Consider the following 71122-nt stretch of genomic DNA (forward strand, 5'->3'; position numbering starts at 1 on the left):
ACAGTTTGCCTTGCGTCAGATAACGGCCGACGAAACGAAATACTACTATGTGGTATCTGCCCTCGGAAGTTCTACGGCATCGAGAGTAGTGAGCCTTCTTAAACGTCCTCCTCTGACGAGAAAGTATGAAACTCTGAAAGAATACTTACTGAAAACATTCGAACTGTCTGACACAGAGAGGGCTAGCAGGCTTTTCTCTCTTCAAGGGCTCGGTGACAGCAAGCCCTCAGAGCTAATGGACCGAATGCTCGATCTGCTCGGTGACAACAAGCCAGATTTCCTTTTCCTCCACCTTTTCCTGCGCCAACTGCCTGCTCATGTGAGAGCTGCTTTGGCCAACACTGCCAGCACTGATTGTAGAGAACTGGCTGCTGAGGCTGACAAGTGTTTCCTGGCTAGTCACCAGCCCTGCGCAGCTGCCCTTCTTCCTGCTGTTGCTGTATCAGAAATATCCGATGATCACATGCTCATCGCAGCAGCAGCCCCGCGTCGGCAGCAGTCTTCAGCTGTGTGCTACTACCATGCCAAATAATTTTTTATTGTACAGGGAAACACGTTTCTAGCTGCACATAATATAATAAACCTTTGAATCTTTGAATCTTTGAACCCTGAGAGTAGCTGCTGGAAGCCCCATTTATTCTGACCTCAGTCTGGTTACTGGTGGAGTGAAACAGAGGAGCATTGTCAGGACTTTAATTACCCGGCCATCTGCGCTCCCCTCGCAGCAGGATGACTTTATTAGGTTTATTCTCAGGGACAGAATCTCTGAAGAAGGATTTCCCGACACGCCGACTCAAGCTGAAAGCAAACCTTTCACATTCTCTTATTCATACAGTCATGTGATATATTTCTGTCAGCCACGTGGCCCAACTGTCGCCCCCGACCCCCTCCTAACATCCTCTAAGAGGTCAAAGGTCACCTAATAAAGACAGTGTGATCGGAGGGCGTCTACACCCTAACCCCCTCCCGGAGGTCAAAGGTCACGGTGGCTGCTGGGACTCTTTGTTTGCTGCTTGCGGCTGACGTCTGCTCCCTTTAAAAGCTCCGAGGGTTGGGGTCAAACCGAGGGCAACGGGGTCTATATTCTGCAGAAAAGTCCAGAAAAAGAAGCTGTTTTTCCACCTGAACACCCAGCAGAAGCAGCCGTCTCCTGCGCTGATCTTTGAATGAATTCATTTCCAATCTATCAATACACTGGAAAAAATCTGAATCTCATTATCAAATCAAATCAAATCAAATTTATTTGTAGCACATTTCATGTACAAACAGTTCAAAGTGCTTTACATAAAATAAAAGCATTGCAGCAGGGAGTGCAAGAAGCATTAAAATACATAAAAGAATATAAAGAGAAACAAATAAAATCATTTAAATGAATTTAAAACCAACAACAGTCCAGATAAGTTCAAAGATATCGTGCAGATTTCATGCATAGACACATGAGAACAGAAATGTTTTTAACCTGGATTTAAAAATGTCTCCATTTGGTGAAAGTTTAATCTCCACTGGCAGTTTGTTCCACTTGTTAGCAGCAGAACAGCTAAATGCTGCTTCTCCATGTTTAGTCTGGACTCTGGACTGGACCAGCTGACCTGAGTCCTTGGATCTCAGAGCTCTGCTGGCTTTATATTCTCTGAACAGATCACAGATTGTAAACCATCAGCAGGCTTTTAAAATCTATTCTGTGACTGACTGGAAGCCAGAGTAAAGATTTTAAAGCTGCTGTGATGTGTTCACATTACACTTAATATCAGACACAACTGCCTAACAAGCACCATTTCAGCCAGATATAGGGACTAGTTTGAAGACAATACATCTGGAATATCTTGTTAAATGAAAAAGTCTTGAAAACAAATTGTTTTGAGTCATATTTCACATGAAACAAGCTTTTTTTTTTATTTGAAGAGGTTTTTAAGCTAATTTCAAGATCACTTTTATCTCAAAAGTCCTAAATATCGCATTTTATTTCAAGAAATCTTGACAAGCCGATTTTCACTAGTTCCATTGGCAGATTTATTTGCTTATTTCAAGCAAAAACTAATTTTATTTGTTGTTTTTTTAACTTATTTTTTAGTTTCATGGAGGGTGTGTCAGTGCGAGTCTGCCTCAGGCCGACACAAACTGCATGAACAGGAGGGGAACTATGAGGAAACAGGTGTGACTGCCACATTTCCTCCTTCCTGAAGCTGTTGAACCCATCAGATCTGAAGCTGGATTCTGATTCTGATCAAACTCACGGTCAAAGGAGCAGATTTTCATATTTTTTTCATATTCTAAGAGAGCGTCCGGCTGGGGGAATATGAGGTGAAATAAAGTGGAAATAAAAACAAAAGGATTCAGGCATGAAATGATCATTCAAACTGAGGGAAAATACTGTTTGAGTAATGAGTTTAGAAGTTTTCAGCCTCACACACCAAAGAAAAACACCCTTAAAAGGTTAAAACGTAATTTCTTTATTGTGATGATGCAGAAAAATAAAAATAAAAAAGCAACACGAGACGCACAAAACAGTCATTTCGTTTCAACAGAACGCACAGCTGAAGACAATATTTCAGAAATGATGCTCAGTGGTGATATCAGCCGCAACATCATCGTAGTCCGCTCTCTCATCTTCCTCATTTTGTGGAGACGTTGCCATGGAAACAGGCGGTTTCCTTCCTGCAGAGTTTAGAATACATTTTTCTTACTTTTTAAAAATATTTTTAAGAATAGAAATCATTGTAACAATGTAACACGTACTGTGTTTCACACTAATTATTATAAATTATTATAAAAATTTATATTTTGTGATTTTCCCCAAAGAAAATGTACATTTACAGCAATAAGCTGCGGCCGTGCTGTAATAGATTAACTCCTGATTATCCCCAGATCTGCTCATTTCTGCTAACTAGGACACTGCTTCAGATGAACGGGTTGTTCATAAAAAAATAAACATGTTAGTGGAACATGAGAGACTTCCATGGAGTCTCGAGTTGTTAAATCTGGCCCTTAGATCGTGCACATGGCAGACGTCACCATGAGGGGAGCTTTACCTGTTGGCCTGTGATACAGAGACACCACGAGGCCGGTGGAGATCAGGTACGGAGCGCAGACCACGACGTGGCGCAGCACGTCCAGCGCAGTCGCCGTTTGTTCGGAACGTAAAGCTGAACCCTCGAGAGCTGGAAGAAGAACAAACACAGCTCGTCGGAGGTTTGTAAAATCCATCATGTCAAACAGTCACATCATGAAACTGTCACGCCCACGTGACTTTTCCACATGTTTTTAGTTTTATCATGTTTTAAAATCAGAATCAGAAAAAACTTTATTTATCCCCGAAGGGCAATAAGAAGGGCGAAGAGCGGTACAATAAAAGAAGAACAAGAAAATGGAATCACAAAGAAAATAAAAACACAAAAGGGGGTGACAAAAAAATAAATAAAATGTTTAGCAAATAAATAAAATAAGATAAGGTGTCAACTGCTGTCTACGGTATTTGCCTAATTTTGATTCATCTCAACCTGCTTCAGAACGGCAAGTCATGCGCATGTCCAAAAAGGTCCGTAAAAGCACCATAAACGTCCATTTTCAATATAATCAACTCACCGGAGTGGTTACTGGTGTGCACTGGTAATCCATATCACATTTTGTGGCGAAAAGTTGCTTCTGTCGTGTTTTATTTGACATTTTGTACTGGATGTTCGTTGATATTACTCCGCCACCGCTAAGAAAATAGTGCGAGCGTGAACGAGCTGCCAAATAAAACACGACAGAAGCAACTTTTCGCCACGAAATGTGATATGGATTACCAGTGCACACCAGTAACCACTCCGCTGAGTTGATGATTTTGAAAACGGACGTTTATGGTGCTTTTACGGACCTTTTAGGACATGCACATGGCTTGCCGTTCTGAAGCAGGTTGAGAAGAATCAAAATTAGGCAAATACCGGAGACAGCAGTAAACATCAAAAAAGCGGTGAGGGGGGTTCTAAAACATGCAGACGACTCAGAAAAGAGGCTTAATGTTGAAAATACCGCAGTTCCCCTTTAAAGTGACATTGTAGTTAAAGTGTCAAGGTGATATTGTAATATTGCACATCAGGACATGAGATATTACACTAGAGTATTGTACAAGAAGACCTAAGTTGTAGTAGTTGTAGGTCTTGGTTTTTGAGTTCATGGGTAGTTAGGTTTTGCCATTGTTTTTCCCCTCAGCTGCACTCACTCTCCAATCACGCTCTCTTTTTAGTTTCCAGTCTCCCCTGTCATTTTGTGAGATCCTTACTCATCTACCATGATTCCTGAGTTTCCCCTCATGCCACGCCACGAACCCCACGTATCAAGTTAAGTATTTATCCATGCCCTGTCAAGTCTTTTGTTTTGTTTTTCCTATAGTGTTGTTTTTGTGTTAACCATGTATTGTTTTTTGCTAAATAAACCCAGTTTGCTTTTCAAAAGTCCGCATTCGTGTCCTACCTCACCTACCCAATCTGACTGAGACAAATGCCATCTTAAAGGGATAGTTCGCCTCTTTTGACATGAAGCTGTATGACATCCCATATTATCAATATAATTTCTGAACATTGACTTACCCCCTGCTGCGTCCTGTGAGCAGAGTTCCAGGCGAGTTTTGGCGCTAACGAAGGTAGTCCGGCTAGTTGGCTGGGGCTAAACAAATAAAGCGTCTTGCTTCTTAAAACAATATGCGTTCAAAAGAGTAATACATTTGCATCACAAAATCATTTTGCATGAAAAAGTCAGACCTCACGTCGCTTGGCCCTATTTTTGCCTCCCTTGATATCAATGCGTCCAGCCACCTAGCGATAGCCGCACCTGTTACAGTGTTTTGCTGCTCAGAAGCAGGGGATTGCTCGGTCTGCACTTCGGTCTGCACAGTTTACATTGGACCCATTGATATCAAGGGAGGCAAAAATAGCGCCAAGCGATGCGAGGTCTGACTTTTTCATGCGAAACGATTTTGTGATGCAAATGTATTACTCTGTTGAACGCATATTGTTTTGAGAAGCAAAACGCTTTATGTTTTAAACCCCAGCCAACTAGCCGGACTACCTTCATCAACACCAAAACGAGGCTGGAACTCTGCTCACAGGACACAGCAGGGGGTAAGAAGATGTTCAGAAATGATGTTGCTGATATGGGATGTTATACAGCTTCATGTCAGAAGAGGCGAACTATCCCTTTAAACCGAGTAAACGAGGAGCACTGTGGTGCCCTGTGGACAACAAACAGAGGAAGGCTGTTTATGCAGCTCTGTTTTAAAAAGCACAGTCTTTCTGTTTTAAACACCCATAAAAAAAAAAAGGCTCTTAACCTTTGGGGACTTGTCCGGGATGTGAAGATTTTACCTTTCTCACCGCTAATGCAAGTAAAGCTCAGGACCCCAACATGTCTTTGATGGTCAGTCAGGTATTTCATCTGGAAGGCTGTTAAAATGTAAAATGGAGGGTTTGTGGTCGGTGGCGTAGTGGGCTGAGCAAACGCCCCATGTACAGAAGCTACAGTCCTCGCTGTTTAAATCCCGCATCGGACGGCCCTGTGCTGCATGTCGTTCCCCCTCTCTCTGCCTGTCTGCCTGTCTCTCTAAACTGTCCTATCCATTAAAGTAATAAAAGCCCAAATAAATAAATAAATAAATGTAAAATGGAAGGAAAAAAAATAAACTGGTTTGTTGAAGACCTGTGGAGCTTCAAACATCATCGTGGTTCAGTGAGATGTGAGTGAAATGTGCAGATAACAAAGGAAAGTCATTCATGCGCTGTTTCAGGTTATTTCATTCAGACGTGATGTCATGACCATTAACTGATCCCACAGGTCTCAAAGCCTTCATGTAGGAATTAACCCTCCTGTTGTCTTGCGGGTCAAAAGTGAGCCACCACCATGTTTAGCTGTAGAAAAAACACCTTAAACTATCTTTTTCCAACTTGAAATCTAATGACTTTTCCTAAAGGGACCCCATCATTAGAAAAAGTCACACTTTATTTTTGTTTGTTTCCATGTGGGCTGTACACCACTAGGGTACAAAGATTGTCTTATGGGTCATTTTTGACCCGTGAAGTATAAAAACATTTAAACACCAGAAAAAAGTTTACCGTTTTAAACACAATGTTAAACACAATGTTAAGACCGCACAAAGGGTTAATTTCAGACGTCACACTGTGAGCTGAGGTGACCACATGAAGAAAACTGTTGGTGTAGGATGATTAAACTCTAAATGTGAAAGTATCTCAGCTGATCTCACCTCTGACAAACAGCCAGCTGGATGGAGACTCTCCATGACCGCTGATGCTGCACCTGTAGAGGCCTTCATCAGAGCTGGTAACAGGGCGGAGGGTCATGTGACCTGTAGGCTCAGTCCTGATGAGGGAGCCATCTTTATAGAAAGCAGCTGGGAGGTTGGAGGGAGGGGTCCTTGTTTGACAGCTCAGAGTGACGTCACCTCCCTCCATCACAGGGAGGACAGGACTCTGCAGGATCACTGGATGTTCTGCACACATGATGGAAAAACGGGTTTGTTTTTAAACTAGTAAGACCAAAAGAGACTCAGACACAACACCTGCCGGTGACTGAAAGGAGTTCACTTAAATAAAGATTAGGGCCGGGCAACGATTAAAATGTTTAAAATAATTAATCACATGATTTCCCTGATTAATCACGATTAATCACATTTGTACGCAGAATCCAAAAATGAATCCAAAAGTAGCGTATAGCTCTTAGCATTTAGCTTTATTTTAAATGTGCTGCCATATGAATGAAAGTGCCATAACATTTGTTGTGCAAACACACTTTTAACATCAGCATCTTTCTGTAGTTTTTATGTAGAAGCCTCGCTCCACTGTCTGTTTCCTTGAATGACTTGCTGCTATCAGTTGTGTGTTTTGCCTTTAAGTGATATTTTAGACTGGAACTACTGCGCTGAGAAGACAATTCAACTTGGCTGTAAATGCAGGAGTTTTTTTAAAATTTTATTTTGAAATACGTGCTTTTATGTTGAAACAAGTAAAACAGGAAGTAGCGCCGGTTAGCTCCGTGAGCTTCACACCTGTAGCGGTGATGTTTGCTGTAACTGAGTGAACGTGATGCATTCAACAGACTTTTACAATAATAAAACCTGCGTTAATGCGCCATAAAATATTTATTGGTGTTAAATAATTAACAAGTTAACGCGATAATAACGAATTAGCCCTAATAAAGATAAAGGAAAAAATCATTTCAACCTCCAAGGATGAAGCTTTGAATTAGATCTGAGGCGCTCACTGGGGACCTAAAGGGTCAATTCAGCGTCACTTATTGGTGAAGATGAATAAATGAGATGAAAATGTAGAATCTTTCTGAATCATTATGCTCATGCTGATGGACAGAAGAAGCATGCTCTCTGAGGAAGAAGAAAACAACGCTCAAAGAGGACAAGTTTTAGTGTTATTTAGCTTCTGTGCACATAAAAATGTTCACAGTTAAAGAGTCTGAAGGGATTTATTCTGCTCCACAGAGGCTCTGAACGGCTTCACTTCCCTTCCCTTATGACATCACACATTTTAATTATTAAAATTTTAAACGGTCTGGCCCCTGAGTATTTAGCTGAACTCATACATGTTCACAGACCAATCAGAGCTCTGAGGTCGGGAAACAAACTTTACCTGGATGTGCCTAAATGCAGGCTAAAAACTAAAGGCCAACGAGCTTTTGCAGTGGCTGCCCCTAAACTTTGGAATGAGTTACCACGGTTACCGCTGCATATTCGTTCATCAGAAACTCTGGAAATTTTTAAAACATCTCTCAAAACCCACCTTTTCTCCCAGGCTTTCAGAGCTGGGTGAAACAAATGTCGTCTTTGTGTCTCGATTGTTTTTATCTTTTGCTGAATCTCTCTGTTAAACGTATCTGTTGGATTTCATTGTTATTTATTTATGTAAAGCACATCTGTTCTGATTTACCTCCACAGTAAGGTCAGGATCATGAAACGGGTGTTACAGGGAGCGGGTTCCACCGGTCCTACCGTATATAGAGATGTTGACGGAGTTGCTCCGCTGCTTTGCAGGAGATTCACACCAGTAGATCCCAGTGTACTGGCGTTTGGCCGTTTTTATGGCACATTCGGAGGAGTTCTGGGTGCCCCACTCCCTCCCACAGCTGGACAGGACGCCGTCAGAGAAGGTGAACCGTCTAACCCTCCATTCATGGGAGCTGTTGCTGCAGCTCAGGGACAGATGCTCATACTCAAACAGCTGAGACGAGTCCGGAGACACCGTCAGAAGCGGTGCTTTGGAATTATCTGGGTTCGGAGAAAGAGTGAAACTTATGCAGGTTGGTTTTCTGATGGACTCTTAGTGGAAAAACATTGGCTGTGTTCGAAACCGCCTACTTCTCCTACTACTCCTACGAACTTTAACTTGTTTTAAGTTCCCGGATGCATACTAGATTCTCCGAAATGTTGGGTATGCATCATGAGGTTACTACTCATACTCAAACTACCTGTATGGACTGCATTGCTGCCTAAGTTTTGTTTCCTGCGCTCGTGGGCGGAGTAGGAGCCAGGTGGGTTTGAGGCACAGGTGATATATGTTAGTGGGTGATTTAGTTCAGCATTGAGAATCCGGGGGAGCTTCACGCAGAAATCTTTTCGATCGTGAGTCGTGACTCGTGAGAAAATGAAATGTTTATTTTGAGTTAAATGAAACCTTGAGTCCTTGGAATAAACAAGCATAAAGATGACGGCATGCAGTGATTGATGTTTTTCGTGGACACGCATCGAAACCCTACTGAGCCCCCCCCAGATAATTTTTAATTGTGGAAAGTGCTACTACAATAAATCGAAAAGATTTGAGTGAGAATCAACTGCTGCCGAGGAGTATTTTGGACGCTCGTGGAAGCCGTGATCGCAGCTTCCGCGTATGAATGAATGGATCAAAGGATGTTGTAAAGACACAAAGTAACAACTTCAACCCCCCCCCGATGAAATAAAAATATGACGGAAGGAAAGGAAACTGCCAGCATTGGACTCGTGGAGAAAAGCGAGGATGATAAATAGTTTCAAGACATTGGTGCAAGGAGAACGAAACTAAGGCCGCTCACCTTAAAATTAAATCAGATTGATGATCTTTTGGGAAAGGATGCGAATTATGAAGTAATACAAATAAAGATGAATGATTTCAATGTTGTGTTGGAGGCGTTCAAAGAGCTGAACAGTTCTGTGGTAAAACGTTTGCGCATGGATGAATTGAGCGCTGACCAGGAGGATTGGTATCAGCCAAAGCTTCAGAAATTTGAGTTCATTCAAACCATGGATATGTGGTGCGAAGAGGCTGTGGCAAAACATCGCAGCGACAAGGCTGCCACTGAACAGGACGAGGTGTCCCCGTTGGACAGTGTGTCCAACGTGTCAAAGCCGACCTCAGCAGTGTCGGCCAGTGCGCGCTCGGGTCGGGCGCGCTCCAGCGCGTCATCAGCAGCCTCAGCTCGCATCAAGGAGGAAACGGAACGTAACGTGACGTCTCCGATCGTCATTTCCTGTCAAAACGGCCGTTTCAAGCTAGCTACAACGAGGGTAGGTTCACTTCCTGTTTTCAAAACAAAAGCACCAATTGTATGGTAATGGCTTTCCCTATGATAAAAGGCAACGGGTATTTTATTTTGTGAAAATAACCGGAAGTGCGTTGCTCACTGCGGCTAGCTTTAGTAGCGCCAAATTCGTGGGAACAAAATTGTAAATAGCCGGTATTTTGTCAGGTTTTCAACACGTTGGGGATCTAAACGACTACTTTCTCACCTGAAAATGTTTCAAATGTTGCTAAAGTTTACAGAGTTTAGAGCTTAAAGGGATAATTCGGAGTAAAATGCACTTTAGATCAAATTTGCTGCTGCAGCTGCCGCTGAAGACCGTGGTGAAGTTGGTTTGATATTGGTTTGAAAAAAAAGACACCTTATTTCCTTATTGTGAATATCTGTCGAATATCCAATATCAAACCAACTTCACCACGGTCTGTAGCGGCAGCTGCAGCAGACACATTTCCGGAAAGGTACTGGCTTGATTAAATTCATTCTGGACTCTATATCCGACCACATGAAGACCTCGGGACACTTGCGGTTTCGAACAGAGCCCTTATGAGGACTTCGAACCCAAAGCAAGTGAAAAAAGCCCAGCTGATGGAGTGTTCTGAGCTCTGCTGCGTGTTCCAGCGTTGATCTTTACCTCTTATCAGCAGCCAGCTGGGGAGAGACTCTCCGTGACCTCTGACCTTACAGAGGTAGGCGCCTTCATCCGATTTAGAGACGTCCTTCAGGGTCATGTGACCTGTAGGCTCAGTCCCGATGATGGAGCCATCTTTATAGAAATCAGCTGGGCGGCTGGAGGGAGGGGTCCTTGTTTGACAGCTCAGAGTGACGTCATCTCCCTCCGTCACAGGGAGGACAGGACTCTGCAGGATCACTGGTCTGTCTGAACATGGGAGGAAAAAACACGTTTTCTGTATGTTTGACAAAAAATGGTGTAAATAACAATAAAGTAAACTTTGCAAAGGCATTTAAGTCTAAACTAACTGGATGTGATGAGGCTGATTCTGCTCAAAACATGCTGATACCCTGTTACAGCCCTGCGGCACTCCACTGACCTGTCACAGGTTAAAGGTCACAGCAGGGCCTGTTTAAAACTGTTTGAGTGGGGTTACATGGCCCTGAAAGGATCGGATTATTGGCCAAATCACCGTTCAGAGATTGGTAAGGTTTCTCCATGATTTTTTTCCCCCATGTCTTAAGAGTAACTTGGTCAAGTTAAGAGCTGTTACCATTAAATCTGGAGGAGAAGTTCGATCAAATGCGAGGTGTGGCAAATAAAAAAAAAGACGTTTCCAACCACCAGCAGGTGGCGCTATAGGTGGATGTGATAATATGATAATATTTGTGCGTTCAGGCAGGGTCCAGCATTCACCGTATGAAGTTTGGGACAGATTGGATAATGTATGTGGGAGTTATAAACGACTTCATTTTTTCTGTCAAGTGATGGCGAGTCTTCAAACTTTGAGGCATCGCCACGGCCACGCCCTTTAAGTTTTGAAAAAGTTACCCAATGATTCTTTCCCCCCATGTCTTAAAGGTTGGGTAGGGGATCTTTTTCTGGAACATTTTTTTACATATTGCTTGAAATACTCTTCACACCCCCCTTGCAACCAATTAATTAAAAGTTTTGACACAAATATGAAAAGTTTTAGTGGCCTCTAGAACGTACAATCTAGGAAAACAGTATCCAATCATTGTGAACGGACCGTTCACAATGATTGGATACTGATGCCGTCTATCAAACTGCAATCTGCTCCTCCCTCCCCCTCCTTCCCCCTGTGCGCGTACCCTGCTCCGTGAACGAATTACGTGCCCAGAAGCTAAACTAGAGCCAGCTTGGCTAGCACCTAGCATTATTAAACGTATCGAATGGGATCAGAGGCACAAAGCGTGTCATACCCCGGTATGATAGGTGGCGCTGTACCCATTCCAACAGTTGCTAATAGAGCCACTTCCTGTTGACCTCTTCACCACCAACAACAACAACAAACTCAGGCATTGGAGAAAGATGGAGAACGCAGAGCCAGATGAAGCTACGTCCCTCTACATTTGGTCTGTGATGAGCTGCTTTTTGCACAAACTCGATGCCCAACGGAGCATTCTCCATCGCGTTGTTTGTTTCTTTCTGACAGCGACAACAACAGGAATATCGTCTCCTTTGACTTCCGGGTCACGACCCCGGGAAAACATCTGGAGCATGCGCAGAACGCAAAGTCTGATTCACCACGTGCTTCAGCGTCTACAAGCAGGTTTAGAGCGACTTTCAACCCAGTTATCTCGGGGTCTGAATCCGATCCGATCCAATTCTTAGTCAGATTAAGGTGTCTACATGCACTTAATAACTCAGTCTGATTGTGATTTAGTCAATAATCCGATCCGATCCAATTCTTAGTCAGATTAAGGTGTCTACATGCACTTAATAACTCAGTCTGATTGTAATTTAGTCAATAATCCGATCCGATCCGATTCTTAGTCAGATTAAGGTGTCTACATGCACTTAATAACTCAGTCTGATTGTAATTTAGCCAATAATCCGATCCTTTCAGAGCCATGTGACCCCATTGAGTGACCTGTCAGAGGTCAAAGGTCACAGCAGAGGCTGGATGTGTGTCTTCAGAGGAGATCAAATACAAACCCGTGTCCTACTGAAAGCAGCATGAAACAGGAAGTGTTTCTTTACGAGGCGATGATGTCAGAGGAGTCTCACCAGTGACAGTGATGTTGATGGCGTTGCTACTGTCTCTGTGCTTGGACTCACACCAGTACACTCCGCTGTTGGCCTGCTTCATGGTCTTCATGCTGCAGGTGGAGGAGGTCTGGGTGCCCCACCCGGAGCCACACTGAGACAGCTTCAACCTGGGAACATCCCATCTGTGTTAGTCATCCACACTCACAGCCAGAGGTGGGTAGTAACCAGTTACATTTACTTGAGTAAGGTTTTGAAAACATTATACTTCTAGGAGTAGTTTTAAATCTCTATACTTTTTACTTTTCCTTGAGTAGATGTGTGCAGCAGAAGCTGTCCTCTTACTCCGCTACATTAGGCTACAATGAGCTGGTTACTTTTCTTCTTACCTCTTTGGTATTCTACGCCTCATTATTTTTATCCCCCCGCGTACGCCTCATTTTAATGTTTTATTCTGACAGAGAGAGAGACTTCCGCCAAAGGCTCTACCACCTGACTGTGTTCCACCAATCAGACGCAGCCGTGCAGTCTGGTCACGTGACCGTACTCAATCTCAGCGGCGGGACGGGTTAGCTTTAGCATTAGCAGTCGTAGCAAACAAACAAAGAAAAAGATGAAAAATGTCAGAACCAACGGTGGGAAATGAAGACGCAGACGAGGCCTCATACTGAAAGCATGTTTACCTTACAAAGAGTGAGAAACAGCAGCTACATTATGTGTCTTCTGTGTCAACCAAAACAAACGCACATTTCAGCAGAAACTCAACATCTAACTTGAGGAAACATGTAGCGCTAAGTTTCCTAAACTCGTTTTTTCCCCCATGGATAGGTGAATGTTTGTTTTTTAGGTTACATATGGGTTACATATGTTTTAAACATTTCCTAAGTCCCTTTTATTTTTTATTGAAGTTCTTTAATTTACCTGGATTATTTTAATTTAAACTATTTTGTAATTAATGAATGAATTCTAATTTATTTTATCAATTGGATGAACTCTAATTTGCCTAAAGATGATTATTTAGTATTTCTGTCTGTCTGATTGAATGCTTGTGTTAACAAATAAATCAGACGTTACTCAACAGTTACTCAGTACTTGAGTAGTTATTTCACCGAGCACTTTTTTACTCTTACTCAGTTAATTATTTGGATGACTAATTTTTACTTTTACTTGAGTCATATTATTCTGAAGTAAGAGTACTTTTACTTAAGGACAGTTTTTGGCTGCTCCACCCACCTCTGCTCACATGTTCATCTGGTTGTTGGCAGAAGAACTCTGATCAGAAGGTTAGATGTGTTTTCACACACATAAACTAACTACTGTGACACCCGTTCACATGTGAAACTCTCAGATTTGGCAGCTCACAGAACAGGAAGTGGATAAGCTCGTGAGGCAGTCAGACGCAGTCCTGGTGAACTCACGTCTTTGTGGTGTACCTCCACACCATCCAATCGCCGGGGCCGAGCGGCTCGCAGCTGATGGACACCTCCTCGTACTCGAAAAACTGAGACCAGCTGGGAGAGACCCTCAAGTAGGCTGCTGGAGACAAAAAGGCAGGTTAGCATCTTTTCTCTGGCTGTATTCTGCTGATGGTGCATGATTTAAATGGTAAAACACTGAGCTTCCATCAGCCAGCTGCTCATGTGTTCATCTCATAGGGAACACATGTTCCCCCTCCTCAGCTCAAAGGTACCTGAAGAGGAAACATGGGTTCGGGTAGGGGGTAGAAATAGAAGAGGTAAAGATAAGTAGGAATGGGATTCAAACCTTGGTTTGGGTAGGGGGTAGAAATAGAAGAGGTAAAGAAAAGTAGGAATGGGATTCAAACCCTGGTTCAAGGTAGGGGGTAGAAATAGAAGAGGTAAAGATAAGTAGGAATGGGATTCAAACCCTGGTTCAGTGTAGGGGTAGAAATAGAAGAGGTAAAGATAAGTAGGAATGGGATTCAAACCTTGGTTCAGGGTAGGGGTTAGAAATAGAAGAGGTAAAGATAAGTAGGAATGGGATTCAAACCCTGGTTCGGGTAGGGGGTAGAAATAGAAGAGGTAAAGATAAGTAGGAATGGGATTCAAACCCTGGTTCGGGTAGGGGTTAGAAATAGAAGAGGTAAAGATAAGTAGGAATGGGATTCAAACCCTGGTTCGGGTAGGGGTTAGAAATAGAAGAGGTAAAGATAAGTAGGAATGGGATTCAAACCCTGGTTCAGGGTAGGGGGTAGAAATAGAAGAGGTAAAGATAAGTAGGAATGGGATTCAAACCCTGGTTCAGTGTAGGGGTAGAAATAGAAGAGGTAAAGATAAGTAGGAATGGGATTCAAACCTTGGTTCAGGGTAGGGGTTAGAAATAGAAGAGGTAAAGATAAGTAGGAATGGGATTCAAACCTTGGTTCAGGGTAGGGGGTAGAAATAAAAGAGGTAAAGATAAGTAGGAATTGGATTCAAACCCTGGTTCAGGTAGGGGTAGAAATAGAAGAGGTAAAGATAAGTAGGAATGGGATTCAAACCTTGGTTCAGGGTAGGGGTTAGAAATAGAAGAGGTAAAGATAAGTAGGAATGGGATTCAAACCTTGGTTCAGGGTAGGGGGTAGAAATAAAAGAGGTAAAGATAAGTAGGAATTGGATTCAAACCCTGGTTCAGGATAGGGGGTAGATATAGAAGAGGTAAAGATAAGTAGGAATGGGATTCAAACCCTGGTTCGGGTAGGGGGTGAAAATAGAAGAGGTAAAGATAAGTAGGAATGGGATTCAAACCTTGGTTCAGGGTAGGGGGTAGACATAGAAGAGGTAAAGATAAGTACGAATGGGATTCAAACCTTGGTTCGGGTAGGCGGTAGAAATAGAAGAGGTAAAGATAAGTAGGAATGGGATTCAAGCCCTGGTTCAGGGTAGGGGGTGAAAATAGAAGAGGTAAAGATAAGTAGGAATGGGATTAAAACCCTGGTTCAGGATAGGGGGTAGATATAGAAGAGGTAAAGATAAGTAGGAATGGGATTCAAACCCTGGTTCGGGTAGGGGGTGAAAATAGAAGAGGTAAAGATAAGTAGGAATGGGATTCAAACCTTGATTCGGGTAGGGGGTAGAAATAGAAGAGGTAAAGATAGGTAGGAATGGGATTCAAACCTTGATTCGGGTAGGGGGTAGAAATAGAAGAGGTAAAGATAGGTAGGAATGGGATTCAAACCTTGATTCGGGTAGGGGGTAGAAATAGAAGAGGTAAAGATAGGTAGGAATGGGATTCAAACCTTGATTCGGGTAGGGGGTAGAAATAGAAGAGGTAAAGATAAGTAGGAATGGGACTCAAACCCTGGTTTGGGTAAGGGGTAGAAATAGAAGAGGTAAAGATAAGTAGGAATGGGATTCAAACCCTGGTTCAGGGTAGGGGGTAGAAATAGAAGAGGTAAAGATAAGTAGGAATGGGACTCAAACCCTGGTTCGGGTAGGGGGTAGAAATAGAAGAGGTAAAGATAAGTAGGGAGGGGATTCAAACCCTGGTTCAGGGTAGGGGTAGAAATAGAAGAGATAAAGATAAGTAGGAATGGGATTCAAACCTTGATTCGGGTAGGGAGTAGAAATAGAAGAGGTAAAGATAAGTAGGAATGGGATTCAAACCCTGGTTCAGGGTAGGGGGTAGAAATAGAAGAGGTAAAGATAAGTAGGAATGGGATTCAAACCCTGGTTTGGGTAGGGGGTAGAAATAGAAGAGGTAAAGATAAGTAGGGAGGGGATTCAAACCCTGGTTCGGGTAGGGGGTAGAAATAGAAGAGGTAAAGATAAGTAGGAATTGGATTCAATAGGTATAGGTAAAGGTAGAATAGGTAAAGATAAGTAGGAATGGGATTCAAACCCTGGTTCGGGTAGGGGGTAGAAATAGAAGAGGTAAAGATGAGTAGGAATGGGATTCAAACCCTGGTTAGGGTAGGGGTAGAAATAGAAGAGGTAAAGATAAGTAGGAATTGGATTCAATAGGTATAGGTAAAGGTAGAATAGGTAAAGATAAGTAGGAATGGGATTCAAACCCTGGTTCGGGTAGGGGGTAGAAATAGAAGAGGTAAAGATAAGTAGGAATGGGATTCAAACCCTGGTTCAGGGTAGGGGGTAGAAATAAAAAAGGTAAAGATAAGTAGGAATGGGATTCAAGCCGTGGTTCAGGGTAAGGGGTAGAAATAGAAGAGGTAAAGATAAGTAGGAATGGGATTCAAACCCTGGTTGGGGTAGGGGGTAGAAATAGAAGAGGTAGGATAAGTAGGAATGGGATTAAAACCCTGGTTCAAGGTAGGGGGTAGAAATAGAAAAGGTAAAGATAAGTAGGAATGGGATTCAAACCCTGGTTCAGGGTAGGGGGTAGAAATAGAAGAGGTAAAGATAAGTTGGAATGGGATTCAAACCTTGGTTCGGGTAGGGGGTAGAAATAGAAGAGGTAAAGATAAGTAGGAATGGGATTCAAACCTTGGTTCAGGGTAGGGGGTAGAAATAGAAGAGGTAAAGATAAGTAGGAATGGGATTCAAACCTTGGTTCAGGGTAGGGGGTAGAAATAGAAGAGGTAAAGATAAGTAGGAATGGGATTCAAACCTTGGTTCAGGGTAGGGGGTAGAAATAGAAGAGGTAAAGATAAGTAGGAATGGGATTCAAACCTTGGTTCGGGTAGGGGGTAGAAATAGAAGTGGTAGGATAAGTAGGAATGGGATTCAAACCCTGGTTCATGGTAGGGGGTAGAAATAGAAGAGGTAAAGATAAGTAGGAATGGGATTCAAACCCTGGTTCATGGTAGGGGGTAGAAATAGAAGAGGTAAAGATAAGTAGGAATGGGATTCAAACCCTGGTTCATGGTAGGGGGTAGAAATAGAAGAGGTAAAGATAAGTAGGAATGGGATTCAAACCCTGGTTCATGGTAGGGGGTAGAAATAGAAGAGGTAAAGATAAGTAGGAATGGGATTCAAACCCTGGTTCATGGTAGGGGGTAGAAATAGAAGAGGTAAAGATAAGTAGGAATGGGATTCAAACCCTGGTTGGGGTGGGGGGTAATGAAAATATAGAGGCTGCCAGAGTTGGAGGCAGGACAAGACACACTAGCAGATTCAGCAGACAAACTCACCTAGACAGTCCTACGATCACTAAAAATGCCAGCAAAAACAAAGCCATAGAGGCCAACTCACCTAAAATGTTCGCCTGGTTTCGAAAGGCTCACATGGGCCACACCCTCCACTTAAATATCTTCAACTTCTTCTTTGCTTCTTCCAAAAGTCTGTTTACCCTAAGTGCTCCCCCTGCTGGGCCCCCAGCTGCCATTGCTTCTTCTAATCCAAATCCACTGACTGGACTTTACTGCCTCATCTGACACTTCCTTCACTTTTTTCCTCACTCTGTTCACTTTCACCCAGCTGACAAACATTAAGAGCAGCTCACCTGCGTTCAGGACCGAACTGGAGCTTCATCAGGTTAATAATGTTGTTTTTTCAGTTCTTTAAGGTTTTTTAGGGTTTACATCTCAAGGTGAAGCCTCTGTGTTCTGAGCTGTGCCAAAGGACACAAGAAGTGGACTGAAAATCAGTGGCAGCAGGTCTGATGGAGGGATGAATCCTCCCCAGAGCCCGGAGCGCAACATTACTGAAGCAGTGTGGGATCATGTTGGCAGAGAACGGAAGGAAAAGCAGCCTTTTACGCTCAAAGTTTTAAGTGCAAAAGATGGAGAAAAGCAAATAACAAACTGATCAAAGAAAACAACAATCTGATCAAAACAAATAACAAACTGATCCTTTTTTCTGCCACGAATGACTGAAAAAGTTGCCTCTGCAGGCGAGAACAGGAAGTGGTGAGAGGTGGGCAGCACGCGTCAGAGTTCCTCAGAAAGAGCATCAAATAGAAGAATAAATCCAGAGTAATCAGGACACATGCTGTAAACGGGACACTTTAAAGAACTTACCAGGACCGGCGGACGCCCGGCAGGAGCTCAGCGACACTGAAACATCAAAGTTAAGCCACAGCGTGAGCACAGCGACATGCACCAGAGTCAGACTCTGAGTCGGAGTCTGATCCAACAGCCGGATCAGAGCTCTGCTCAGGTCTGACTTCACAAACATGGCTCACAGGATAGTTTCTGATTACAGCCGTTCGGCCTACTCACAGAGAACGAGCAGAGCTGCCTTCATGGTGTCTGCAGGCTGAAGACTGACCGTGTTGCAGCATGTGTGGCGGCAGCATCCTGCAGAGCAAACCACAAGTGGGTTGGACGGAGAAGTCAGTGCAGCACAGCGTGATCACAACAAGTCTGACCTGAACCTTCACTTACCTGCTGACATGTTACAGAAACACCTCGGCCTTCCTGCTTCCTGCTGCTCAGGTTTTATCTGAACCGAGTCCAGAGGAGAGAGCCTCACATCCTGTTTCTGTTCTTAAATCCAGCCACTGAATCCTGCGTCACCCTGCAGCAGAGCCGATGCACAGAGCCGCTGCACAGAGCCACTGCACAGAGCTGATGCACAGAGCCGCTGCACAGAGCTGATGCACAGAGCCGCTGCACAGAGCCGATGCACAGAGCCGATGCACAGAGCCGATGCACAGAGCCGATGCACAGAGCCGCTGCACAGAGCCGCTGCACAGAGCCGCTGCACAGAGCCGCTGCACAGAGCCGCTGCACAGAGCCGATGCACAGAGCCGCTGCACAGAGCCGATGCACAGAGCCGATGCACAGAGCCGATGCACAGAGCCGCTGCACAGAGCCGATGCACAGAGCCGATGCACAGAGCCGCTGCACAGAGCCGATGCACAGAGCCGATGCACAGAGCCGATGCACAGAGCCGCTGCACAGAGCCGATGCACAGAGCCGATGCACAGAGCCGCTGCACAGAGCCGATGCACAGAGCCGCTGCACAGAGCCGATGCACAGAGCCGATGCACAGAGCCGATGCACAGAGCCGATGCACAGAGCCGATGCACAGAGCCGCTGCACAGAGCCGATGCACAGAGCCGCTGCACAGAGCTGACAGTCAGCACTGATCTGATGCAGATTAAACATCTGGTTCTGCTTCTAACGGGACAACAGACTCCACAGTTTACCTTCTCACCTCCAGCCTCCCTGCAGCAGTGAGCTGTGAGACTCTGATCGCCTTCAGAAGGATAAACAGCGAGTTGAAACCACGACCTCTCTGCTGTGTTTCTGAGGTGGCGGCCCGCGACTCTGTGGTGTCACACTTTAAGGTCACCAGAGAGCGGGCTGTCTGCAAAGCCTCAACCAAGTTTTTGCTTGACACCAGGGATGTCCAAAGTCGGTCCTGCAGGGCCGCTGTCCTGCAGGTTCTAGATGTTTCCCTGCTTCAACACACCTGATTCAGATGAAATGGATCTCTTCAACCGATTGTAAAGTTCTGCACAAGCCTGCTAATGATGTCTTGATCAGAATCAGGTGTGTTGAAGCAGGGAAACATCTAAAACCTGCAGGACAGCGGCCCTCCAGGACCGACTTTGGACATCCCTGCTTTACACCTTTGATGTCCGCATCCGTGTCCTGCCAACCCATAGCCACGCCCCTTTTCAAGGCTGTAGAGATGAGGCAGCCATGTCACGAAGGACTGTTTTTAATCCTTTTATTCGTGCATTTGGTGGCTGAGGAAAGCTTTATTCCACCTGAGGCTGAGCAGGGTTCGACCTTGTGTTTGGTTGCTGCTGCTGCTGCAGCGTGCACGTGTCTGCTGCAGCGTGCACGTTGGAAGAGTTTGCTCTGCTCAACCAGGCAGCGTTTGTGTGTTCATAAATGGAGCCGCTGCCACCTCTAAAACCCGGCTTTGATCTCTGAGACCATGTCAGCTTTCACAGGTCTTTTTTTAAACTGGTTTCTGTCAGATTCTGTGGTTTTAAAAGTGAAGGAAGGTGTGAAACGCTTTAGTGAGAGGAAACTGAGCCTTCTTCAGGTGCTACTTGCTTGTTGACGCTCTGATAAATAAAATGTCAGATGAGAGCTGAAGCTAACGTAGTTTGGGTCTCGTCTGTTTCTGACCCAGCTGCTGTTTTGGGTCAGAATTTGAGGTGTTTTGGTCGCATGATTTAAGGCGTTAATAGTTGTGAAAGTGACTCAGAGTAGGTGTTACATGTGTGAGGCCGCGAGCTCGTTGGGACGATGTTTCCGGATTAATGAACCGAAGACTTTCTGTAACCTTTAAAGCCAGGGCTGAAAACTGAACAGGACAAAGTAAACAAACTGAGAACATCAAACCAATAAAAACTTAAATGAATAAACCGTAAAAACATCTGGAAGCTCAGAAGAACCACACATCTGGATCAGATTCAGTTCAATTCAGTTTTATTTATAAAGCGAATCGCAGCAGATCTCAAGCTTGAAGGATGCAGAATGATGAGACCCGGCGGCCCCTTTATCAGGAACACCTGTTCAGGTACCTGTTCACACAGAGAATCAGCCAATCACAGGGCAGCAGCTCGCTGCATTCAGGCCTGTGGTGGAGGTGGAGACCACCTGCTGGGTTCACACCGAGCATCAGAACGGGGGTTTAAGGGACTTTGAACGTTGGTTGTTGGTGCCAGACGGGTCAGAAACAGCTGTTCTGCTGGGATTTGCACCCACAACCATCTCTGGGGTTAACAGAGAACGGTCAGAAGAAGAGAAAATATCCAGTTAAAATGCTTCTTCTATGTGAGAGGAGAATGGGCAGCCTGGTTCCAGGTGGCAGGAAGGCAGGAAGGCAGCAGGAACTCCAATAACCCCGTGTAAGGGTGTGGGGGGGTCTGTTCTGGGCCCACTTTGGGCCCCTCGGTACCAGCTGGGCATCGTTTAAATTAATTAAGGCAGTTCTGAGGGCTAAAGGGGGCCCGACCATTTACTGTCAGGTACCTGATAAAGTGGCCGGTGGGTTCCTTATCCAATCCAATCATAATCCAATTATAATCCTAACAAATCAAATGCATTTAATTCCAAATTAGTCAAAAAACAAAGTTGTTTATTTAAGGAAACCAACAGATTTATCAGTAAACTGACCTGTTTTACTCTTGTTTGGACTTCTTTGAGAACACATCCCATTAAACTTCTCATATTTCTCTCACTTTTGAATGTCAGACTTTAAATCCCGTCTCTTTGTTTTCTTTTGTTTACATTTCTGACCCGTCACCTGTTTGAAATGCTGGAGCTCCTGCAGCCTCGGCATCAGGTGACGCTGGCTGTAAAGTGCTCCGGTTTCACTTCCCACAGCAAATAAAACCAACGCACATGCAACACTTCCTACGGGCAGCAAAGCAAAGAATAAGCACATAAACGCCTTCTGCAGCTTCATTTTTAGTGAACTTGGCTCGTTCGTTCGGAAGCTTCACAGTCTGCTCTCGAGTGTCGCGCTGTCTTTTTCTGGACCGCTGTTGCACGGCGCCGCGGCTTCATCCTCCGTCTCCTCAGCTGGGATTCAAAGAAAGAAAAGAGTTAGTAAAGCAGAGGTGAGGAGAAGCGCTCCTGGTGACGAACTCAGCCAAACAAAAGGTTCTACACTGGAAAAAATCAAAGTCTTACCAAGTATATTTGTCTCATTTCTAGTCCAAATATCTCATTACACTTAATATCAGACACAACTGCCTAACAAGCTCTATTTCAGCCAGATATAGGGACTTGTTTTAAGGACTTGTTTACATCTTGAATATCTTGTTAAATGAAAAGTCTTGAGTCACATATCACATGAAACAAGCTTTTGTTTTTACATTTGAAGAGGTTTTTAAGCTAATTTCAAGATCACTTTTATCTCAAAAGTCCTAAATATCTCATCTTATTTCAAAAAATCTTGACAAGCCGATTTTCACTAGTTCCATTGGCAGATTTTTTTGCTTATTTAAAACAAAAAACGTCTTTTATTTGTTGTTTTTTTTACTTATTTTTGGAGGGGCATTGTTTACCAGTGTAGGTTCTCAGTTCTCTGAAGGATCCCATTAACTGGACCACTGACCTTTGACCTGTCGGGCCAGGAGGCGCGGTCCCGCCAGTCCGATACCCAGAGCGCCGATGGGAGCGGTGGTCAGGATGGCTAACACGGCTAACGTTAGCACGTCCAGACCAAACCTGATCAAGGTCTCGTCCCCCGTCTCCCTCGCCATGTCCAGCGCCTTGGAGCCAATCGCCGCCTGGCACAGGAGGGAATGAACACGTGAAATGTAACCAATGGTGGTGGTTGACGAGCATTAGGTCATACTCGTCCTCGGAGTTATACGGAAGGCTGAATGTGAGGGATTTAAAGATATTCCTGCGGTCGACGTAGAGCTTCTAGTGATTCCAGAGCTGTGAAGCACACCCACACACCTGAACAGTGGCTTTGGGCAGCCAGGCCACAGCGATGAAGAGTTTCTCCTTCAGGTTGAATCCTCCAAAATGAACCAGCAGGAAGGTGAACAGGAGACGGATCACCAGACCAACACAGATGCAGGCCATACCCAGACCTGTCCGCACAACAAAGACAGCAGACAGGCCCATGTTTTTACCGGAGTGGCCAACAGTCCTGTTTATATAGTGGCTGTTTTTGAGCTTTTGTTCTTACCAACGGTGCTGGGACTGAGGGTCGCTATGGTGATTTCAGCTCCAATCAGACCAAAGAGGAGTGGCTGGAAGACATCCCATGCTTGGCCCACCATGGCTGCCACTGGGACCTGGACATGAGGAAAGACCTTAATGCATTAGACAGCAGGGGTTCCCAAACTTTTCCGTGCCAAGGCCCCCCAAACAGTATCAGCTTCTGGCCCCCTTTGCAAGCCACAGACAATGCTACAAAATATGTAAAGAAACATCAACTTTTGGAATTTTTTGGTATTTTCTTTCTTTTCTTCACGGACAGCAGCTCGCCGTGTGAATGCAGCCTGACTAAATGCTCTTCTTTACGTCTGAAGAAGTCGGCCGTTTTTTCAGACTCTGCCGGATGTTTTTGTATCATGTGACGCTGAAGTTTCGAAGGTTTTGAACACTCATTTGAGTCTCCAGACAGGACACTGTAAATCCAAACTTAATGTATGCTGCCTCTTCCTTTCTGATTTTAGTCGGCCAGTTCTTTCGGTCTCTTCCAAGTCAAAAATCTGTCCATTTTGGCTAAGCTAGCTACATGCTAGCTTGAGGAGCAGAGCAGCTTCAGAACAGGCGCAAACCGCCAGGTCTACCATGTTTTGACTGGCAGCCAATCAGAAAGACATGCATGGCAAATAACATTTCCATATGATATATTATTTTAAATTGTATTTTACAATACTGATTAAAAACATGTAATTCTGTTTTTTTTTTTTTATTATCTTCACTCCAGTTTTCTGTGGCCCCCCTAGCGCCCCCTGGCGGCCCCCACTTTGATATCCACTGCATTAGACAGCAGGGGGTTTGCTCTGCGATGCCGCGGCTCCGGATCTGCGTCACCTTGTCACTCTTCCATCCCAGCGCGGCCAAGAAGGAAAGCACCAGCGTACAGAGGCCACCAGCTCCGGCAAACCCGACAACGTGACTGAAGAAGACTGAAAATATGGACAGACCCAGCAGCATGAGGGTCCTCCTCCCCACCAGGTCCTCCTGCACACAGAGAGAGGATCTGTAGACACAGCTCCATGCATCGTTTATGAGAACGAGGACACGAGACGATGCCAAACCTGGTCTTTGCTTGGAAATAAGCACAAGAACAGGCCCAGGACCACCCCGGCGAGGACACCGCCCACCACCTCCAGCAGACCTTTCAGGATGTTCATCCACGTGGAACCTGCAGACAGGGCCGTATTAAGTCAATGTGGTGCCCCTGGGCACTAAACTTCAAGTGCCCCTAGGCTACATTTTCAAACGTATTCATTCAAAATCAGTAACAATTAAAGCAGCATCCATCAATATACAGTATGTAGGATTATTCAAATATCTCCATTTAAAACCAATCAATTCAATTCACTATCAATCCAAACAGCATCCATATTTTAAAATGTACAGATTCAAAATGTGTATCAATTCAAAGAGCATTTGTCTATATTGAAATATATTATTAGAGCATCCACCTATGCAGCACTAACAACACTCCCATTATCCAGGGGGACGTCATTGCCACAGCCGTCCCAGAGCACCATAAGTTGTCTCCCCGGAATGCCAAACCACTTCAAAACTTAATCAGGGTGCTTGCTGTTTTTCCAAATCAAAATTCCAGACTTTTTTAAAACTGAGACTTTTTTTCCCCAAGACCTTAACTTTATGTGCTTGTAACTTGTGTGCCTACTGCCTACTTCATTGGTTGAGATTGTACCAACTGTGTTTATTACAAATGTTCATTTTTATAGGTTAGTATTCAATAAACAAATGCATTATTCACAGTAAATTATGCTTTTACTGATGAAAACGTTTCAAAACATGAAAATAACAAGTACATGAATTTCACATCAAACAAGTGTATCAAAAACTATCTATAAAAAAAGAATGGATGGATGAATGTATGTAGAATTCAGTCTCTTCACTCACATCTCATCCCATTAGGCTAATACAGTACGTGACCAGTTAGTAAAATTCTAGTTTTATAGCCTACCTTCCTATTTCTCATTTCACAATTGAGCATTCTGTAAAATTCTACTATACATTTATTTTCCATACTTATTAAGACTTTCAAGACTTGCGCAAGCACCCTGTTAATCACGGCCACAATATGTCGCAACACCTCTCTCCAATACTACATCGTCTTTTTGTTGTCTGAGAACAACATCAACCGTACACGCATCCCGTGTGACCTCCTGAGAAGTGCGAGCAGACACTCGCGGTGGCTTGCGCTCTTCTCGTGGGCTGTGACTCTGTCCGGGTGTTTCCAGTCACTGTACCCCTCGGTGAAAGCATTTTGCTGCCCGGCCAGGCATTTACACGCAAAACAGTACACCATGCCGGTTGAAGGGGAATAGATTAGCCAATCTCTAGACACTGACTGTTTGTTCGGCAGCTGGCATTGGAAGAGATCGTTTGTAAGAAACCTGGTTTTCTTACCGTCGTGCCGTGCTGCTGCTGCATATTTAGCCGCCCGGTTGTGGTAGATGGTGGGACCGTTAGCAATAGCCAGCTGGTTGTCAGCAGTTGTCGATGTTTTTATAAAGAAACGATCTAACACTGGAACATTTTTAATTGCCGCTAAACGCCTGGAGTCTTTTAATTTTTTTATTTTTCTCTTCGCACAACCACTCAATTGATGTCTATCCATTTATTTAAATTTTTACCGCGTTTTTTAAAAAACACGATGCATTTCACCATAGGTGGACTGGCTCAGTGACAGGGTGAGGGAGGGGGGTGAGGGGGGGTTAATGTTCACATCAGGCCACTATTGCTCAGAATTATGATATATCGTTGCTGTTCTTATCACATTAGTTTTAATAATGAATTTTATATGAATATTTATGTCAAGTGTAATCATTTTAAGTGTACAAACATTCATGAAAAAACTTTTTAAAGTTTGTCGTGTGGTGCCCCCCCACTGGCTGTGAATGGTTGGTGCCCCTGGGCACTGTGCCGCAGGCCCATATAGTTAATCCGGCCTTGCTGCAGGAACAGCAGCAACACGGCATGTAGAACAGGGTAATCCGGCAGAACGAGGCAGAACAAGGCACAAAGGGGCAGAAGGAGGCAGAACGAGGCAGAAAGAGGCAAAACGAGGCAGAACGAGGCAGAACGAGGCAGAAAGGGGCAGAACGAGGCAGAAAGGGGCAGAATGAGACAGAACGAGGCAAAACGAGGCAAAACGAGGCAGAACGAGGCAAAACGAGGCAAAACGAGGCAGAACTAGGCAAAACGAGGCTGAACGAGGCAAAACGAGGCAGAACGAGGCAGAAAGGGGCAGAATGAGGCTGAACGAGGCAAAACGAGGCAGAACTAGGCAAAACGAGGCAGAACGGGGCAGAACGAGGCAGAACGAGACAAAACGAGGCAGAACGAGGCAGAACGAGGCAGAACGAGGCAGAACGAGGCAGAAAGGGGAAGAAGGAGGCAGAACGAGGCAGAACGAGGCAGAACGGGGCAGAAGGAGGCAAAACGAGGCAGAACGAGGCAGAAAGGGGCAGAACGAGGCAGAAAGGGGCAGAATGAGACAGAACGAGGCAGAACGAGGCAGAACGAGACAAAACGAGGCAGAACGAGGCAGAACGAGGCAGAACGAGGCAGAACGAGGCAAAACGAGGCAGAACGAGACAGAACGAGGCAGAACGAGGCAGAACGAGACAAAACGAGGCAGAACGAGGCAGAACGAGGCAGAACGAGGCAAAACGAGGCAGAACGAGGCAGAAAGGGGAAGAAGGAGGCAGAACGAGGCAGAACGAGGCAGAAGGAGGCAGAAGGAGGCAAAACGAGGCAGAACGAGGCAGAAAGGGGCAGAACGAGGCAGAAAGGGGCAGAATGAGACAGAACGAGGCAGAAGGAGGCAGAACGAGGCAGAACGAGGCAAAACGAGGCAGAACGAGGCAGAACGAGGCAGAAAGGGGCAGAACGAGGCAGAAAGGGGCAGAATGAGGCTGAACGAGGCAAAACGAGGCAGAATGAGGCAGAAAGGGGCAGAATGAGACAGAACGAGGCAAAACGAGGCAAAACGAGGCAGAACTAGGCAAAACGAGGCAGAACGGGGCAGAACGAGGCAGAACGAGACAAAACGAGGCAGAACGAGGCAGAACGAGGCAGAACGAGGCAAAACGAGGCAGAACGAGGCAGAAAGGGGCAGAAGGAGGCAGAACGAGGCAGAACGAGGCAGAACGAGGCAAAACGAGGCAGAACGAGGCAGAAAGGGGCAGAACGAGGCAGAAAGGGGCAGAATGAGACAGAACGAGGCAGAACGAGGCAGAACGAGGCAGAACGAGGCAAAACGAGGCAGAACGAGGCAGAACGAGGCAAAACGAGGCAGAACGAGGCAGAACGAGGCAAAACGAGGCAGAACGAGGCAGAACTAGGCAAAACGAGGCAGAACGGGGCAGAACGAGGCAGAACGAGACAAAACGAGGCAGAACGAGGCAGAACGAGGCAGAACGAGGCAAAACGAGGCAGAACGAGGCAGAAAGGGGCAGAAGGAGGCAGAACGAGGCAGAACGAGGCAGAACGAGGCAGAACGAGGCAAAACGAGGCAGAACGAGGCAGAAAGGGGCAGAACGAGGCAGAAAGGGGCAGAATGAGACAGAACGAGGCACAAAGGGGCAGAAGGAGGCAGAACGAGGCAGAACGAGGCAGAACGAGGCAAAACGAGGCAGAACGAGGCAGAAAGGGGCAGAACGAGGCAGAAAGGGGCAGAATGAGACAGAACGAGGCAAAACGAGGCAAAACGAGGCAGAACTAGGCAAAACGAGGCAGAACGGGGCAGAACGAGGCAGAACGAGACAAAACGAGGCAGAACGGGGCAGAACGGGGCAAAACGAAGCAGAACGAGGCAAAACGAGGCAAAACGAGGCAGAACTAGGCAAAATGAGGCAGAACGAGGCAGAACGAGGCAGAATGAGGCTGAACGAGGCTGAACGAGGCAGAACGAGGCAGAACGAGGCAGAACGAGGCAGAACGGGGCAGAAAGGGGCAGAATGAGGCTGAACGAGGCAGAACGAGGCAGAACGAGGCAGAACGAGGCAGAACGAGGCAGAACGAGGCAAAACGAGGCAGAACGAGGCAGAAAGGGGCAGAACGAGGCAGAACGAGGCAGAAAGGGGCAGAAGGAGGCAGAACGAGGCAGAACGAGGCAGAACGAGGCAGAACGAGGCAAAACGAGGCAGAACGAGGCAGAAAGGGGCAGAACGAGGCAGAAAGGGGCAGAATGAGACAGAACGAGGCACAAAGGGGCAGAAGGAGGCAGAAGGAGGCAGAACGAGGCAGAACGAGGCAAAACGAGGCAGAACGAGGCAGAAAGGGGCAGAACGAGGCAGAAAGGGGCAGAATGAGACAGAACGAGGAAAAACGAGGCAAAACGAGGCAGAACTAGGCAAAACGAGGCAGAAAGGGGCAGAACGAGGCAGAACGAGACAAAACGAGGCAGAACGAGGCAGAACGGGGCAGAACGGGGCAAAACGAGGCAGAACGAGGCAAAACGAGGCAAAACGAGGCAGAACTAGGCAAAATGAGGCAGAACGAGGCAGAACGGGGCAGAACGAGGCAGAACGAGGCAGAACGAGGCAGAACGAGGCAGAACGGGGCAGAAAGGGGCAGAACGAGGCAGAACGAGGCAGAACGAGGCTGAACGAGGCTGAACGAGGCAGAACGAGGCAGAACGGGGCAGAAAGGGGCAGAATGAGGCAGAACGAGGCAGAACGAGGCAGAACGAGGCAGAACGAGGCAGAACGGGGCAGAAAGGGGCAGAATGAGGCTGAACGAGGCTGAACGAGGCAGAACGAGGCAGAACGGGGCAGAAAGGGGCAGAACGAGACAGAACGAGGTAGAATGAGACAGAACGAGGCAGAACGAGGCAGAAAGGGGCAGAACGAGGCAGAATGAGAAAGAACGAGGCAGAAAAGGGCAGAACGAGGCAGAACGAGGCAGAAAGGGGCAGAAGGAGGCAGAAGGAGGCAGAACGAGGCAGAACGAGGCAGAACGAGGCAGAACGAGGCAAAACGAGGCAGAATGAGGCAGAAAGGGGCAGAACGAGGCAGAAAGGGGCAGAATGAGACAGAACGAGGCAGAACGAGGCAAAACGAGGCAGAACTAGGCAAAACGAGGCAGAACGAGGCAGAACGAGACAAAACGAGGCAAAACGAGGCAGAACGAGGCAGAAAGAGGCAGAACGAGGCAGAACGAGGCAAAACAAGGCAGAACGAGGCAGAAGGAGGCAGAACGAGGCAAAACGAGGCAGAACGAGGCAGAAGGAGGCAGAACGAGGCAGAACGAGGCAAAACGAGGCAGAACGAGGCAGAAAGGGGCAGAAGGAGGCAGAACGAGGCAGAACGAGGCAGAACGAGGCAGAACGAGGCAAAACGAGGCAGAACGAGGCAGAAAGGGGCAGAACGAGGCAGAAAGGGGCAGAATGAGACAGAACGAGGCACAAAGGGGCAGAAGGAGGCAGAACGAGGCAGAACGAGGCAGAACGAGGCAGAAAGGGGCAGAACGAGGCAGAAAGGGGCAGAATGAGACAGAACGAGGCAAAACGAGGCAAAACGAGGCAGAACTAGGCAAAACGAGGCAGAACGGGGCAGAACGAGGCAGAACGAGACAAAACGAGGCAGAACGGGGCAGAACGGGGCAAAACGAAGCAGAACGAGGCAAAACGAGGCAAAACGAGGCAGAACTAGGCAAAATGAGGCAGAACGAGGCAGAACGGGGCAGAACGAGGCAGAATGAGGCTGAACGAGGCTGAACGAGGCAGAACGAGGCAGAACGAGGCAGAACGAGGCAGAACGGGGCAGAAAGGGGCAGAATGAGGCTGAACGAGGCTGAACGAGGCAGAACGAGGCAGAACGAGGCAGAACGAGGCAGAACGAGGCAAAACGAGGCAGAACGAGGCAGAAAGGGGCAGAACGAGGCAGAACGAGGCAGAACGAGGCAGAAAGGGGCAGAAGGAGGCAGAACGAGGCAGAACGAGGCAGAACGAGGCAGAACGAGGCAAAACGAGGCAGAACGAGGCAGAAAGGGGCAGAACGAGGCAGAAAGGGGCAGAATGAGACAGAACGAGGCACAAAGGGGCAGAAGGAGGCAGAAGGAGGCAGAACGAGGCAGAACGAGGCAAAACGAGGCAGAACGAGGCAGAAAGGGGCAGAACGAGGCAGAAAGGGGCAGAATGAGACAGAACGAGGAAAAACGAGGCAAAACGAGGCAGAACTAGGCAAAACGAGGCAGAACGGGGCAGAACGAGGCAGAACGAGACAAAACGAGGCAGAACGAGGCAGAACGGGGCAGAACGGGGCAAAACGAGGCAGAACGAGGCAAAACGAGGCAAAACGAGGCAGAACTAGGCAAAACGAGGCAGAACGAGGCAGAACGGGGCAGAACGAGGCAGAACGAGGCAGAACGAGGCAGAACGAGGCAGAACGAGGCAGAACGGGGCAGAAAGGGGCAGAACGAGGCAGAACGAGGCAGAACGAGGCTGAACGAGGCTGAACGAGGCAGAACGAGGCAGAACGGGGCAGAAAGGGGCAGAATGAGGCAGAACGAGGCAGAACGAGGCAGAACGAGGCAGAACGAGGCAGAACGAGGCAGAACGGGGCAGAAAGGGGCAGAATGAGGCTGAACGAGGCTGAACGAGGCAGAACGAGGCAGAACGGGGCAGAAAGGGGCAGAACGAGACAGAACGAGGTAGAATGAGACAGAACGAGGCAGAACGAGGCAGAAAGGGGCAGAACGAGGCAGAATGAGAAAGAACGAGGCAGAAAAGGGCAGAACGAGGCAGAACGAGGCAGAAAGGGGCAGAAGGAGGCAGAAGGAGGCAGAACGAGGCAGAACGAGGCAGAACGAGGCAGAACGAGGCAAAACGAGGCAGAATGAGGCAGAAAGGGGCAGAACGAGGCAGAAAGGGGCAGAATGAGACAGAACGAGGCAAAACGAGGCAAAACGAGGCAGAACTAGGCAAAACGAGGCAGAACGAGGCAGAACGAGACAAAACGAGGCAAAACGAGGCAGAACGGGGCAGAACGAGGCAGAACGAGACAAAACGAGGCAGAACGAGGCAGAACGAGACAAAACGAGGCAGAACGAGGCAGAACGGGGCAAAACGAGGCAGAACGAGGCAAAACGAGGCAAAACGAGGCAGAACTAGGCAAAATGAGGCAGAACGAGGCAGAACGGGGCAGAATGAGGCTGAACGAGGCTGAACGAGGCAGAACGAGGCAGAACGAGGCAGAACGAGGCAGAACGAGGCAGAAAGAGGCAGAACGAGGCAGAACGAGGCAAAACAAGGCAGAACGAGGCAGAAAGAGGCAGAACGAGGCAGAACGAGGCAAAACAAGGCAGAACGAGGCAGAACGAGGCAGAACGAGGCAGAACGAGGCAGAATGAGGCTGAACGAGGCAGAATGAGGCTGAACGAGGCTGAACGAGGCAGAACGAGGCAGAACGAGGCAGAACGAGGCAGAACGAGGCAGAAAGAGGCAGAACGAGGCAGAACGAGGCAAAACAAGGCAGAACGAGGCAGAACGAGGCAGAACGAGGCAAAACGAGGCAGAACGAGGCAGAAAGGGGCAGAAGGAGGCAGAACGAGGCAGAACGAGGCAGAACGAGGCAGAACGAGGCAAAACGAGGCAGAACGAGGCAGAAAGGGGCAGAATGAGACAGAACGAGGCACAAAGGGGCAGAAGGAGGCAGAACGAGGCAGAACGAGGCAGAACGAGGCAGAACGAGGCAGAAAGGGGCAGAACGAGGCAGAAAGGGGCAGAATGAGACAGAACGAGGCAAAACGAGGCAGAACGAGGCAGAACTAGGCAAAACGAGGCAGAACTAGGCAAAACGAGGCAGAACGGGGCAGAACGAGGCAGAACGAGACAAAACGAGGCAGAACGAGGCAGAACGGGGCAGAACGGGGCAAAACGAGGCAGAACGAGGCAAAACGAGGCAAAACGAGGCAGAACTAGGCAAAATGAGGCAGAACGAGGCAGAACGGGGCAGAACGAGGCAGAACGAGGCTGAACGAGGCTGAACGAGGCAGAACGAGGCAGAACGAGGCAGAGCGAGGCAGAAAGGGGCAGAATGAGGCAGAACGAGGCTGAACGAGGCTGAACGAGGCTGAACGAGGCAGAACGAGGCAGAACGAGGCAGAGCGAGGTAGAAAGGGGCAGAATGAGGCTGAACGAGGCTGAACGAGGCAGAACGAGGCAGAACGAGGCAGAACGAGGCAGAACGAGGCAGAACGGGGCAGAAAGGGGCAGAATGAGGCTGAACGAGGCTGAACGAGGCAGAACGAGGCAGAACGGGGCAGAAAGGGGCAGAACGAGGCAGAATGAGACAGAACGAGGCAGAACGAGGCAGAAAGGGGCAGAACGAGGCAGAATGAGACAGAACGAGGCAGAAAAGGGCAGAACGAGGCAGAACGAGGCAGAACTAGGCAAAATGAGGCAGAACGAGGCAGAACGGGGCAGAACGAGGCAGAATGAGGCTGAACGAGGCTGAACGAGGCAGAACGAGGCAGAACGAGGCAGAGCGAGGCAGAAAGGGGCAGAATGAGGCTGAACGAGGCTGAACGAGGCAGAACGAGGCAGAACGAGGCAGAACGAGACAGAACGAGGCAGAACGGGGCAGAAAGGGGCAGAATGAGGCTGAACGAGGCTGAACGAGGCAGAACGAGGCAGAACGGGGCAGAAAGGGGCAGAACGAGGCAGAATGAGACAGAACGAGGCAGAATGAGACAGAACGAGGCAGAACGAGGCAGAAAGGGGCAGAACGAGGCAGAAAAGGGCAGAACGAGGCAGAACGAGGCAGAAAGGGGCAGAAGGAGGCAGAACGAGGCAGAACGAGGCAGAACGAGGCAGAACGAGGCAGAACGAGGCAAAACGAGGCAGAAAGGGGCAGAACGAGGCAGAAAGGGGCAGAATGAGACAGAACGAGGCAAAACGAGGCAAAACGAGGCAGAACTAGGCAAAACGAGGCAGAACGAGGCAGAACGGGGCAGAACGAGGCAGAACGAGACAAAACGAGGCAGAACGAGGCAGAACGAGACAAAACGAGGCAGAACGGGGCAGAACGAGGCAGAACGAGACAAAACGAGGCAGAACGAGGCAGAACGAGACAAAACGAGGCAGAACGAGGCAGAACGGGGCAAAACGAGGCAGAACGAGGCAAAACGAGGCAAAACGAGGCAGAACGGGGCAGAACGAGGCAGAATGAGGCTGAACGAGGCAGAATGAGGCTGAACGAGGCTGAACGAGGCAGAACGAGGCAGAACGAGGCAGAACGAGGCAGAACGAGGCAGAACGGGGCAGAAAGGGGCAGAACGAGGCTGAACGAGGCAGAACGAGGCAGAACGAGGCAGAACGAGGCAGAATGAGACAGAACGAGGCAGAAAAGGGCAGAACGAGGCAGAAAAGGGCAGAATGAGACAGAATGAGGCAGAAAAGGGCAGAAAGGGGCAGAACGAGGCAGAATGAGACAGAACGAGGCAGAAAAGGGCAGAACGAGGCAGAAAAGGGCAGAATGAGACAGAATGAGGCAGAAAAGGGCAGAAAGGGGCAGAAAGGGGCAGAATGAGACAGAACGAGGCAGAACGAGGCAGAACGAGGCAAAACGAGGCAAAACGAGGCAGAACGAGGCAGAAAGGGGCAGAAAGGGGCAGAATGAGACAGAACGAGGCAGAACGAGACAGAACGAGGCAGAAAGGGGCAGAGCGAGGCAGAACGAGGCAGAACGAGACAGAACGAGGCAGAAAGGGGCAGAAAGGGGCAGAATGAGACAGAACGAGGCAGAACGAGACAGAACGAGGCAAAACGAGGCAGAACGGGGCAGAAAGGGGCAGAATGAGACAGAACGAGGCAGAAAGGGGCAGAAAGGGGCAGAACGAGGCAGAGCGAGGCAGAGCGAGGCAGAACGAGGCAGAACGAGGCAGAACGAGGCAAAACGAGGCAGAACGGGGCAGAAAGGGGCAGAATGAGACAGAACGAGGCAGAAAGGGGCAGAAAGGGGCAGAACGAGGCAGAAAAGGGCAGAATGAGACAGAACGAGGCAGAAAAGGGCAGAAAGGGGCAGAAAGGGGCAGAATGAGACAGAACGAGGCAGAACGAGGCAGAACGAGGCAGAAAGAGGCGGAAAAGACCATCATACCCGTAGAGAAGGCTATTCCCAGGCAGGTGGAGAAGCCCGTTATCGCTAAGATGTCATCGAAGCTCCCAGCAGCCATCAGCAGGGTCGGGATTCCCTGAAATCACACAGCAGGAGCTTTAAGAGAACATCCGGGCAGGGGACTACAGAGCCGTATGTTCTCTGGTCTTATCAGGGCTCTGGGGGGCTTTGGGCGGTTCTGTTGGTGGTCAATAAGGAGTTTAGGATGGTCCTAAAGGAGGGACACAGCTGAGGCTCCATAGATCCAACACCGGACTCTAATGCTCACTGGTAAAGGGAGTTCGGAGGGTTCCGGAGATACTTCCAGATGTTTTGGTTGCCTCTGATCTTACTCTGTTGGTCTAATATCGAGTTGTTTGGGGGATCATAGAGATCTTTCTGAGGGATCTGGCTGTGAGGAAGGATCCATGCAGATTCCTTCCCAAACAGGAGGTCATAAAGGTGCCTTTGATGGTTAATGGAAGAGTTAATAAGTTAATAATAAGTCTCCAGTGGTTCAGCTGAGAAAACGGGGCATTCTGTCTCTGAAGAAGCTCGGTGTTACACCAGAACACATGAAATATTGAGTTTGTGGCTTTATTGATAAGTTAAATGTTACTTGGTAAGTTAAAAGGCTGCAGAGTTGTGTTTATCTGCTGTAACCAGGCAAGCTGCTCCCTTCAGTCTGCTGCCCCCGGTGGCAGAACGCATGCGTTACAGCAGCTCCATGTGGCAGGGCCGGCCCAAGCCTTTATGGGGCCTTAAGCAGAATTTCATTTGGGGCCCCCCTACCATCACTTCAGCTCCAGATGCCTCATTATTCCATAGGCTACACTGTTATGTGTGTAACGGACCCACAATCATTAGCATTATTTGTAATCCTCTTACATTATACAGATGTCATTCTTGTTTTTAACCTTAAAGGGATAGCAAACTCATAAATATGGTTTAATTAACTTCTACATAAAGAGTGATGTATAAGTATGGTTCATTAAATTAACTATTTGAAAGTAACATCAGGAGGCTGGAGACTGCATTTGTAGTAAACACGTTAAATAGTTTCATTTCTTTCAGATGTGCAATGGTGTGCAAAATGTTCAAAATACAAATACAAAATAGAGTCAAATGACATTCACATTATGTTACAGAAAAATAAAGTTGTAATCAAAATTAAATTCAAAATTGCTCTCGGGGCCCCCTGGTGGCGTGGGGGCCCTAAGCGACCGCATAGTTGGCATATGCCTTGGGCCGGCTCTGCCTGATGCTTTACCTTCTCCACTCCGTATCCTTCCCTCTGCAGGAGCAGCATCGAAGGCACAACGACCGCTGGAGACACTGCAGCCAGAACAAAGCTGCGTGCACACACACACGTGCACACACACACATGCACAGACACGTGCACACACACGGTCATGTTAGTGACTTTTGATCCAGTTTCACAGACAGAAACAGCAGCAGTTTGCACGTTTATCATGATGCGTTTGTGCTTGTTGTGGTCCTCACAACTACAGACACATGGACGCCTGTGAGTGTGTTTGTTACCCCAGTATGAAGCCCCAGACCCAGGGCAGCCTGAGCAGGAAGTGGGCCTGTGTGAGTGTGTTTGTTACCCCAGTATGAAGCCCCAGACCCAGGGCAGCCTGAGCAGGAAGTGGGCCTGTGTGTGAGTGTGTTTGTTACCCCAGTATGAAGCCCCAGACCCAGGGCAGCCTGAGCAGGAAGTGGGCCTGTGTGAGTGTGTTTGTTACCCCAGTATGAAGCCCCAGACCCAGGGCAGCCTGAGCAGGAAGTGGGCCTGTGTGTGAGTGTGTTTGTTACCCCAGTATGAAGCCCCAGACCCAGGGCAGCCTGAGCAGGAAGTGGGCCTGTGTGTGAGTGTGTTTGTTACCCCAGTATGAAGCCCCAGACCCAGGGCAGCCTGAGCAGGAAGTGGACCTGTGTGTGAGTGTGTTTGTTACCCCAGTATGAAGCCCCAGACCCAGGGCAGCCTGAGCAGGAAGTGGGCCTGTGTGAGTGTTTGTTACCCCAGTATGAAGCCCCAGACCCAGGGCAGCCTGAGCAGGAAGTGGGCCTGTGTGAGTGTTTGTTACCCCAGTATGAAGCCCCAGACCCAGGGCAGCCTGAGCAGGAAGTGGGCCTGTGTGTGAGTGTTTGTTACCCCAGTATGAAGCCCCAGACCCAGGGCAGCCTGAGCAGGAAGTGGGCCTGTGTGTGAGTGTGTTTGTTACCCCAGTATGAAGCCCCAGACCCAGGGCAGCCTGAGCAGGAAGTGGGCCTGTGTGTGTGTTTGTTACCCCAGTATGAAGCCCCAGACCCAGGGCAGCCTGAGCAGGAAGTGGGAGACCACAGCGATGGTGGAGGCCTCCAGCATGCAGGGGCCGACGGCAACACGCACGCACACCGCTTTCAGACGGCTTAACGCCTGCAACGTGCACACATACAGAAACATGCGTGAGCACGGCAACGTGCACACATAGGCTGTGTTCGAAACCACCTACTACAGACTGCATACTACATACTACATCCTGTTTACTACATACTACATACTGCATACTGCATACTACATACTGCATACTACATACTGCATACTACATACTACATACTGCATACTACATACTACATACTACATACTACATACTACATACTGCATACTGGATACTACATACTGCATACTACATACTGCATACCACATACTGCATACTACATCCTGTTTACTACATACTACATACTGCATACTACATACTACATACTACATACTACATACTACATACTGCATACTGGATACTACATACTGCATACTACATACTGCATACCACATACTGCATACTACACACTGCATACTACATACTAAATACTTCCATACTACACACTGCATACTACATACTGCATACTACATACTAAATACTTCCATACTACATACTGCATACTACATAATAAATACTTCCATACTACACACTGCATACTACATACTGCATACTACATACTAAATACTTCCATACTACATACTGCATACTACATACTAAATACTTCCATACTACATACTGCATACTACATACTACATACTATATACGGTTTACTACATACTACATACTGCATACTGCATACTACATACTACATACTGTTTACTACATACTACATACTGCATACTGCATACTGCATACTACACACTGCATACTACATACTGCATACTGCATACTGCATACTACACACTGCATACTACATACTGCATACTACATACTAAATACTTCCATACTACATACTGCATACTACATACTAAATACTTCCATACTACATACTGCATACTACATACTACATACTATATACGGTTTACTACATACTACATACTGCATACTGCATACTACATACTACATACTGTTTACTACATACTACATACTGCATACTGCATACTACATACTACATACTACATACTGCATACTACATACTTCCATACTACATACTATATACTTCCATACTACATACTGCATACTACATACTACACACTACATACTGTTTACTACATACTACATACTGCATACTGCATACTGCATACTACATAATGCATACTGCATACTACATACTACATACTGCATACTACATACTACATACTTCCATACTACATTCTACATACTGCATACTACATACTACATACTACATACTGCATACTGCATACTCATGAAACAGACAGTATGCAGTGCGTTTACCCACAATGCATTTCGCTCCTGCCCGAGCTGAAATCAGCCGGCCTGAAGCTGATTTCTCTTAAGCTCTAAACTCTGTAAACTTTAGCAACATTTAAAACATTTTCAGGTGAGAAAGTAGTCGTTTAGATCCCCAACGTGTTGAAAACATGACAAAATACCGGCTGTTTACAATTTTGTTCCCACGAATTCGGCGCTACTAAAGCTAGCCGCAGTGAGCTAACGCACTTCCTGTTATTTTCACAAAATAAAATTCCCGTTGCCTTTTATCATAGGGAAAGCCATTACCATACAATTGGTGCTTTTGTTTTGAAAACAGGAAGTGAACCTACCCTCGTTGTAGCTAGTTTGAAACTGCCGTTTTGACAGGAAATGACGATCGGCGACGTCACGTTACGTTGCATCTTGGGTAGTTTGAGTATGAGTAGTAACCTCATGATGCATACCCAACATTTCAGAGAATCTAGTATGCATCCGGGAACTTCTGCTTACTCAAACTCGCATACTAACTCAGAAAGTTAGTAGGAGAAGTAGAAGAAGTATGCGGTTTGGATCACAGCCATAATGAAACCTGCGTGAGCTCGCCGGCGTGCGCTGAGCGTCCGTGAGCGTGTGCGTACCGAGGGGTCGAGGCCCAGCCCCGCTCTGGTCAGGATGATTGACAGGGCGATGTTCCTCAGAGCTGCAGACCAGTGCGTGTCGATGAAGATGGCGTCCGTGATGATGGGAACGTTCCGCAGCAGCAGCCCTGCCAGCAGCATACCTGCACACACGTGAATCAGCTCAGGTGGGGATTGGACGAGATTAGGTGAAGGTAAGAAGGTTGTGTTGATGGATAATACCAAGCAGCGGGGGGAAGGGGGGCAGTGTGGGCAGCTGGATCATTCCCGCCAGCTTCCCTCCCAGCACAGAGCAGGTGAAGAGGATGACGATGCCGAAAAGGTTCCCTCCAGGTAAACACTCCTTTCCCGTGATGGACCAGACGACTCCGAACAGCAGAGCAAACAGACACGCTGCGAGCAAATGGGAAAACCTGTGGTTAAAGGTCCGGGTTAAACCCCAGGATGGTTCTCTGCATCACAGCGTTTCAGCCCGAACATCAGGAACCAAGACAGATGTGAGCCCAAGCTAACGCACAGATGTGAGGTGTGAGCCCAAGCTAACGCACAGATGTGAGGTGGGAACCTAAGCTAACGCACAGATGTGAGGTGTGAGCCCAAGCTAACGCACAGATGTGAGGTGTGAGCCCAAGCTAACGCACAGATGTGAGGTGGGAACCCAAGCTAACGCACAGATGTGAACCCAAGCTAACGCACAGATGTGAGCCCAAGCTAACGCACAGATGTGAAGCGTGAGCCTAAGCTAACGCACAGATGTGAGGTGTGAGCCCAAGGTAACGCACAGATGTGAGGTGTGAGCCAAAGCTAACGCTCAGATGTGAGGTGTGAGCCCAAGCTAACGCACAAATGTGAGGTGTCAGCCCGAGCTAACGCACAGATATGATGAGCCCAAGCTAACGCACAGATGTGAGGAGTGAGCCCAAGCTAACGCAGAGATGTGAGATGTGAGCCCAAGCTAACGCACATATGTGAGGCGTGAGCCCAAGCTAACGCACAGATGTGAGATTTGAACCCAAGCCCACGCACAGATGTGAGGTGTGAGCCCAAGCTAACGCACAGATGTGAGGTGTGAACCCAAGCTAATGCACAGATGTGAGATTTGAACCCAAGCTAACGCTCAGATGTGAGGTGGGAACCCAAGCTAACGTACAGATGTGAGGTGTGAGCCAAAGCTAACGCACAGATGTGAGGCGTGAGACCAAACTAATGCACAGATGTGAGGTGTGAGCCCAAGCTAACGCACAGATGTGAGGTGTGAGCCCAAGCTAACGCTCAGACGTGAGGTGTGAGCCAAAGCTAACACACAGATGTGAGGTGTGAACCCAAGCTAATGCACAGATGTGAGATTTGAACCCAAGCTAATGCACAGATGTGAGTTGGGAACCCAAGCTAACGCACAGATGTGAGGTGTGAGCCCAAGCCAACGTACAGATGTGAGATTTGAACCCAAGCTAATTCACAGATGTGAGGTGTGAGCCCAAGCTAATGCACAGATGTGAGATATAAACCCAAGCTAACGAACAGATGTGAGGTGTGAGCCCAAGCTTACGCTCAGACGTGAGGTGTGAGCCAAAGCTAACGCACAGATGTGAGGTGTGAACCCAAGCTAATGCACAGATGTGAGATTTGAACCCAAGCTAACGCACAGATGTGAGGTGGGAACCCAAGCTAACGCACAGATGTGAGGTGTGAGCCAAAGCTAACGCACATATGTGAGATTTGAACCCAAGCTAATGCACAGATGTTAGATTTGAACCCAAGCTAACGCACAGATGTGAGGTGGGAACCCAAGCTAACGCACAGATGTGAGGTGTGAGCCCAAGCTAACGCACAGATGTGAGGCGTGAGCCCAAGCTAACGCACAGATGTGAGGCGTGAGCCCAAGCTAACGCACAGATGTGAGGTGTGAGCCCAAGCTAACGCACAGATGTGAGGCGTGAGCCCAAGCTAACGCAGAGATGTGAGGTGTGAGCCCAAGCTAACGCACAGATGTGAGGTGTGAACCCAAGCTAATGCACAGATGTGAGATTTGAACCCAAGCTAACGCTCAGATGTGAGGTGGGAACCCAAGCTAACGTACAGATATGATGAGCCCAAGTTAACGCACAGATGTGAGGCGTGAGCCCAAGCTAACGCACAGATGTGAGGTGTGAGCCCAAGCTAACGCAAAGATGTGAGATTTGAACCCAAACTCACGCACAGATGTGAGGTGTGAGCCCAAGCTAACGCTCAGATATGAGGTATGAGCCCAAGCTAACGCACAGATGTGAGGTGTGAGCCCGAGCTAACGCACAGATGTGAGTTGTGAGCCAAAGCTAATGCACAGATGTGAGGTGTGAACCCAAGCTAATGCACAGTTTTGAGATTTGAACCCAAGCTAACGCACAGATGTGAGGTGGGAACCCAAGCTAACGTAGAGATGTGAGGTGTGAACCAAAGCTAACGCACAGATGTGAGGCGTGAGCCCAAACTAATGCACAGATGTGAGGTGTGAACCCAAGCTAATGCACAGATGTGAGATTTGAACCCAAGCTAATGCACAGATGTGAGATTTGAACCCAAACTAATGCACAGATGTGAGGTGTGAGCCCAAGCTAACGCACAGATGTGAGATTTGAACCCAAGCTAAAGAACAGATGTGAGGTGTGAGCCCAAGCTAACGCTCAGACGTGAGGTGTGAGCCAAAGCTAACGCACAGATGTGAGGTGTGAACCCACGCTAATGCACAGATGTGAGATTTGAACCCAAGCTAATGCACAGATGTGAGGTGGGAACCCAAGCTAACGCACAGATGTGAGGTGTGAGCCAAAGCTAACGCACAGATGTGAGGTTTGAACCCAAGCTAATGCACAGATGTTAGATTCGAACCCAAGCTAACGCACAGATGTGAGGTGGGAACCCAAGCTAACGCTCAGATGTGAGGTGTGAGCCCAAGCTAACGCACAGATGTGAGGCGTGAGCCCAAGCTAACGCACAGATGTGAGGCGTGAGCCCAAGCTAACGCACAGATGTGAGGCGTGAGCCCAAGCTAACGCACAGATGTGAGGTGTGAGCCCAAGCTAACGCACAGATGTGAGGCGTGAGCCCAAGCTAACGCACAGATGTGAGGTGTGAGCCCAAGCTAACGCACAGATGTGAGGTGTGAGCCCAAGCTAACGCACAGATGTGAGGTGTGAGCCCAAGCTAACGCACAGATGTGAGGTGTGAGCCCAAGCTAACACACAGATGTGAGGCGTGAGCCCAAGCTAACGCACAGATGTGAGGTGTGAGCCCAAGCTAACGCACAGATGTGAGGTGTGAGCCCAAGCTAACGCACAGATATGAGCCCAAGCTAACGCACAGATGTGAGGTGTGAGCCCAAGCTAACACACAGATGTGAGGCGTGAGCCCAAGCTAACGCACAGATGTGAGGTGTGAGCCCAAGCTAACGCACAGATGTGAGGTGTGAGCCCAAGCTAACGCACAGATATGAGCCCAAGCTAACGCACAGATGTGAGGTGTGAGTCCAAGCCAACGCACAGATGTGAGGTGTGAGTCCAAGCCAACGCACAGATGTGAGGTGTGAGTCCAAGCCAACGCACAGATGTGAGGTGTGAACCCAAGCTAACGCTCAGATGTGAGGTGTGAGCCCAAGCTAACGCTCAGATGTGAGGCGTGAGCCCAAGCCAATTCATAGATGTGAGGTGTGAACCCAAGCTAACGCACAGATGTCAGCCAAAGCTAAAGCACAGATGTGAGAGTGTTTCTCACCTTTTGTGATGAGCAGGCTGAAGAGCCCTTGTGGTCGAGGACCTCTTTCCTTCAGACTGACACAAGACCCACAGCAGGAGGAAGCCGAGTCCGACATCTTCTGTCAGGTTTGGAAATATTTGGAAAGATTAAACAATCTGTCATTTTGCTTGTTTACCAAAACACACTCAAGCTGCAGTTCTGCTATTGTCTGCACCTGCACCTGCACCTGCTGCTGCTGCCTCCAGCTCGGGGAGCATGGGGGCACGTTTAAGGTGAAACATCTGAAGGTTTGAGCTCAGACCCCATTTAAAGCTGAGCACCTGTGCCCACCTCTAAAGATTTAAACAGGTGTTGAACATGTGTCGAACAGGTGTCTAACAGGTGTCGAACAGGTGTCGAACAGGTATTAAACATGTGTTGAACATGTGTTAAACAGGTGTTAAAAAGGTGTTAGACAGGTGTTAAAAAGGTGTTGAACAGGTGTTGAACAGGTGTGGAACAGGTGTTAGACAGGTGTTAAACAGATGCTAAACAGGTGTTAAACAGGTGTTAAACAGGTGCTAAACAGGTGTTAAGCAGGTGTTAAAAAGGTGTCTAACAGGTGTTGAACAGGTGTTGAACAGGTGTTAAACGGATGCTAAACAGGTGTTAAACAGGTGTTAAACAGGTGTTAAAACAGGTGTCGGACAGGTGTTAAACAGATGCTAAACAGGTGTTAAACAGGTGCTAAACAGGTGTTAAGCAGGTGTTAAAAAGGTGTCTAACAGGTGTTGAACAGGTGTCGAACAGGTGTTAGAACGGGTGTTAAACGGATGCTAAACAGGTGTTAAACAGGTGTCTAACAGGTGTCCAACAGGTATCTAACAGGTGTTAGAACAGGTGTTAAACAGGTGTCTAACAGGTGTCGAACAGGTGTTAAACAGGTGTCTAAAAGGTGTTAGAAAAGGTGTTAAACAGGTGTTGAAACAGGTGTCGAACAGGTGTTAAACGGATGCTAAACAGGTGTTAAACAGGTGTCTAACAGGTGTTGAACAGGTGTCGAACAGGTGTTAGAACGGGTGTTGAAAAGGTGTTAAACAGGTGTCTAAAAGGTGTTAGAAAAGGTGTTAAACAGGTGTTAAACAGGTGTCTAACAGGTGTCGAACAGGTGTTGAACAGGTGTTAAACAGGTGTTAAAAAGGTGTCTAACAGGTGTTGAACATGTGTTGAACAGGTGTTAGACAGGTTTTGGACAGGTATTAGACAAGTGTTAAACATGTGTTAAACAAGTGTTAGACAGGTTTTGGACAGGTATTAGACAAGTGTTAAACAGGTGTTAAACATGTGTTAAATAGGTGTTAAACATGTGTTAAACAAGTGTTAGACAGGTTTTGGACAGGTATTAGACAAGTGTTAAACAGGTGTTAAACATGTGTTAAATAGGTGTTAAACATGTGTTAAACAAGTGTTAGACAGGTTTTGGACAGGTATTAGACAAGTGTTAAACAGGTGTTAAACATGTGTTAAATAGGTGTTAAACATGTGTTAAACAAGTGTTAGACAGGTTTTGGACAGGTATTAGACAAGTGTTAAACAGGTGTTAAACATGTGTTAAACAAGTGTTAGACAGGTATTGAACAGGTGTGGAACAGGTGTTAAACAGGTTTTAAACAGATGGTATACAGGTGTTAAACAGGTGTTATAACAGGTGTTAAACAGGTGTTAGACAGGTGTGGAACAGGTGTTAAACAGGTTTTAAACAGATGGTATACAGGTGTTAAACAGGTGTTATAACAGGTGTTAAACAGGTGTTAGACAGGTGTGGAACAGGTGTTAAACAGGTTTTAAACAGATGGTATACAGGTGTTAAACAGGTGGCCTCGGAGCTTGTGGTGACCACTCACCCCGGCTGCGTCCTCCTCTTCCGTCTTCCTGCTCGGCAGCAGCGTGATCTCTCTCTCCTCCTGGTAATCCTGAACTTTACTCTTCACCAAACACAGAGAGAAAGAACGAGCGAGCGAGATATACCATGAGTCAAGTGTTGCACTTTGCTCTTTTTGGTGCAGCCACAACAGCCTGTCTGAGGCCTGGGAGTCTCTCTGGGGCAGGAAACATCCCATACTGCATACTACATACTGCATACTACATACTGCATACTACATACTACATACTGCATACTACATACTACATACTACATACTACATAGTACATACTGCATACTGCATACTACATACTGCATACTACATACTACATACTACATACTACATACTGCATACTCCATACTGCATACTACATCCTACATACTATATACTACATACTGCATACTGCATACTACATACTGCATACTACATACTGCATACTACATACTGCATACTACATACTACATACTACATACTGCATACTACATACTGCATACTACATCCTCCACACTACATGTTACATACTGCATACTGCATACTACCTACTGCATACTACATACTACATACTGCATACTGCATACTACATACTGCATACTACATATTACATACTACATACTGCATACTACATACTACATACTGCATATTGCTTACTACATACTTTATACTACATACTACATACTGCATACTGCATACTACATACTTTATATTGCATACTACATACTACATACCGTATACCGCATACTACATACTGCATACTACATACTGCATACTACATACTACATACTACATACTTTATACTACATACTACATACTGCATACTGCATACTACATACTTTATACTACATACTACATACTACATACTGCATACTACATACTGCATACTACATATTGCATACTGCATACTACATACTACATACTACATACTACATACTACATACTGTATACTACATACTTTATGCTACATACTACATACTGCATACTGCATACTGCATACTGTATACTACATACTTTATGCTACATACTACATACTGCATACTGCATACTGCATACTACATACTACATACTACATACTACATACTCTATACTACATACTGCATACTACATACTACATACTTTATACTACATACTACATACTACATACTTCCATACTGCATACTCATCGATCAGGCAGTATGCAGAGCGTTTACCCACAATGCATTTCGCTCCTGCCCGAGCCGAAATCAGCCGGCCTGAAGCTGATTTCCCTTAAGCTCTAAACTCTGTAAACTTTAGCAACATTTGAAACATTTTCAGGAGAGAAAGTAGTCGTTTAGATCCCCAACGTGTTGAAAACCTGACAAAATACCGGCTGTTTACAATTTTGATCCCACGAATTCGGCGCTACTAAAGCTAGCCGCAGTGAGCAACGCACTTCCGGTTATTTTCACAAAATAAAATACCCGTTGCCTTTTATCATAGGGAAAGCCATTACCATACAATTGGTGCTTTTGTTTTGAAAACAGGAAGTGAACCTACCCTCGTTGTAGCTAGCTTGAAACTGCCGTTTTGACAGGAAATGACGATCGGCGACGTCACGTTACGTTGCATCTTGGATAGTTTGAGTATGAGTAGTAACCTCATGATGCATACCCAACATTTAGGAGAATCTAGTATGCATCCGGGAACTTCTCGCTCACTCTAACTAGCACACTCACTGAAAAAGTTAGTAGGAGTAGTAGGAGTAGTATGCGGTTTCGAACACAGCCTCGGTTTCCCTGGGTGGGATCTTGGCCAGATCCCATCCGTCACAGTAAGTCAAGTCTAGTCAGGTTTGTCCTTTTTCATAGTCGTTAGTTTTGTAACCCGGCTCAGCTGCGCTTTCTGTTCTTCTTGGAAATAAATCAAGTTTTTGTTTGGAAGTATCTGCATCCTCATCCACGCCACGCATCACCACTCATCGTGACAGTAGTTTGTTAGAATGCTAATATCTGCCAATGAGCATTAGGCAACGTTCAGGTGAGGTGGACAGAAATGTCTTTAGTTTTTTTTTTTTTTTTTTCTGTCATGTTGGAACACAGCCCTTGACTTCTGTGTCCCAGAATAGCCTCACACAGTTAATAAAGACATTTATTTTATTGGTTTATGGTGCACCTCGTGCTCGGTTGCCTCACTACAGATCGGCTCAGACTGACTGGTGAGAATTGGGCGGAGACTAAAAGCAGCGGTTGGTCTGAACCGGACGTCAGAGACGCTCACTTCCTGCCACATCAGGGCCCCGTGTGACACGTTTCCTGATGTGGTTAACTGTGGAGGAATTCTGCTCAGGCCGGCCTCAGCCTCCACCCGACACACCATCACAAACCTGAGCTGCACCCGGGTTTAAAAAGCAGCTCCACCTGAAGCTCTAATTAATTTAGTTTCAACTTTATTACCATCGGGCTGAGTTTAGGTGCAGACCAATGAAACGCAGTCAGCATCTAAGCAGGAGTGCAGAACTATTTACATAGAGAGCTGTGGAAATCCTTCAGGAAATAAATATCTGTTGTAAATAATAATAATAATAATAATAATAATAATAATAATCAATTTAATTTGTACCGCACTTTTCATAGCAAAATCTCAAAGTGCTTACACAGTTGGACTAAAATCAAAAATAAAATCAACATCATAAAAACATAAAATCATGTGGAGGCAGAGTAGGCTTGCTTAAATAAAAAAGTCTTCAAGCCTCTTTTAAAATCAGTCAGTGATTGTGGAGCTCTCAGGCAATCCGGGAGGGAGTTCCAAAGACGGGGGGCAGCCACAGCAAAAGCCCGGTCTCCCATGGTCCTTAATCTGGAGCGAGGAAGGTGGAGTAGGTTGCGTTCATGTAATCGTAGGGATCTGGAGGGTGAGTGTGGGGTGAGAAGGTCCTTCAGATAATCCGGTGAGGTTCCGTATAAACACTGATGGGTGATGAGAGCGATTTTGTATTGAATTCTGAAGGTGATAGGAAGCCAGTGGAGATCATGCAGAATAGGTGTAATATGGGCTGATTTACGGGCCCTCAGAAGGATCCTGGCTGCGCTGTTTTGGATATATTGGAGCTTCTGGAGATATTTTTTATGTATTCCAACAAACAGAGAGTTGCAATAGTCAAGCCTGGAGGAGACAAAGGCATGGACGAGGGTCTCAGCATCAGAAAAGGAAAGAAACGGACGAATTTTGGAGATGTTGCGAAGATGAAAAAAACAGATTTTAAACAGATGCTTAATGTGGTTTTCAAGTGTAAGATGGGAATCTAATCTAACTCCAAGATTTGTGACTGTATTGAAAGGGGGATGTTTTGTCCAGCAAAGAAAACAGTTGTCAAAGTTGAAGATTGCACCTGGTGAGGTGTTCCGAACAACATGGCCTCAGTTTTGGAGCAGTTTAACTGAAGAAAGTTCTGATTTAACCACGTCCTTATCTCCTCCAGGCACGTAGTGAAGGCATTGAGAGGAGGCGATGATGATGATGCTCCAGTTTTAATGTATAGTTGAATATCGTCGGCATAGCAGTGGAAGGAGATATTATGTCTATTGATGATTTGACCCAAAGGCAGCATATACAGGGAAAACAGCAGGGGCCCTAATACTGACCCTTGTGGGACGCCGCAGGAAACAGAGACAGCCTGGGACTTGGCCTTGCCAAGGCTAACACATTCCAGCCGATTGGAGAGAAAAGATCTAAACCAGTCCAGAACAGTGTCACAAAGACCAACCTCCACATGAAGACGGTGTAGTAGGATGTGATGATCCACCGAGTCAAACACTGCAGTTAGGTCAAGGAGAACAAGGAGAGAGGTAGACCCAGTATCCGCTGTCATGAGTATGTCATTAGTAACTCTCAGCAGAGCGGTCTCAGTGCTGTGAGCAGAACGAAACCCGGACTGAAATTTCTCGTACAGAGAGTTTTGTTGTAGATGGAGCTGCAGCTGAGCGGCAACAGCTTTTTCCAGCACTTTAGACAGGAAAGGAAGATGAGAAATTGGACGGTAATTAGAGAGAATGTCTGGATCCAGGGAAGATTTCTTTAGATGAGGTTTAATGACAGCTGTTTTGAGAGGCAGTGGAACATGACCAGATTTCAGTGATTTGTTTACTATTTGTGTAATTAGTGGGCTTATTGCAGGATGATTAGATTTTATAAGAGACGAGGGGAAGGGGTCCAGGGCACAAAATGAGGGCTTCATTATCTTGAGGATGTTCTCCACTTCGCTCTGTGGAACCTCATCAAAGCAGCTCAGGGACCCATGATGTAGGAGGGTAGGTGCCAGCCGAAGATCAGGAGGGCAATGGAACTGAGATCTGATAGAGTTAACTTTGTTTTTGAAGAATGAGAGAAACAGGTTGCATTTACGAGTCGAGTCCTCATCCTCAGTTTGTTGATTGGGTTTAAGGAGATGGTTTATTGTCGAGAAAAGCTGTTTAGAATTTCCCGGACAGCTGTTGATGATGTTGGAATAGTACTTAGATCGTGCTAAATATATGTGCATTGTTCAGAGAGTGCACGAGGTATGCACATTCAGTGAGAGGAGAATGCAGATTGCATGCACTAAGAGCTGCAGGGAGGCAGTAGCATGAATAATATGTACAGGCCTGAGTATCAGCAGTGCAGAAGGTGCAGGTTAAAGGGACGCTGCAGAATTCAGACTCAGAAACGCGTCACCAGACTCTTCCTGAGTCAATCAAAGAAGATGTAATCATTCACCTAATGTGTCTGTGTAAACACACATTTGACCTTCAGACTGGTGAGGTCCAACACTTTGGTCCTCAGAGGGATAGTGGACCCCTCGGTGTGTTTTCTGTTTACACATTCCTCCCTCCCTCACTTTGTTCTTCCTCTTTTCATCCATCCATCTCTGCCTGTTTATCACACCGCGGTTCATTAAACAGGAATCACTTAACCAACACACACAGTTTATATCAGTGTTCTCCTGTGAGGAAAAGCTCAGCCATTCTGCTCCAACTCTGGGTTAGGCAGTGATTAATCTGCAGTAATTAATCTGCAGTGATTAATCTGCAGTGATTAATCTGCAGTGATTAATCTGCAGTGATCAATCTGCAGTGATCAATCTGCACTGATTATTCTGCACTGATTATTCTGCACTGATTAATATGCAGTGATCAATCTGCACTGATTATTCTGCACTGATTAATCTGCAATGATCAATCTGCAGTGATTAATGTGCAATGATCAATATGCAGTGATTAATCTGAACTGATTAATCTGCAGTGATTAATCTGCAGTGATCAATCTGCAGTGATCAATCTGCACTGATTATTCTGCACTGATTAATCTGCAGTGATTATTCTGCACTGATTAATCTGCAATGATCAATCTGCAGTGATTAATCTGCAATGATCAATCTGCACTGATTAATCTGCAGTGATTAATATGCAGTGATTAATCTGCACCGATTAATCTGCAGTGATCAATCTGCACTGGTTAATCTGTACTGATTATTCTGCGCTGATTAATCTGCAATGATCAATCTTCAGTGATTAATATGCAGTGATTAATCTGCACTGATTAATCTGCAGTGATCAATCTGCACTGGTTAATCTGCACTGATTATTCTGCACTGATTAATCTGCAATGATCAATCTGCAGTGATTAATCTGCAGTGATAAATCTGCAGTGATTAATCTGCAATGATCAATCTGCATTGATTAATCTGCACTGATTATTCTGCAGTGATTAATCTGCAGTGATCAATATGCAGTGATTAATCTGCAGTGATTAATCTGCACTGATCAATCTGCATTGATTAATCTGCACTGATTATTCTGCAGTGATTAATCTGCAGTGATCAATATGCAGTGATTTATCTGCAGTGATCAATCTGCAGTGATTAATCTGCAGTGATCAATATGCAGTGATTAATCTGCAGTGATTAATCTGCACTGATCAATATGCATTGATTAATCTGCACTGATTATTCTGCAGTGATTAATCTGCAGTGATCAATATGCAGTGATTAATCTACAGTGATCAATCTGCAGTGATTAATCTGCAGTGAATAATCTGCAGTGATTATTCTGCAGTTATTCACTGAAACGTGATATTTTCATCTCTGAGTATTTTAAACTGTCTCAAGCGCTGACCCACAGTGACAGCTGTGCTTTTGCTCCACCTGGTGGACAACATCTGTATCACCAGCTGATCAAACACCCCTAATGCTGACTGTAACATGAACATTAAACTGAAGCATAGAAATGGTGCATCAAAGCTTCAGCAGCAGTTTACTGTCGGAGACTTCGTGGCTGGTTCACATCCTGTTCCACTTAGTTTTATCTGAGTGTTGTTGTGACTGATTTTCATCTTCGGACCCGCTCACACATGAAGCCAGAGGACTCACATCTGGCTTACATTTGCGTTTCTGTTCTTTTTATTAGGGCTGGGCAACGATAAAAATGTTTAATCTAATTAATCACATGATTTCTCTGATTAATCACGATTAATCGCATTTGTATGCAGAATCCAAAAGTATCGTATAGCCTTTAGCATTTAGCTTTATTTTAAATGTGCTGCCATATGAATGAAAGTGCCATAACATTTGTTGTGCAAACACACTTTTAACATCAGCATCTTTCTGTAGTTTTTATGTAGAAGCCTCGCTCCACTTTCTGTTTCCTTGAATGACTTGCTGCTATCAGTTGTGTGTTTTGCCTTTAAGTGATATTTTAGACTGGAACTACTACGCTGAGAAGACAATTCAACTTGGCAGAGTTTACAGATGACTTTGGTTCTGTCGACTCCGCCGTCTGGAAGAACTTTAAAATGAAAATGGCCGAGTAAAAGTTCCGTACCCTTCTCCATGTTTGGTGGATCCGCCGATTGCTTTCTTTTCCGGTTCCGCAGCAGACAGCAACAGACTTTTACAAAATAAAAGCCTGTGAGCAACAGACTTTTACAAAATAAAAGCCTGTGAGCAACAGACTTTTACAGAATAAAAGCCTGTGAGCAACAGACTTTTACAAAATAAAAGCCTGTGAGCAACAGACTTTTACAATAATAAAATAATAAAACAGGGGTGGTTGTTGGCGTAGTGGGTTGAGTATATGTATATGTATAAGAGGCTATAGTCCTCGCTGCAGCTGGCCCCGGTTCGAGTCCCACATCGGACGGCCATGTGCTGCGTGTCGTTCCCCCTCTCTCTGCCCCCTGCTTCCTGTCTCTCTGAACTTTCCTATCCATTAAAGGCACAAAAGCCCCCAAACAAAAAATTTTGTAAAATTTTTTTGTATTTAAAAAAAAAATAATAATAATAATAAAACCTGCGTTAATGCGCGACAAAATATTTATCTGCCACGTCATCGGTTGTCCGGCCACCCGCCGGACCGTCTCTGGCTTCGAGCCCCTCCCTCCGACCCTCAGACTTTCGGTTGTCTGGGATCCACCCCTTGAGGGGAGGGGCTCTGTCACGCCCACGTAACTTTCCTCACGTTTTTAGTTTTATGTTTTTAGACTTTTTTGAGTTCATGTTTAGTTAGGTTTTGCCATTGTTTTTCACTCACTCAGTACGTTAGCTGCACTCATTCACTAATCACTCCCAGGTCCCTATTTAGTTTCCCGTCTCCCCTGTCCTTTGGCGAGATCCTACCCGTCAACATCCCTCATGCCATGCCACGACCCCACGTCCAAGTTAAGTGTTTTTTCCATGTTATGTTAAAGGGATACGCCACCCCCAGGCCAAATTAAGTGTATCCCCGCATTCCCGAGACATAAATAAGTGTGTGGGAGCGTTTTCCTGGCGACCCAGGCATTGTCCGTATCACAGCACTGACCACTGCTTGGTTGCGCGTAATACACACATGCTAGCGTCGCCAGCGTCGCCATTCGAAATATTTCGCCCAACGCGAATTAATTTACTTGATTTACCTTCTAATTACTGTGTGAGTGCTGTTTCCAGTGCGGAAAACACAGCCGAAGCACACTCCCCGCTAAGTCATTGGGAATCCCCCCCTTCACGCTGGATGTTTGAAGAAGTCGGGGGTGGGGATTCCCAAAGACGTAGCGGGGAGTGTGCTTCGGCTGTATTTTCCGCACCTGAAACTAGTTCCCAAACCGACATGAGCAAAACAAGCCTTCCGTGTAGATTTAGACAGTCATTTGCACTCGATGTGAAAGTACAACACTCACACAGTAATTAGAAGGTAAATCAAGTAAATTAATTCACGTTGGGCGAAATATTTCGAGTGGCGACGCTGGCGACGCTAGCATGTATGTATTACGCGCAACCAAGCAGTGGTCAGTGCTGTGAGATTCAGACAATGCCTGGGTCGCCAGGAAAACGCTCCCACACACTTATTTATGTCTCAGGAATGCGGGGATAGACTTAATTTGGCCTGGGGGGGGCATGTCCCTTTAAGTCTTTTGTTTTGTTTGGTTTTGATTCCACAGTTTAGGATTTTGACATCCGGCTCAGCCGCGCTTTGTTTTGTCCTTTGTTTTTGTGAATAAATCAAGTTTTCTTTTTGAAAAGTCCGCATCCGTGTCCTAGCTCACCACCCCATCCTGACATTATCGGTTTTTAATAATCAATGAATTAATGCGAAAATAACTCGCCCAGCCCTACTTTTTATATGAAGGTTTCACATGTTATCGATCCTCTGCGGGGTCGAGAGATAATCCAGAAAAAAGGAATAACATCATACATATTCATGGATTTGGCACAACTGTTCATTTATTCAGTTTGATGGAAAATAAACTAAAGCTAAAACTGTTGAGTGCCCACTGCAGACACACACGACGTGACATCAGATCTGTGTTCACAACAACACAATGATACGGTGTGAGATCACTGTGGGGCGTTTAAACGATGCTGAGCGTCCTGAGGGACTGAGACCGAGGACAACAGGAGCTGCAGAACTTCTGTCAGTCAGCAGGTGGGTCAGCACAGCTCAGCTGAGGGGGTAAAGCTACTCAGTGACCCAAAAGTTTCTGTTAGAGACACACGAGTGCAATAACCTAAAACTGTGAATGCAGCAGGATGTCGATGATGGCCGACAGCTTCAAAGCAGCTATAAAGTCTAAAAGAACTAATAAGGTCTGCACTCGGCTACAGGTCATTGGTCACGTTAACCAGAGCTGCTTCTGCACTCTGAGCTGCTCTGAAACAATCTGAAACCATCTGAAACCACCTGAAACCATCTGAAACCACCTAAAACCACCTGAAACCACCTGAAAACCATCTGAAACCACCTGAAACCATCTGAAACCACATAAAACCACCTGAAAACCATCTGAAACCACCTGAAAACCACCTGAAAACCACCTAAAACCACCTGAAAACCATCTGAAACCACCTGAAAACCATCTGAAACCACATAAAACCACCTGAAAACCATCTGAAACCACCTGAAAACCACCTGAAAACCACCTAAAACCACCTGAAAACCATCTGAAACCACCTGAAAACCATCTGAAACCACCTAAAATCATCTGAAACCACCTGAAACCACCTGAAACCATCTGATTGGGTTTGTTTTGATGAACAACAGCGTGTTGAAAGCTGGAAAAGAACCAGACGAATCTAAATCTGTTCTAACCCAGGAAAAGAGGAAAAACACGAGGAATGGAAATCCTTTTCCACTGAGTCAGAGGCCCTCAGAGGTGTTTGTGATTCACTGATCATCAGAGTGAAGCATCAACACACCCCCAGAGCAGCAGCTGAGATATGAGTTCAGTTTGTCAGCCAATCACAGCTGCAGCCTATTTATTGTCATGTCAACCGGTCCAGGTGTGGGCGGGGCTACTTGGCTTTGATCAGAGGACGTCAGAAACAGCCGTTACCTCAGCCGGTTGGTGCTGCTGTCCGCCGCCGCTGCTGCGAACGTAGCGCTTCGTGGCCTCTGCGTCCATCATCTGAAACGCACACAGCAGAGGAGGCAGCTTCAGGAGGCAGCTTCAGGAGGCAGCTTCAGGAGGCAGCAGCAGGAGTTACACCTGACTGTAGCTGCAGCTTCAGGAGACAGGTTCAGGAGGCAGCAGCAGGAGTTACATCTGACTGTAGCTGCAGCTTCAGGAGTTACACCTGACTGTAGCTGCAGCTTCAGGAGGCAGGAGCAGGAGTTACACCTGACTGTAGCTGCAGCTTCAGGAGGCAGGAGCAGGAGTTACACCTGACTGTAGCTGCAGCTTCAGGAGACAGGTTCAGGAGGCAGCAGCAGGAGTTACACCTGACTGTAGCTGCAGCTTCAGGAGACAGCAGCAGGAGTTACACCTGACTGTAGCAGCAGCTTCAGGAGGCAGCTTCAGGAGTTACATCTGACTGTAGCTGCAGCTTCAGGAGGCAGCAGCAGGAGTTACACCTGACTGTAGCTGCAGCTTCAGGAGGCAGCTTCAGGAGTTACACCTGACTGTAGCTGCAGATTCAGGAGGCAGCTTCAGGAGTTACACCTGACTGTAGCTGCAGCTTCAGGAGGCAGCAGCAGGAGTTACACCTGACATTAGCTGCAGCTTCAGGAGGCAGCAGCAGGAGTTACACCTGACTGTAGCTGCAGCTTCAGGAGGCAGCTTCAGGAGGCAGCAGCAGGAGTTACACCTGACTGTAGCAGCAGCTTCAGGAGGCAGGAGTTACACCTGACTGTAGCTGCAGCTTCAGGAGGCAGCAGCAGGAGTTACACCTGACTGTAGCTGCAGCTTCAGGAGGCAGCAGCAGGAGTTACACCTGACTGTAGCAGCAGCTTCAGGAGGCAGCAGCAGGAGTTACATCTGACAGTAGCTGCAGCTTCAGGAGGCAGCAGCAGGAGTTACACCTGACTGTAGCTGCAGCTTCAGGAGGCAGCAGCAGGAGTTACACCTGACTGTAGCTGCAGCTTCAGGAGGCAGCTTCAGGAGTTACACCTGACTGTAGCTGCAGCTTCAGGAGGCAGCTTCAGGAGTTACACCTGACTGTAGCTGCAGCTTCAGGAGGCAGCAGCAGGAGTTACACCTGACATTAGCTGATGCTTCAGGAGGCAGCAGCAGGAGTTACACCTGACTGTAGCTGCAGCTTCAGGAGGCAGCAGCAGGAGTTACACCTGACTGTAGCTGCAGCTTCAGGAGGCAGCAGCAGGAGTTACACCTGACTGTAGCTGCAGCTTCAGGAGGCAGCAACAAGAGTTACACCTGACTGTAGCTGCAGCTTCAGGAGGCAGCTGCAGGAGTTACACCTGACTGTAGCTGCAGCTTCAGGAGGCAGGAGTTACACCTGACTGTAGCTGCAGCTTCAGGAGGCAGCAGCAGGAGTTACACCTGACTGTAGCTGCAGCTTCAGGAGGCAGCAGCAGGAGTTACACCTGACTGTAGCTGCAGCTTCAGGAGGCAGCAGCAGCAGGAGTTACACCTGACTGTAGCTGCAGCTTCAGGAGGCAGCAGCAGCAGTTACACCTGACTGTAGCTGCAGCTTCAGGAGGCAGCAGCAGGAGCTACACCTGACTGTAGCTGCAGCTTCAGGAGGCAGCAGCAGGAGTTACACCCGACTGTAGCTGCAGCTTCAGGAGGCAGCAGCAGGAGTTACACCTGACTGTAGCTGCAGCTTCAGGAGGCAGCAGCAGGAGTTACACCTGACTGTAGCTGCAGCTTCAGGAGGCAGCAGCAGGAGTAACACCTGACTGTAGCTTCAGCTTCAGGAGGCAGCAGCAGGAGTTACACCTGACTGTAGCTGCAGCTTCAGGAGGCAGCAGCAGGAGTTACACCTGACTGTAGCAGCAGCTTCAGGAGGCAGCTTCAGGAGGCAGCAGCAGGAGTTACACCTGACTGTAGCTGCAGCTTCAGGAGGCAGCTTCAGGAGGCAGCAGCAGGAGTTACACCTGACTGTAGCTGCAGCTTCTGTTAACTCCGGCTACAGTTTTCTTTAGCTTCTAGTTTGCAGACACAAAATAAAACTTTGTGTTCGCCAGCAACAATCCAAGGATTTTTATTTTGTTTCCAGTTTTATCTTCAGGTTTAATTTCTACTGAATATAACAGAAGTTTCGTCAAATTATTCCTTTAATTAACTTTATAATTAAAATAAATGATCAAAATAATAAGAAAATCCCTCAGTAGAAACCAAAACAAATGTAAAACACATTTTAAATGTAATCTTTAACAAAACATCTGGATCCATTTATAAACTCTTAAAGCAACTGATAGATCCATATCAAATGAATCTGAGGAGATCTGCAGGATTTCTCTGTAAATTGTTGTGAAGTTGAAGCATAAAGAAGCATAAAAGGAATCTGGTGCTAAAGTGAATCCTTTTAGTTTCATCCGCATGTCAGAGACTTGTTTCCATCATCCAAACCTCAGATTTTCACTCAGAGAATAAGCATCAGATCCACTTTGTGAAAAAAACTGATTATTGAAGCTTCTCTGCTGTAAATCAGCAGGAAAATCAAAAAAAGTTCCTCCGATTTGAAGATAAATTCTGTACTTGTTAGATTTAGAGTTCAGTTCAGTTTAAATGATAAACTCACTGATGTTCAGCTCTTCTGCTGAGGAAATGCTTGTTTTACAGTTTCTGAATGATAAACTGCAGCTGAAAGCAGCAAATCTCTGCATCCTCACACACTGAGTTTTTTCCGTTCTTACCTTTGCTGGCTGAAAAGTTGTGCGACTCTGACAAAGAGAGAAACCCGACTGACGGCTGAGTCATGGAGCAGACACAGAGCAGAGAGTGTTTGTGGTAATAACAGACGGTCTCTAACTCTGTGGTGTTTGTCGTCCGTTTAAATAACAGCCGTGGCACACAGCAGGTAAAGCCTGGCATTACAGGAACACAGGTGCATTAATGCCAGGCTGCGATGCTGCAGACACAAACACGTCTCAATTATCACTCACATAATGGCAGGTGTCAGGCTGTGTGTGCGCTCATGGCGCTCTGACGTTAACACACCAAACACTTTCTGGCTGAGCAGAAGGAATCACAGCAGCTCGGCTCAAAAACTAATCGGGTGGCAAATATGTCTCATTGTTGACTGGAAATGACTGAATATGTTAGAATTTTTAAAGCTGATGTACTGAGAATCAATCACCAGCTGTTTCCCACCTTTAGAGATGTCCCACCTTTAGAGATGTTCCACCGTTAGAGATGTCCCACCTTTAGAGATGTTCCACCTTTAGAGATGTTCCTCCTTTAGAGATGTTCCACCTTTAGAGATGTTCCACCCATAGAGATGTTCCACCTTTAGAGATGTTCCACCTTTAGAGATGTTCCACCTTTAGAGATGTTCCACCGTTAGAGATGTTCCTCCTTTAGAGATGTGCCACCTTTAGAGATGTTCCACCTTTAGAGATGTCCCACCGTTAGAGATGTTCCTCCTTTAGAGATGTGCCACCTTTAGAGATGTCCCACCTTTAGAGATGTCCCACCTTTAGAGATGTTCCACTTTAGAGATGTTCCACCTTTAGAGATGTTCCACCGTTAGAGATGTTCTACCTTTAGAGATGTTCTACCTTTAGAGATGTTCCACCGTTAGAGATGTCCCACCTTTAGAGATGTCCCACCGTTAGAGATGTTCCTCCTTTAGAGATGTGCCACCTTTAGAGATGTTCCACCTTTAGAGATGTCCCACCATTAGAGATGTTCCTCCTTTAGAGATGTTCCACTTTAGAGATGTTCCACCTTTAGAGATGTTCCACCGTTAGAGATGTTCTACCTTTAGAGATGTTCTACCTTTAGAGATGTTCCACCCATAGAGATGTTCCACCCATAGAGATGTTCCACCTTTAGAGATGTCCCACCGTTAGAGATGTTCCACCTTTAGAGATGTTCCACCTTTAGAGATGTCCCACCTTTAGAGATGTTCCACTTTAGAGATGTTCCACCTTTAGAGATGTTCCACCGTTAGAGATGTTCTACCTTTAGAGATGTTCTACCTTTAGAGATGTTCCACCCATAGAGATGTTCCACCTTTAGAGATGTTCCACCTTTAGAGATGTCCCACCTTTAGAGATGTTCTACCTTTAGAGATGTCCCACCTTTAGAGATGTTCCACCTTTAGAGATGTCCCACCTTTAGAGATGTTCCTCCTTTAGAGATGTTCCACCTTTAGAGATGTTCCACCCATAGAGATGTTCCACCTTTAGAGATGTTCCACTTTAGAGATGTTCCACCTTTAGAGATGTTCCACCGTTAGAGATGTTCTACCTTTAGAGATGTTCTACCTTTAGAGATGTTCCACCCATAGAGATGTTCCACCTTTAGAGATGTTCCACCTTTAGAGATGTCCCACCTTTAGAGATGTTCTACCTTTAGAGATGTCCCACCTTTAGAGATGTTCTACCTTTAGAGATGTCCCACCTTTAGAGATGTTCCTCCTTTAGAGATGTTCCACCTTTAGAGATGTCCAATTTTCAGAGATGTCCAACCTTTAGAGATGTTCCACCTTTCGAGATGTCCCACCGTTAGAGATGTTCTACCTTTAGAGATGTTCCACATTTAGAGATGTTCCTCCTTTAGAGATGTTCCACCTTTAGAGATGTTCCACCTTTAGAGATGTCCAATTTTCAGAGATGTCCAACCTTTAGAGATGTTCCACCTTTTGAGATGTCCCACCGTTAGAGATGTTCTACCTTTAGAGATGTACCACCTTTAGAGATGTCCAACCTTTAGAGATGTTCCACCTTTAGAGATGTTCCTCCTTTAGAGATGTTCTACCTTTAGAGATGTACCACCTTTAGAGATGTCCAACCTTTCGAGATGTCCCACCGTTAGAGATGTTCCTCCTTTAGAGATGTTCTACCTTTAGAGATGTCCCACCGTTAGAGATGTTCCACCTTCAGAGATGTTCTACCTTTAGAGATGTTCCACCGTTAGAGATGTTCCACCTTCAGAGATGTTCCACCTTTAGAGATGTTCCACCTTCAGAGATGTTCCACCTTTAGAGATGTCCCACCGTTAGAGATGTCCCACCTTTAGATGTACCACTTTAGAGATGTTCCACCTTCAGAGATGTTCCACCTTTAGAGATGTTCCACTTTAGAGATGTTCCACCCATAGAGATGTTCCACCTTTAGAGATGTCCCACCGTTAGAGATGTTCCACCTTTAGAGATGTTTCACATTTAGAGATGTTCCACCCATAGAGATGTTCCACCTTTAGATGTACCACTTTAGAGATGTTCCTCCTTTAGAGATGTTCCACCGTTAGAGATGTCCAAGTTTTGCTGACCGGATCCAGATGTGAACGGTTGTGAAACATCCTGGAGAGGTGACGCCATGCTGCTCTGTAGGTGGTGGGAACCTGAGACCACCATCCCTGTTCAGTTTAATGCTTGTCTGACTCCAGAATGTGGACTTTACTGTCCTCAGTGTCACTTCTCTTTAACATGAACTTATAAGCTGAAACTACACACCAACTTTTTACGAGGTGAAATGTCTCCAAAAACCAAGACGAAGAAGTTTAACATGACACAAACGCACCAATAATGTAACTAATCTTTGTACATTGATGTAAATGTGTTTTATTCTTGCAAAGTTGACTGAATTTACCTTTTTAATCATCAGAATAATGTAAACTGACATATTTATCATGAAGAGTCTTCTGTCGCCATGGCGACGCAGCTCTGACGCAGAGCATCCAGAAGCTGAGTGAGACAGTCTGTTGGGACTCTCACTGCCATCACTGACCTGTGTGCACTTGTTTAGGCTCCTCCCTCCTTTCCTTCCACACCTGTGATCAGGTAAAGACAGTGAATTTAAATGTCTGTGATGGGTTTCTTTGATGTTTTATAAACTTTTGGTGCGTACCTGCTTCTGTTTGCGGCTGCCTCCCTGGTTTTATCCGGGCTGCACGGCGCTGAATGAGATGATGTTCGCGCTGCCGCCTCACGGCGCCTGGTTCTGATTTCAGCTGGGTTCTCTCGGTCTTCCTCCCACAGGCCGAAAACCAGCATGCTAAGCTAACTGGTGAGAAGTGAGTGGCTGTGTTCGAAACCGCATACTGCATACTCATCGATCAGACAGTATGCAGAGCGTTTACCCACAATGCATTTCGCTCCTGCCCGAGCCGAAATCAGCCGGCCTGAAGCTGATTTCTCTTAAGCTCTAAACTCTGTAAACTTTAGCAACATTTAAAACATTTTCAGGTAAGAAAGTAGTCGTTTAGATCCCCAACGTGTTGAAAACCTGACAAAATACCGGCTGTTTACAATTTTGTTCCCACGAATTCGGCGCTACTAAAGCTAGCCGCAGTGAGCTAACGCACTTCCGGTTATTTTCACAAAATAAAATACCCGTTGCCTTTTATAATAGGGAAAGCCATTACCATACAATTGGTGCTTTTGTTTTGAAAACAGGAAGTGAACCTACCCTCGTTGTAGCTAGCTTGAAACTGCCGTTTTGACAGGAAATGACGATCGGCGACGTCACGTTACGTTGCATCTTGGGTAGTTTGAGTATGAGTAGTAACCTCATGATGCATACCCAACATTTCAGAGAATCTAGTATGCATCCGAGAACTTAAGAAAAGTTAAAGTTAGTAGGAGTAGTGGGAGTAGTATGCGGTCTCGAACACAGCCAGTGTGAACGGTTGTTGCTTATTGGTGACCCAACCCTGGTGTTCCCCACCTGTGGCAGCTGGGATAGGCTCCACCCCCCAACCCTAAATTTAATCAAGCATAGATGGATGGGTGAACTTGTGTTTTGGTGTCCTGCATCCCATAATTCAGCATGTACAACACCTCCTGGATGATCTCTACGTATAAAAAGTTCATTTTACTCTCAAACATCCTGCTTTTACCAGATGTTTCACCGACTTTACTCTGAAATAAACCATCTCTGAAACCCACTTTAGGTTTTTAATGCTAAAAGACATAATAAAAGAGGAGTTAAAGGGTTTTAAATCATCTCATTGTTAGGCAGCTCAGTTGTTTCTCTGAGGAAATAAGAAAACTGAACACTTGTTCATAACATATGTGACAATAACACTTCTCAGTCTCACATGTTTCCTGTTATTTGTGGGGAACAGGAAGTGGAAACAGACACAGACTGAGTCACAGGCCTGCAGACAGACAGTGAGTCACACCCAGCAGAGTGTTTACAGCTTTATTGGTGCGATACAAGATGATACGAACATAATATTCACCGTTTACACAAAACGTTAGAGGCTACAGTGTGTCCATAAAGCATTTAAATCCACGTGATCAATCAGTAACTCTTCATCATTAAAGTCATAACAGCTAAACCTGGAGGGGTAAATCACACACAGTCACCGGCCCGTAAGAAGCATGACATACAAAAAGCTGTAGAAAAATACTCTTAAAAAACCCAACACACAACACAACGACAGCAGCAGCAGCCACTTGGAATGTTCTGGATGTCAGTTCGGCCTCAGAATATTTAAGATACGCAGAGTCAGGTGGTTCTGGCTGAAGCCACGGAGCCCGGAGATGTTAAAGCGACAAGCCTTCTAACCACAGCAGTGTATTGGCTGTTTTTATGACCGCTTGGTTTATTTTACTTTTTAATATTATTATTGTTGTTAATAACTGTATGTTTTTATTGTTGACTTTTATTGTATTTTCTGTGCACTTCTTGTGAAGCACTTTGTGACCTTCATTGTCTGTGAAAGGTGCTATATAAATAAATATTACTTACTTCTCAAAGTTATGTTACTGTTAAAATTAAAGTTAAAGTAAAGTTACTGTTAAAGTTAAAATTAAAGTTAAAGTAAAGTTACTGTTAAAGTTAAAGTTAAAGTTAAAGTTATGTTACTGTTAAAGTTAAAGTTATGTTACTGTTAAAGTAAAGTTAAAGTTACTGTCAAAGTTACTGTTAAAGTTAAAGTTATGTTACTGTTCAACTTTAACAGTAACATTACTTTAACTTAAAGTTATGTTACTGTTAAAGTTACTGTTACTGTTAAAGTAAAGTTACTGTTAAAGTAAAGTTAAAGTAAAAGTAAAGTTACTGTTAAAGTTAAAGTAAAGTTACTGTTAAAGTAAAGTTAAAGTAAAAGTAAAGTTACTGTTAAAGTTAAAGTTCTCCAGTTCTTAATTAAGGAAACACTTGGCTCTCAGAATGAATCGTGCTCTATTTTCTCTGTTAAAAAGCAGAAATTATTCAATATTTCTGAATGTGAATAAGTCAAACTGATGCTGATATCCTGATGAATCAGGGGGAAACTGTTTTCTGTCACCAACGCAGAAGCTGCGGTACGATGGACGGTCGGTTAGAAACGTTATTCTGCACTTTTACTCGAGTTCATTTTGGTTTAGAGCAACTTGCTTTGGATGCAAATGAACCGTGGACGCCGGCGTCCACACACACCAGGGGGCGCTGCTGCGTGGGAGGGCTAAACGGGATGCAGTGGTTGTTCATTTGTGCAAATTAAGTTATAATTTGTGCCTTCTTTAGTCATCAAACCTGCCAGGCCCAGTAAAAACTAACAAAAGTCAGTGGCTCACGTGTAACTAAACAACAGTGTGAAGCTAAGCTAGCTTGAATTTTCCCCAGTGGTCAGTCGCAGTAATGCAGCAGCAAACTTAAGTCCCCAAAGATGTAATTTAAAATAAATGTCAATAAAACTGTTGTTTTTTTAAATCCGAACTGATGGACAGCACCTGCTTTTTACTTTTAGCTAACTTTAGCAAAGAAAAAATGCTACAGTTGGGCGTAAATGATCCGTAAATACACTAATAAAGGAAACGTAGCTAGGCGCTAACGTCATGAAAAGCATTAGTTTCTGCTGTTTGCTGTCAGTGTGCTACGCTTGTGCTTCATATACTAACTGGCGTTAAGTTGGCAGTTAATTGTTGCTGTTAGTCAGTCTGCTAGCTTACTAAAAAATAAAACTACAGTTTTTAGCTGTTACGAAGCTAATGGATCCTACTGTTAAGATTAGCATGACGTGGGGCTGATGAAGCGCCTCCTCTTTTAAACTATTATATTACTCTTAAACAGGATGTAAGGAACTTTAGGAACCGCACAAAGAACAATCTGCATTCAGTCATGTTTTGCTATCATCAGCTGAGATTAAATCACCAGATTTAAATCACAACACAATAAGATTCGTTCTATTATCCTCACAGTCAGTGTAAATCTCAGTATATTTAAATATCCTGAGTCTGAACACTGGATCCAAATCTGCACTGTGCTACAGTTATTATTCATAAGTTGTTTAAATAGTTTCTTTAGTTAATTTGATGGTAATTTTGATTAGATTTCTGATCAGGAATATAAGTGGAAGGTTAACATGTGGTTTAACTGAGACAGAAATGACTGCTGCTCTGTTAGCGGCGGCCTCCACACACAGGTGAGTCACACCTTCACGTGACATCATCATGTGACCAGTGGCGGTTCCAGGATTTTTCTGAAACAGGGGCCACCATGGGGCCAAATGTAACCTTCAGGGGCCAACAGTGTCACCACCATCTGATATCCAGTGATGACGCTGCTTAAATAAACATCAATTGGCGACAGGGCAATACACACATTATCCAGCAGGCGGTGAGAAAACATCATAGTCTTACTAAATTAATTTACCAATCATAGCCTCATGGTAAATAGGCTACCAACCTGATTTGGATATTTTGTTTAGTGTATTGCATACTGTAATACATCATACCTACATATTGCAATTTTTTTTAAACTTACTCTTCTACAGTATACTGACAGTAAAGAACATCTACTTCTAGTCTACTATCCAAAAACAAAAAGGAATAATTCAGTATCCCTTTTGAAACTGAAATAAAAAAATCATGAATCAGTAACGTTTGTAATCATTTTTTTTTTTTTAATTCAGTGTGCATTAAGGGCACATAAAACACACAAAACATAAAACGTAACAGCTTTTAACTGTATATACAACAACATATTCAGTCTCATTCTCCCTCCCTCCCACACACACACACACACACACACACACACGCACACACACACACACACACACACACACACACACACACACACACACACACACACACACACACACACACACCTTACTATATTTGTGAGCACCTTCCATTGACTCCAATGCATTTTACTAGCATTCAAAATTATTGAATGCTGAACTGTGCCCTGACCAAAACAATCCCTAACCCTAACCTGTCAGTAAACAAATGTTTTTGCACTTTTAGTACTTTCATCAACAACAAAACATATTTATAGCAGCTTTTCCTTCTTAGGTTTGTTTATAGTCGCTAGTCCTAACAAGGTAGCAAAAACCATGTATACAACTGATCAATTCCCTTTCTTTTCATGCTGTCTGCTGCTATCTCTGCCAAAATCTTAATATTACACAAAACACAAAATTACATATCTTAAAAGCTGCAGTCTGCAGGATTTGTTGTTGTCATACGTAAAGTCCTACTTTTTGGCATTTTAAGAGTTTACATGATCTATCAGAACGCTTGAAGTTGAAAACGGTGACCTCCGTAGTCGCAAAATGCAAGAAATGCTTATTTTTTAACGAAAAATAAAAAGTTATTAAACTTCCTGTCCCGCCCCATCAAAACACATGAGAACTCGTGCACGTAGACGTGCACGCCAGATGCGCTTACACGACTCCTCATTCATCAACTCACCTGTCATTTGCGATCATGGAAGACACAGTAAGTAGACTAGCCCGTAATGAAGTTCAATAGTCCAGATAAATAAGCGTGGGGACGAGCCTACCTTGTATCGCGCGTGCACAATCGGTGATTGACAGGCAGCAGAGCCCAGCTCGTAACCTGATTGGTTACCTTTTACCGGTCCGGTCTGCAATTTTGTAAACAAACCTGCTGGCTTTGGAGGGACCTAGCGGGACATATAGGGGACCTAGAGAACTCTTTTTTTTTGTATTGGGGTGTTTAATGTACGACTTTCAGAATCCCCGGACAGTTCCAGGCATTATGCTTGAAAAAGAGTTGCAGACTGCAGCTTTAATGTTAAGCGTTGAACAAGCAGGTCAAAGCTATTGCTATCCTACCAACAAAATAGCAACTTATGACACAAGTGCAGTGGATAACAAGTTTAGAAGCCAACCGTTTTATGTAGTCAGAGTTTAATTTAATATAAACCTAAACTTAACAACAAACAAGAAGATTTGACTCACCAAATAACAAAGTCACCTTCTTAAGCTTCCAGCTCGAATTCAAGTAATTAATATGCCATGCACACTAAAACATGAACACTGAAGTAAAGTGCACCATTTGAGATTTAGTACTTTTCTTCTTCTATTCAGTTGTATTGACACAACCAGCGCACTGCCACCCACAGTTTGGGGGTGGAACTGCAGCAGTGATAATTTAATTCTCCACTTGTTTTTCTCGCCAGGTGATTGATAGGACAGGGGCACTTCAAGGGCCAATCAAATTAGAGGCGGGGCCTCGGCCCCTCTGGCCCCGCCTCTAGATCCGCCCGTGCATGTGACATCACACACAGACTGGAGCGGGGGGGGGGGTCCATAATTTCAGGACTGTTTCTGGGTAAACTGAAGGGTTAATAAAAGCAAACAACTTCTCACTGACACGCACACAGGGAACAGCACAACATCGTACAGGTAACAAGGTCTTACTGCTATCTTAAGTACAGGCACTACTGAGTGATGCATTGTGGGAGGTGGAGTGTTGGGAGGGTCAGTTTAGCCGCGGCTAGCAGTGTTTTAGCTTTAGTGCTGACCTTATGGACGAGTTTTAATGCTCTGTTTGAGTTTCCAACGGCTTCCCTGGAGAGTTTCCACTCAGAACACTTGGAGCGCTGCAGCTTCGCTAAGAGTTCTAAGTGTTCCAAGTGTTCTATGTGCTCTAAGAGCTCCATGTGCTCTAAGAGTTCTAAGTGTTCTAATGGCGCATTTCCACTAGCTCGGCACGGCTCGGTTTGGTTGTGTTTCCATTACAACCGAGTATCACTTCGTGCCATTAGTGTTCTAAGTGTTCGAAGTGTTCTAAGTGCTCGAAGTGCTCGAAGTGCTCGAAGTGCTCGAAGTGCTCGAAATGTTCGAAGTGCTCGAAATGTTCGAAGGGTTCTAAGCTAAGTGTTCTAAGCTAAGCGTTCGAAGCGTTTGAAGCGTTTGAAGCGTTCGAAGTGTTCGAAGTGCTCGAAATGTTCGAAGGGTTCTAAGCGTTCTAAGCGTTCGAAATGTTCGAAGCGTTCGAAGCGTTCGAAGCGTTCCAAGTGTTCTAAGTGTTAGTCATTATGGCTTTAAAGCAGAGCTAAAGGGAATTACGTGTTTTAGTCTGTAGTTTACCACCAGTCCCTGGAAACAACTGCCTCAGAATCACAGGGGCAGTGAGGAGCAGCTGATTATGAGGAAAGTCTCCAGGAAACCCGCAGAAGAAGAACGCAGGAGGACTTCCTGTGTTACATCTGACACAAACTCTTCCTGTGAGGGCCACAACATCAAAGTTAGGTTCGACTTTACTCTGAGTTACTGATTATTGGGGCAAAGTGAGTCCATAAAGGTGTAACCACCACTGAGTTCTTCATGCTCAGAGCCCCCCTGATGCCCCCTGATGCCCCCTCCTCCTGAAACAGGAGGCTGAACATGAAGAAGTGAGCGGTGATTAAACGCCACAGGTCATAGGTCAACAAGAATCTAACATCAACGCATCCTTTGGGAGTTCTACGGGCTACCGGCTAGCTTAGCGCCTGGGAGGCTGATATTTATGCGGCCGCTCGGGCGGCGGCGGCTCTCAGCACAGATACAGGCACAGACAGAGGAGCTGAGGGTGTGGCGGGACGGTGGATGACATCACTGCCTCCTGGAATGAAGGAGCGCTGGGAGCGGGCGGCGTGTCAGTCGGTCAGGTACGTGTGGACGTAGATCTGCTGCTGGATCCAGGGCGTGAAGTGCGTCACGTTGCTGTAAACTCCGGGTCCCAGAACTTTGCTGAAGCACACGCTGCCCCAGGAGGTCAGGCCGAACAGCGTCCAGCGGCCGCCGTCCGGCTGCTCGCACACCAGCGGGCCGCCGCTGTCCCCCTGCGCACGTGCACACACACACACACACACACACACACACACACACACACACACACACACACACACACACACACATCCCTGTTAACCTCCCACTGCAGGACCGACAGGACTTTACTGAGTTGTGGGGTCCACCCTTTCTATAGTCTATTAGAACTAGGGGTGGGCGGTATGCACGATATCATACCTTATGCGGTATTTTTCACCAACGGCAGAGATTTTTTTGCCATACCTTATACCGCAATAGCTCATGAGTCCTGTAGGTGGCAGTAATGCAAAGTTTTGAACATCCGCTTGGATATGCCGGGCGACAGTAATCGCAAGACAAGGTAACACGAGTAATTTGTTTTACCACCTGCGGGCTAACCATGCTCCGGAATATGAAACGAGTCAAAGCCGGTGTTCTGTCGATTTCTGCTACTTGTCGAGATTTGCTACTTTGTGGTTTTGCGCATGCTCCGAGCCGATTTTCTAAGTTTCGTTTTCACGCCCATAATGTTTTGCTACCCTGCGTCTCAGCTGGTGTGTAACGGTAACATCCTCAAAATCCTGATTATTTTCTCTTTTGGAAGACATGCAAAGTAATTAAACACTTATCGTATTAACAAGCAGTTAGCTTAACATGCACAAATGGGGCGTCTGAAACATGACGCATATTTGAGCATGTTGAATAAGTGGAAGGCGCCTATGAAAGTTCCGTTATCCCAGAGGCAGCGGCTTTTCTCTCACAGAGTTTATTCGAAGAAATGTACCTTTTCTTATTTTTTAAATATAAATATAACGTATATATTTTTTTATATTTCCTGTGTTTTCTGTTTTGCACAATACATTTAATTTAATATTGCTGCAAACATCCTGATTGAAAGTGTTTATTTGGTGCTATGGTAACCACTGAGAAACTGTTCTGTTGTAATTTATGTACAAAAGTACCATACCGCGATATATACCGTATACCGTCAGTGGCTCAAATTTTACCGGGGTATACATTTTAGGCCATACCGCCCAGCCCTATGTAGAACTATGAAAAAAATCAGGCAAGTCCCAAAAAAAATCTTGATATTAAAAATCACTTTCAATAAACACAATTTGACCAAACCAAACAGGAATCCTAACTATATCTAAATATGAAAGAGAGATTTTAAAAGTTGGAATGGTCACAGCTGCCCGAACAATCCTCAGAGTATGGAAGACTACAGTCGCCCCAGATGTTAAAAAGTGGATGGAAACGATGTCAGAAGTTGCATCATATGAAGGCATGTTGGCTAGAGTTAACAATGAAGAGGAACATGTTAGGAGGGCCTGGGAACATATTTTTTTGTACGCATGGAAAATGAAAATTTGTAGAAATGGTGCTGATCAATGCAAAATGTAAAATGTAAATGTAAATGTAAATGTAAACAAAAACAAAAGAGTCTATGTGCAGGAGGTCTTTGTGTACAGGGCTATAAGCTGGATAGACTGTCTGTTGATGTTGGTGTCAGTGTTTGTTTTCTAGTTTGAATGTTTTGTTTAGGTGTGTATGAATAATTAAATAAAAACTTTAATGACAAAAAATAAAAAAATAAACAGAATCTTGATGTTAAAAATCACTTTCAATAAACACAATTTGAAACTTTATTTTACATTTTAGTTTTTCTCTACCAAATGGGCCAAGTTAAAAAAATAATGCATGAGGCATGTTGGGAGAGCATCCCAAGCTGCTTTAAAGTGGTTTAAAGTGGTTTCCAACAAATGAACCCTCCTTTGTCGTTTCTAATGGAGGACACCATCAAACGTGCCCATTGGATGGTGGACTGCAGTTCACACGGTGCTGAGACGTTACCATGCAGGAGTCCACCGTTCCAGCCTCGTAGCCGGCGCAAAGCATCCTGGGAGTGATGGTCTTCATGTCGAAGTAGGACTGACACTGAGCCAGCGAGATGATGCGGACCTCCCCCTCCTGCAGCTTGAACGGCACTACGCACAAATAAAAACAGAGTTCCATCTTTACGTCAGCGTTACAACACAAACTGTCAGAAAGTTTTTAAAGTCACATCTGTCAGACTGAACATGTCACCCATAGACACATGAAGCCAAATGTCCTTTGTTTGGTGTAAAAACATGTTAAATAAAAAGCAGACTGACTGGGTTATTATAAACGGAGGATAAAGTAAAAACATCTGTTGAGAGACACAGAAACGAAGCTTGGAAATTACTTTGAATGAATTGAAAACCACTTTGTGGACTCTGGCCTTAAGTTCAGAGTCACCTCTGAGCTCATTGGGCCTTAAAGAAGAAACATTAAGTTCAGAGTCACCTCTGAGCTCATTGGGCCTTAAAGAAGAAACATTAAGTTCAGAGTCACCTCTGAGCTCATTGGGCCTTAAAGAAGAAACATTAAGTTCAGAGTCACCTCTGAGCTCATTGGGCCTTAAAGAAGAAACATTAAGTTCAGAGTCACCTCTGAGCTCATGTTATGCTGGTTAAACACTCACAACAAGCAGCTTTAAATGCAGGCTGCATGAAATGTTCAGCAGAGCAGAAACAATACACAAAAGGAGCAAATCCTCTTGTGCAAAAAGAAATTATTAAAACAAAAACTTTAACTGAACAAAAACATCAAACTATTAAATGTGGTCTGCTGAATATCAGATCTCTCCTTTCCAAGTCTCTGTTAGTGAATGAGTTGATTTGTGATCATCATATTGATATATTTAGTCTTACAGAAACCTGGCTGCAGCAGGAGGATCATGTTAGCATCATGTTAGCATCATGTTAGCATCATGTTAGCATCATGTTAGCATTAATGAATCAACTCCCTCTGACTGTTTAAATGTTCACGTTCCTGGAACCACAGGCAGAGGAGGAGGAGTGGCAGCTATCTTCAGATCAGGGTTACTCATCAGTCCCAGACCCAAGATTAGTTTGAGCTCTTTTGAATATCTGATTCTCAGTTTTTCCCACGCAAAGTGGAAATCCCAGAAACCTCTTGTGTTTGTTGTTGTGTGTCGTCCACCTGGCCCTTATTCTGAGTTTCTGTCTGAATTCTCAGAGTTTTTATCCCAGTTAGTGCTGAGTACAGATAAAGTCATTGTAGTGGGTGACTTTAATATTCATGTAGATGTTGAAAATGACAGCCTGAATATGAACTTTAATTCTATATTGGACTCTATTGGATTTTCTCAGAGTGTTCACAGACCGACTCACTGCCTTTATCACACCATTGATCTTGTGCTGACTTATGGCATTGAGAGTGAACAGTTAACAGTGTTCCCTCTGTCTTATCTGACCATTTTCTGATAACCTTTGAGTTTACATTACTTGACTATACAGTTTCTGAGAAGAAATTTACATATAGAAGGTGTCTATCAGAGGATGCTGTAACCAGATTTAAAGAATTAATTCCATCATCCTTTTCTTCACTGCCATGTGCAGATATGACAGAGGACGACTACCTAAACTTTACTCCAGCAGCACTTGACTCTCTTGTTGACAGCACTATAGTTTCAATGCGTACAGCACTGGACAATGTTGCCCCTCTGAAAAGGAAGGTAATCAGTCAGAAGAGGTTGGCTCCTTGGTATAATTCACAGCTGCGTGCTTTAAAGCAGACTGCAAGAAAGCTGGAGAGACAGTGGCGTTCCTCTAATTTAGAAGAGTCTCAGTTAGTCTGGAAAGATAGTTTAACAATGTATAAGAAAGCCCTTCGTAAAGCTAGAACTGCTTATTATTCATCATTGATAGAAGAGAATAAGAATAATCCCAGGTTTCTTTTCAGCGCTGTAGCCAGTCTGACTAAGAGTCCGAGCTCTGCTGAGCCAGTTATTCCTTTAACTCTCAGCAGTGATGATTTCATGAGCTTCTTTATTAATAAAATTGTTTCTATCAGAGAGAAGATTGATGGAGTCCTTCCCACTATTATCAGTGATGTATCATCAAGTACAGCAGCTTTAGAAGTATCTTTAGAACCTGATTTGTATTTAGACGGCTTCTGCCCAGTTGATCTCTCTGAACTAACAACAGCAATAGTCTCTTCTAAACCATCAACTTGTGTTTTAGACCCAATCCCAACCAGACTGTTCAAGGAGGTTTTCCCATTAATTGACACTTCCATATTGGATTTGATCAATCTGTCTTTGTTGACAGGATATGTACCTCAGCCTTTTAAGGTTGCTGTAATTAAACCTTTACTTAAAAAACCTACTCTTGATTCAGAAGTGTTGGCTCATTATAGACCTATATCCAATCTCCCTTTTATGTCTAAAGTTCTTGAAAACATAGTTGCAGCTCAGCTTTGTGATCATTTACACAGAAATAATCTGTTTGAAGAGTTTCAGTCAGGATTCAGAGTGCATCATAGCACAGAAACTGCACTGCTGAAAGTTACCAATGATCTCCTCTTAGCCTCTGATAGCGGACTTGTGTCTGTGCTTGTCCTGTTGGATCT

At 45.5% G+C, this 71122-nt stretch overlaps 4 protein-coding genes and 1 pseudogene across 7 annotated transcripts in view; 1 reads left to right on the forward strand and 4 right to left on the reverse strand.

The window, feature by feature from the left end:
• LOC142368927 (uncharacterized) overlaps positions 1-398 on the reverse strand; it is a 40175-nt gene extending 39777 nt beyond the window's left edge. For both annotated transcript variants that reach the window (XM_075451139.1, XM_075451138.1), the window contains exon 1: positions 150-398. The gene's annotated coding sequence lies outside the window, so the exon portion shown is untranslated. The remainder of the gene's footprint in view (positions 1-149) is intronic.
• Positions 399-2460: 2062 nt separating this feature from the next.
• On the reverse strand, positions 2461-18429 carry LOC142368942 (high affinity immunoglobulin gamma Fc receptor I-like). The gene is made up of 9 exons (XM_075451159.1): positions 18351-18429; positions 18150-18185; positions 13651-13768; positions 12254-12402; positions 10184-10429; positions 7991-8266; positions 6236-6481; positions 3030-3158; positions 2461-2655 (listed from the first exon to the last, which is right to left on the reverse strand). The coding sequence occupies exons 1-9, from the start codon at positions 18373-18375 to the stop codon at positions 2549-2551; spliced, it is 1332 nt and encodes a 443-aa protein (XP_075307274.1). The 5' UTR covers positions 18376-18429; the 3' UTR covers positions 2461-2548.
• Positions 18430-20505: 2076 nt separating this feature from the next.
• Positions 20506-56518, reverse strand: LOC142368915 (sodium/hydrogen exchanger 9B2-like). 3 transcript variants are annotated; one of them, XM_075451124.1, is made up of 15 exons: positions 56386-56517; positions 53624-53695; positions 43811-43891; positions 41946-42042; positions 38418-38588; positions 38196-38338; positions 36172-36299; positions 35148-35229; positions 33881-33974; positions 23828-23934; positions 23601-23750; positions 22744-22852; positions 22509-22645; positions 22159-22333; positions 20506-21620 (listed from the first exon to the last, which is right to left on the reverse strand). In XM_075451124.1, the coding sequence occupies exons 2-15, from the start codon at positions 53693-53695 to the stop codon at positions 21538-21540; spliced, it is 1629 nt and encodes a 542-aa protein (XP_075307239.1). In that variant the 5' UTR covers positions 56386-56517; the 3' UTR covers positions 20506-21537. The 3 variants fall into 3 exon arrangements, with proteins under 3 accessions (XP_075307239.1, XP_075307238.1, XP_075307240.1); XM_075451123.1 differs by having other exon boundaries at positions 41946-42045; XM_075451125.1 differs by lacking the exon at positions 53624-53695 and having other exon boundaries at positions 41946-42045; positions 56386-56518.
• On the forward strand, positions 30357-33210 carry LOC142369409 (uncharacterized; annotated as a pseudogene).
• Positions 56519-65882: 9364 nt separating the features above from the next.
• LOC142369445 (atrial natriuretic peptide-converting enzyme-like) overlaps positions 65883-71122 on the reverse strand; it is an 8319-nt gene continuing 3079 nt past the window's right edge. Inside the window, exons 7-8 of the mRNA XM_075451804.1 lie at positions 68519-68652; positions 65883-66699 (exon numbers count right to left, since the gene is read on the reverse strand). Of these exons, the coding sequence (XP_075307919.1) occupies positions 66514-66699; positions 68519-68652 (320 nt within the window). The 3' untranslated portion in view covers positions 65883-66513. The remainder of the gene's footprint in view (positions 66700-68518; positions 68653-71122) is intronic.

Source organism: Odontesthes bonariensis, chromosome 19 (assembly GCF_027942865.1).
Source record: "Odontesthes bonariensis isolate fOdoBon6 chromosome 19, fOdoBon6.hap1, whole genome shotgun sequence".
Classification (NCBI taxonomy): domain Eukaryota; kingdom Metazoa; phylum Chordata; class Actinopteri; order Atheriniformes; family Atherinopsidae; genus Odontesthes; species Odontesthes bonariensis.

Excerpts from the sequence above, each read along its gene's own strand:
- LOC142368942 (XM_075451159.1), bottom strand. The coding sequence starts at position 18,375 with ATGAAGGCAGCTCTGCTCGTTCTCT. Across the intron at positions 8,267-10,183 it reads CAGCTGGCTGCTGATAAGAG|ATAATTCCAAAGCACCGCTT; the intron begins GTAAAGATCAAC and ends CTCCGAACCCAG. Across the intron at positions 3,159-6,235 it reads CAGCTGGCTGTTTGTCAGAG|CTCTCGAGGGTTCAGCTTTA; the intron begins GTGAGATCAGCT and ends TTCTTCTTCCAG.
- LOC142368915 (XM_075451123.1), bottom strand. The coding sequence starts at position 53,695 with ATGATGGACGCAGAGGCCACGAAGCGCTACGTTCGCAGCAGCGGCGGC. Across the intron at positions 43,892-53,623 it reads AGCAGCACCAACCGGCTGAG|AGTAAAGTTCAGGATTACCA; the intron begins GTAACGGCTGTT and ends TGTTTGGTGAAG. Across the intron at positions 23,751-23,827 it reads TATTTCCAAGCAAAGACCAG|GAGGACCTGGTGGGGAGGAG; the intron begins GTTTGGCATCGT and ends CTCTGTGTGCAG.